Source organism: Palaemon carinicauda, chromosome 11 (assembly GCF_036898095.1).
Source record: "Palaemon carinicauda isolate YSFRI2023 chromosome 11, ASM3689809v2, whole genome shotgun sequence".
NCBI classification, from domain to species: Eukaryota; Metazoa; Arthropoda; class Malacostraca; order Decapoda; family Palaemonidae; genus Palaemon; species Palaemon carinicauda.
Window position 1 is genome coordinate 33638809 of NC_090735.1, and position 72089 is coordinate 33710897.

General features: G+C 35.2%; 2 long non-coding RNA genes across 4 annotated transcripts; both read left to right on the forward strand.

Annotated features, from left to right (window-relative positions):
- The first annotated feature begins 19267 nt into the window (after positions 1-19267).
- LOC137649665 (uncharacterized) lies at positions 19268-38746 on the forward strand. 3 transcript variants are annotated; one of them, XR_011045811.1, is made up of 5 exons: positions 19268-19404; positions 32395-32705; positions 33839-33927; positions 34142-35254; positions 36354-38746. It is a non-coding gene; the product is annotated as an uncharacterized lncRNA (long non-coding RNA). The 3 variants fall into 3 exon arrangements; XR_011045810.1 differs by having other exon boundaries at positions 33842-33933; XR_011045809.1 differs by having other exon boundaries at positions 33842-33927.
- A 5435-nt stretch (positions 38747-44181) lies between these two features.
- LOC137649666 (uncharacterized) lies at positions 44182-60087 on the forward strand. Its single transcript, XR_011045812.1, has 2 exons — positions 44182-44288; positions 58932-60087. It is a non-coding gene; the product is annotated as an uncharacterized lncRNA (long non-coding RNA).
- The last annotated feature ends 12002 nt before the right edge of the window (positions 60088-72089 follow it).

Genomic DNA, 72089 nt, shown 5'->3' on the forward strand with positions numbered 1-72089 from the left:
AGGCTGGCATTTTTCAGGCTATAAACTTAAAATTTGACCTTTTTTTTAAATTGGTTAGCCTTTAGAAATATCAAGAAAAGGTTGGCTTTAAATGCTATACTTTTGGCCTTTTTTTACTAATGGGTTGACCTTTTAAAGCTGCAGTTGATCAGAAGTTGGCATTTTCTCACTTAGAAAACCTGGCAACCTTTCGATCTCAATTTATACTATAATTACGGAAGTTAAGAATATCGCTATGGATGTAGCCACTCTTATATATATTTGGTCGTTTCGACCTTGACCTTTAATTCTGACGTCCTCGTTAACAACTTGGCTCTTATCAGTTGAAGGTCAATAACTCGTATGGATACCAACGCTTCTCTTGAAACTCCGCAGAAGCTAATCATCTTCGGATGAAATTCGACATCAGAAACATCACTTCTAAACAGATTGGCTTTATTTAAATGACTCCCTTTCCTCGATTTAACACCCATGTCATTTTTGGGGTTCATTCACTCCAATTTCCGTTCCAAACTCCAGTCTATGTAGCAGTTCTGTCCCGTTTTCTCTGTGATCAGTGAATCAAGCGCAAATTTCCCCTCTTCCCTTACAATCATCCACGAAGTTTAATTTCGTTGTGTGATTGAACCTCTCCGAAACCGTTTTGCAGACTTCGATTCTCTGGATTGAGGGAACTCTGGGAAGTCGTTCACCCTCAGCAGTGCTTTGGACTTATGTCATTTCTCTTTGAATCTACTTTAAATACATTCATATATAGAGGATATTATTGCCTAACACGTAGTAACATATCTCCTTTCATGTAAATGAATAAGATAATGGTTGTTTAACTTGTATGTTTATGGAGTGGTGAGAGAGGTGAATGCTTGAGTGCTTGAACGAGGAGTGAAACTGATAGACGAGAATGATCATGAATGGGAGGTAAATCAGTTGTTGTTTGCGGTTTGTGGATGATACTCTACTAGGTGCAGATTCTGAGGAGCAGCTTGGCTGATTAGTGACAGAATTTGGAAGGGTGTGTGAGAGAAGGAAGATGAGAGTTAATGTGGGTAAGAGTAAGGCTATGAGTTGTACGAGAAGGGAAGGTGGTGCAAGATTGAATGTCACCTTGCAGAAGTAGATCAGTTTAAGTACTTGGGGTCTGTTGTTGCAACAAATGGTGGAATGGAAGCAGATGTACATCAGAGAGTGAATGAAGGATGCAAGGTATTGGGGGCAGTGAAGTGAGTGGTAAAGAATAGAGCGTTAGGCATGAATGTAAAGAGAGTTCTGTATGAGAAAGTGATTATACCAACTGTGATATATGGATCGGAGTTGTGGGGAATGAAAGTGATGGAGAGACAGAAATTGAATGTGTTTGAGATGAAGTGTCTGAGGAGTATGGTTGGTAGATCTCGATTTGAGAGGGACAGGGTTAGGAACGAAGTAGTGAGGGTGAGAACGGGTGTAAGGAAAGATTTAAAAGCTAGAGTGGATATGAATGTGTTGAGGTGGTTTGGCCATGTTGAGAGAATGGAAAATGTCTGTCTACTAAAGAAGGTGATCAATGCAAGAGTTGATGGGAGAAGTACAAGAGGAAAGCCAAAGTTTGGGTGGATTGATGGAGTGAAGAGCGCTCTGGGTGATAGGAGGATAGATGTGAGAGAGGCGAAAGAGTGTGCTAGGAATAGGAATGAATGGCGAGCGATTGTAATGCAGTTCTGGTAGACCCTGCTGCTTCCTCTAGTCACCTTGGATGACGGCGGAGGTAGCAACAGTAGGGGATTCAGCGTTATGAAGCTTATAGTCCATGAGCCTGGGGGGTTGGTCGGTACCATTTTGGGGCAGGAAATCTCATAGTGATTAACTGAAAGACCAATGTCTATAGTCTTCAAAAATGTATGATAGCATTTTATATCTCTTTGCCTTGCTTGTGTTATCAACCGTTTTTTATGTATGACATGTGATTTTTTCTGGCGTGACTTACAGGTGATTTTTGTCTCCTGCGAGCTACTCCATTATTATTATTAGGACTTATTATATACCAAAATAAAGGTCAAGAAAAGGGCTTCAAAAAAAACTATCATATATTTCGATATCTTGTACACAGTGTTAGGATCATATTTATGTTGAAATTAATTATTTTTTTCAATGTAACTGGTAATTTTTCCGTATAGAAATAATATCATGTCTGGTATTTGTGATTCAACTTAACATTCATATTCCATGTTTCAAGAGCTTTCTTTTGATACCAATATGTGATCCATAGCTATTATATTAAGAAAGTTATTGGATGTTAAAATAACAACTTTCACGCTCCTGAATCATTCATTTACTGTATATAACAGTAATAAAAAATAACGCATTCAGTTTCTCTTCTTTAGATTACTTGTGCTTAGGGCAGATGCAGCTGATAGTCCTGGGGAACAGTAGGTCTACTTTGTCAAGATGGACTCTACGAAAGAAAAATGCATTATCTACATTGAAACTTATGATAATGACCCAACAACACTGGTAACACCTAAGGACTATGACTCATGGTTGGTGCTTCTTGATGCAGCCCGAGTGAGGAATCATAAACCAATTTTCCAAATTGCAGAAAGTCTACATGAGCAAGAGATGCCGAAAATTTGTTACCACAGACAATGTAGAACCCAATTTACACTAAAAAGAGATCTGAATAACTTTAAAAGAAAATCAGCGGAAGATTCAGAAGACGGTCCAGGCAGCAGTGGAGCAGCAAAGAGACATAAGAGAACACCATTTACATCCCGAGTATACCAGCCTGAGTGTATATTTTGTGGAAAAGATAGGTGTTTGAAAGGAACATCCACTCATGAACATCTTATCCTGGCTAGGCAGTTAAGGGTTGATGAGAGGCTTCGACAGTGTGCAAGGGAAAAACAAGATGACAAGATATTAGCAGCAACAAGTCGAGACATTGTTGCTGCAGAGGCTCATTACCACAACTCTTGCTACAGAAATTATACCCGAAAAACAAAAAAGTCTCAAGAATCTAGAACAAGCAAGAATGAGAATGAATATGAAATAGTTTACATCGAGGTTGAATCTGAGGCTTATGATGACCTTTTTACATTTATAAGAAATGAAATGTTGCCTGATAAGCTAATTGTTCCTGTAGCCACACTTGCAGCTAGAATGGAGAACTTCATGCATTCCAGAGGTTACAGAATGAATGAATCCACCAAGAAACACATCAAACGGAGACTGGACTCAGAAGTTGGAGACATTATTCACATTTATAAGGATGAAGCAGGAAAGTTGTTAGCAATTCCAGACAGCATTACAATGCAAGACATGGTCCTTGAAAACAAAAATCTTCGAAATGAATTGAAAACTCGGAGATCAAAATCTAGAGACATAAAGTTCGTCATTCACCAGGCATCATCTTATGTTCGGACATCAATACAGGAAAGCTGTTTGCCATCTCCATGGCCCTACCATCCATCTGATCTTAAAAACGAGTCCATGAACTTGCCATGTCTGCTTCAGCAGTTATTGACTGGTATTCTGACTGGAGAACTTGAAAAAGAAAACCCATCTCAAAGAGTGAAACTTCTAATACAGTCTCTTGGTCAGGATCTAATATATGCCACAACACGAGGAAAGCAGAAACCTCCAAAACATTTGTTGCCTCCATATGCTGTCAAAACATTAACAGGCAATACTGAATTGATTCGGATGCTAAACAGACTTGGACATGGAATCTCTTACTCACAGCTTGAAGAAAATGACACAGCACTGTCTGCAAAAATTAGCTGCAACACAGAACCAAACGGTGGTCTTACCTACTCCTTTGCAGCCATATATTTTCACAAATTTAGCATGGGATAACATCGACAGACTCGAAGAAACTTTGACAGGTCAGGGAACTTCTCATCATGTTAATGGCATTGCTGTGCAACGCAAAATAATTGGGCCTCTTCTCCCAAAGCCTGCTCTTCCGGTTATTGATAAGCAAAAACAAAGGACTATTTCTACACAGCACACAGAACTGGAAACCTACATTGGTGGAAAGAGAGTAGGTCCACAACCTTTGCCACCGAGAACGAGATGCTGATGAAACTGCAGAATCTGCTCGGAATAATAATATAATCTTGATCATTCTCAGACAATCAAATATGGAAAATATGAACATCCCAAGTTGGACAGGATTTAACATAAACATGAGAAAGGATATCTCCATCAAAGAAGACATCCTTTGCTACCTTCCCACTATAAACGCCCCTGCAACCGAGCTCACTACAGCTTTTGAAATCCTGAATCAGTCCGAGGCTATCTGAACAGAGTTGCAGCTACCAGTTATTGTCATTGTCGTAGATCAAGCCATTTTTGCAAATTTATCAGAGATTGCTTGGAGACACAGAGTTAAATATGCCAATGTCATAATTAGGTTGGGAGCATTTCATACCATCTGCAATGCTCTGGCTGTCCTAGGCAAGAGGTTTATGGATGCTGGCTTACATGACATATGTATAGAATCGGGTGTTGTTTCAGAAGGTTCAATTAATGGTGTTCTTGAAGGTAAAATGTACAACCGAGCTGTCAGAGTTCATAAACTTGTGTATGAAGCTCTCATGAGACTGGTCTGGGAACAGTTTATGTCACAATTGGACGAAGATGAACATGTGTACCTGAGAGTTCAAAATACCTTATCCCAGTTAACTAACAAAGACCTAAACCAGAACGATTATGGCAACTTGTTAGTGACTGAAGACTTTAAAGACCTCAAAATAATGTGGTCACAGTTTCTTAACCATCTCCGCAAGTCGAATGGTGATCTGTCTACATTTTGGATATCGTACGTTGACATGGTTGAGGACATTATTCTTGGCTTGATACGTGCATCCCGTGAAGGCAACTGGGAGCTCCATCTGCATGCCATCAGATCACTGATTCCCTGGTCATTTGCATATGACAGAACCAACTATGCCAGATACCTCCCTGTGTATTATGCCCAGATGTCAGCCCTAAGTAAGACACATCCAGAAGTGTATGAAGCTTTCAGGGATGGTTGCGTTTCTGTCCAGATGTCAAGCAATAATCCTTTTGGCCGTCTTCCAGTAGATCAGGCACTCGAAGTTACAGTGAACAGAGACACTCAAACACCAGGAGGCACAACCAGATTTAGTCTGAAGTCAGGGCCAGTCAAACGCTATTACATAACTTCTGAGCACAGAAGTGCATTCTTAGGTCAGTTAAGAGACATGGTTCACGAGAATAAATCAGATGCAGTTCATTATGATCTCCAGCACCCAAGATCTGAGAAAGATGAGGAAGCAATTTTGGCAATAGTTAGTGCAATTGAAAGCTGGGTAAACCCATTTTCCAGTCAACAGGACATGATGAGCATCTCAACAGCAAAGACTGCCACTCCAGAAGTTGCTTCAGATTTACTTAATGCTCTAGATGTTGGAGAGAAGTGTTAAACCAAGTTTAAGCAAGAAAGACTAGATTTTGATCCCCCTGTTACACAATTCTTTGATACTGTCAAGCTCAATAAACTGAAAACCTTTAGCCACATGTGCAGGAAGAAAGAAGTGAAGACTCATACTAGAAGAGCAGTGATATTGAAGGCAGACAGGTCATTGTTTGGGAGAATCATTGTAATTGCCCAAAGTCGAAATCTTCAAATGGCAGATATATTGTCCTATCCTCTTGGACCAATGACATGGGCATTAGCAACCACCGAGGGTTTGCCAAGGAAGACAAACAAGGCAATCCTCGCTAAAGTATTGTACAAGGATGTCACACCAGAGGAGGAAATGCCCTTAAATTCGGCTTCTGTAATTGATGGCATGATGTTAGTACAAAAGGTGAAAGGGGATCAGAACACTTTTGGTGACATTGTTCAAACAGTTTTTGCTATGGTAATGAAAGAGGGAGGCTCTAGTCAGAGAATTGACATTATGTTTGATCAATACCATGAACTATCCATCAAAAACGCAGAAAGAAGTGTTAGAGGAGAACAGCATGGATCAAGTCTTCAAAATATTACACCAAATCAGCTTGTCCGTCAGTGGAGGTCCTTTCTGAATCAGTGTCAATAAAACTAGCTTTATAACTTTTCTTGTGAATGAGTGGAAGCAGCAACATTACAGAAGCAGGCTACACCAAAAGGTTATGTTTGTCACAGATGCTGACCTGTGCTTCAAGATAACACAACATGGAAGTGAGATAGTAATGGATCTATCGTATACTCAAGAAGAAGCCGATGGCCGTCTTCTCTTACATGCTGCACATGCCGTAAAGCAAGGACATCCAACTGTTGTTATCAGCTCCAATGATATGGATGTGCTCATCTTGCTTGTGGCTTTCAAAAATATCATCTGTGGTCATCTGTATCTGAAATGTGGGATTAAGACACGAACAAAGATTCTATCAATTGACAAGGTTACTGCTACTCTTGGTGCTGATATTCACAAAGGACTAGTTGGAATGTATGCTTTCACAGGCTGCGATAGTGTGAGTGCATTTGCTGGCAAAGGAAAAACAAGCTCACTCAAATTAATGACCACAAATAAAGATGTATTAGATGCATTTATGGAACTTGGGAGTGAATGGGACCTTTCTCAAGAACAGATGGAAAGACTTGAAGCAGTTACTTGTCTCATCTATGCGGCCAAGACACCTTGTGTTCATGTAAATGCTCTGAGATACAATCTCTTCTGTGCAAAGAAAGGTGAGATAGAAAGCCACCAACTGCCTCCTAGCAGACTGCTTGAAACAACATGCACAACGTGCCAATTATCAGTCTGCTATATGGAGACGATGACTAGAGCAAAATCCGCACATTCCAAATCCTGTAGGCCATGGTTGGTAGCTGGAAAAAGAAGATGGAGGAGACCAGCTAGTTATTAAATGGATGGATGGACAACCTGTTCCCGAGGCTGTGCTTGATCTTTTGTCATGCAAGTGTTCTAAAAAGTGTGCCATACCAAGGTATGTATGTCTGGCTAATGGACTAAAATGCACCGACATGTGCAAATTACAAGACTGTGAGGTGTCAGGTGGTGAGGATGATGATAATAATGATGAAACAATGTTGGAAATGGAAGATTTTGAAGATTACTGAACTTAAAATATCCTATCTGGACAATAGTATTAAGTGTATTGGTGGTGTAATGGTTTACATGGTTATAATATAATACAGTATGTATATATTTGATTCAGTGTTCATAGCTTTTTTAATACAAGTATTGCATTTAGTGTTATGTAATGCACATTTTAATAATTAATTTTAGATTCTAATCTTATTTCTACAGTTGCTATATTCACATTTTATGATATGAATTTGATCTCTAACCCTGTACTCCCATTTTCATCATTTTAGTTTATGCTCATAAAAAAAACAATATTTGATAATAGTTGCTTTAAGATCCAATAACTTTCTTAATATAATAGCAATGGATCACATATTGGTATCAAAGGAAAGCTCTTGAAACGCAGAATATGAATGTTAAGTTGAATCACAAATACCAGACCTGATATTATTTCTATAAGGAAAAATTTCCAGTTACATTGAAAAAAAATTCATTAATTTCAGCATAAATATGCTCCTAATTACCACTGTGTAAAATATATAAAAATATGTGATAGCTTGTTTTGAAGCCCTTTTCTTGGCCTTTATGTTGGTATATGATAAGTCCTAATAATATTAATTGACTAGCTCGCAGGAGACAAAAATTCCCTGTACGTCACGCCAGAAAAAATCACATGTCATACATAAAAAACGGTTTGAAAACACAAGCCGAACTCGGTTGAGTCCCTCGTCAGGCTGGGAGGAGCGTAGAGAGGAAAGGTCCCCTTTTTTTCATTTATTTGATGTCGGCTACCTCCCAAAATATGGGGAGGTGCCTTGGTATATAAATAGATAGATCTTTTCTCTTTATCAGAGGCTATGTATACACTTTGTTCAAGAAGTAGAAAATTCTCTCTCTCTCTCTCTCTCTCTCTCTCTCTCTCTCTCTCTCTCTGTTAAATAAGTAAATCACTTTCTTTTTCTTTATCAGTGGTTATCCATGCACTCACTGACCAAAACAGTTGCAAACACTAACATGCAGACACATACTCTCTCTCTCTCTCTCTCTCTCTCTCTCTCTCTCTCTCTCTATCGATTTGTTTTCATTACGGAACTTGGGAGTATTGCTATGGATACAAAGCCATACATATTTTGTCTTTTTGACCTTGGCCTTGAATTCCGACCTCCTGGTTTACAACTTGATTTTCACCAGTTAAAGGTCAATGACTCGTGTTGATACCATCGCTTTTCTTGAAACATTGCAGAAGCTAATCATCTTTTGATGAAATTCGACATCAAATACCTCTCTCGTGAACACGTTGCCTTTATTTAAAAGACTCCGTATATAAGCCATCAAAACAACACCTGCATTTCAGTTCACTCTTGACAATGAGCAGAAAACCTTCTCACTGCTCGAAACCGGTTGAGTCGAAGGATGTGTTAAACTTAACTCCACGTAATTCATAATTTTTTGTACAAAAGTGACCATTACTTTGTGTGCACTAACATTGTGATAGTGTTTTATACTTTGTACATATTATCTGTACTTTTACAATGTGTTGTGATATATTAAAGACAAATTGTGAATGATATGGTCTTCATCACCTTCCTATTGATATGTCCCTTTCCCAGTTACTGGCGGATTGTTCAAATGAAGAGAAAAAGATAATAAGAACAATAGAAAAAGTTAATTACAAAATTAACTCCACTGACGCAGCAATCACTTTCAATAAAACCTGCTTAAAAGAGGGTCTACTCCCGAAATATAATAATAATATTAGTAATAGTAATAGTAATAGTAATGGTGTTGAGGATGATATTGATATTGATGATGATATTGATGGTATAGTTACCCAAGATTGAACCATCGTAACCAGGTAATATATCAGATTTTTGTTGCCATAATTGAAATATTCTAATAACTCAAATAATAATGTTTTAATAATATACGAATCTTGTTGATATGAATTACATTAAATCTCTATAAATGAATTTGATGAGAAAACTTTCCAAAGTACTTGGATTCTAGAATCGACCATAGATGGCACTACATGTCTTCCAACGATAACTAAAGTAGTAATTAATAAAATGATCTTATTTTACTTTTTTTTTTCTTTTCTTTCTTTTTTAATGAAATATTCTTTCGTTAGTTAACGACCTGGCGTTAATCTTGAGGCTCTTTGTTTATTCTTAAAGTGAAATGTGTCTTGTGAATATTTGGCATAGTGAAAACATTTTGTTTTAAGTGTTAAAACACCGAATTGGGCCTTCTTAATTGACTTGGAAATTTAATTGTTTGGTATGTATATTATAATTTACATCACTTATTTGATTGCTATTTATATTTCTTTGCTCATATTTGTTTTAACATATTCGGATGGCTTCTAATTTCTGATGATTTATTTAAAGTTTTTTTAATATTTGTTTAACATTATTGTTAAATCCGTCTGGGCTACTTGAAATCTGATAAATACCTTGAAACTTTCAATACAATAGCGATAGTTTTAATGCACCTATTTAGTTTTATAATGAAACACTCTTATAACTGTTAGTTTTAGGGTTCAAAAAATGTTTTGAATAAACTTCCACAGTATTTCCTCTCTTTACAAGTAAAATTTTGTTGCAGCACAAACCTTTACTGTACACAGATATCGTCAATAAAACAGCTCTATGGGATTAATAGTAATGTGCCATTTAGTAATTTTAAAAATATCTAGATTTATTTTAAGAGAATTCTACTTGTGGTTGAATATCGGGTTATCAATTTCAACAGCATATGAGGATTAATTAATTTTTTTATTCGTATTATTTTATATATTTGATATTAATAATGGATTTTTAAGGCCGTTTAGAGTGATATTGTTCATTCAAAGCAAATTTTGTCGTTGCTGTTGGATAATATTTTATCCGTCGATTATTTATCAGCGTTTCTTCATTTGCAGGAGACTATATCATACGAAATGTAGAATCGTATAGCCTACATGTAATATCAAGGAGTTTAGAATTATCAATTTCATATCTAAAATCGCTAGTTGTCTCGGTATGTTTTTGAACTATAGAAATACTATTTTACAACTGGTTATTTAAAAAAGAAAAAAAAAAGAAAAAAAAACATAATTTTTGAGGAATTTAGGACTTAAAAAATCTGGACAAAGATAGATAAACAGTGACGCTTATACGTATACACATTCATATCGACTATTGCCTCTTATACTCGAGAGTGTAGATAAAATCCTTTTATCTACTGAGGTAGTTGTTAAAATAGAACATTCTCTCTCTCTCTCTCTCTCTCTCTCTCTCTCTCTCTCTCTCTCCTCCCTGACGAAACTAAGTAATATCATAATGATAACAGAACAGATATTTATGGTTTCTATGTCTAGAAAGTAGTCTAAAAATACATAAATTTTGATATTTATATCAAGACCCTCTTGGTTCACAGCTTTTCAAAGTTAATGACGTGAGTTGATGACAATGCTTCCTTCTAAACACTGCTGCAAATCGCTGTCTTATGATGAAATTAACTCGAAATATCTCATTCTCAAACGCCCACGTCGTTTCTAGATTTCATTAACTCCAAATTTCGCTCCAGATTTTATTTCGTGCAGCAGCATTGTCTTGTTTCCTCTTTGATAAACGAATTGAACACAATTTTGAATCTTCTGTTACAGTGTTCCGGGAAGTTTAATCTCATTTTATGATTGAACCTCTGCAGAATCATTTTCCAAGACGTAGAAGTTCCAGTTAGCTTAATTTGATTTATGTTTACAAATGTAAAGAGACATTCATAAATAATATGAAAATGAAAATGAAAAAGCTATTGGTCATTGATATGATTAGATTAATTAGAAGAGTCGTTCAGCCCGACCATTGCATAAGACCATTAAATAATTTCCTTATTAATCTACTGTGTGTCCACCAAAAAAGAGGAAATTTTATACAACTTCAAGTTTCCCTTTGAATGACATCAAGAGGGATATTGCTCCAAGCTTCCACCAAAAGAGGTTTTAAGTCTTATATGTGTGTGACCTCTCTCCTCTGTAATTGAAGTTGATGTAACTATAAACGCCACATGGTAAAATACTTCTGTAAAATAAACAGTATAAACCAAACATTTCCACTCGCTCTCGCTCCCTCTCTCTCTCTCTCTCTCTCTCTCTCTCTCTCTCTGTTAAATAAGTAAATCTCCTTTTTCTTTATCAGTGGTTATTCATGCACTCCCTCACCCAAACAGTTGTACACAACAAAACGCCGACCCATACTCTCTCTCTCTCTCTCTCTCTCTCTCTCTCTCTCTCTCTCTCTGTCAAATAAGTAAAACGCTTTATTTTTCTTTATCAATGGTTATCCATGCACTCACTCACCCAAACAGGTGTGAACACCAACACGCAGACGCATTCTCTCTCTCTCTCTCTCTCTCTCTCTCTCTCTCTCTGTCAAATAAGTAAAACGCTTTCTTTTTCTTCATCAGTGGTTATCCATGCACTTACTCACCCAAACAGGTGTGAACACCAACACGCAGACGCATTCTCTCTCTCTCTCTCTCTCTCTCTCTCTCTCTCTGTCAATTAAGTAAATCGCTTTCTTTTTCTCCATAAGTTATTATCCATGCAATCACTCAGCCAAACAGGTGTGAACACCAACATGCAGACTCTCTCTCTCTCTCTCTCTCTCTCTCTCTCTCTCTCTCTCTCTCTCAATTTTTATTATAGTTACTGAAGTTAGGAATATCGCTATGTATATAGCCATACGTATACATATTTGGTCTTTTTGACCTTGACCTTTGATTTTGACGTCCTCGTTAACAACTTGGATCTCATCAGTTAAAGGTTAATGACTCATGTTGATACCGACGCTTCTCTTGAAACACTGCAGAAGCGAATCCTCTTCTGATGAAATTCGACATCAAATACCTCACTCGCAGGCAGTTTGGCTTTATAAGACTTCCTTCCCACAATTTAACACCCGTGTCATTTTTGGAGTTCATTCACTCTAATTTCCTTTCCAAACTCCAGTTTATGTAGCAGTCCTGTCTCGTTTTCTCTGTGATTAGGGAATGAAGTGCAAATTTTGCCTCTTCCCTTACAACTTTCAGCGAAGTTTAATTTCGTTGTGTGATTGAACCTCTCCGAAATCGTTTTGCAGAATTTGACGCTCGGGATTGGGGGAACTCATGGAAGTCGTTCACCCCCAAGTAGTGCCTTGAACTGATGTGTCATTTAGAGATAATTATTACCTAGCAAGTTAGTAAGATATTCTTCATAAATTTCTTTTTACCAGTTGTGTTGTAAGTACAAGTTGCTATGTATACACTATATTCAAGAAGTTGGAATTCTCTCTCTCTCTCTCTCTCTCTCTCTCTCTCTCTCTCTCTCTCTCTCTCTCTCTCTCTCTCAATCTTAACTATTGATGTTTTATTAAATATTTCTTCGAATACTTTATTTACACTTCCTCATAACAAATACTTTAGATCGGCTACTAAATGTTAGTGTATATCAGGGACACACAATATAATAAAAAAAAAAATTATTTTGAAGACTATCTTCATCGAAACTTTAATATTGTACAATAGGCATTAGAACTTTTCTTAAAAAAAATAGTGAAATAAACGTACTTGTTTTGAAAGCATTCCACTTAATGTAATTGTTGAAAGCCGGAAAATTGTGTACCACAATTTTTTCCCCTGTGTTACAATCAATTTAAAATATTTCTAATGCCTTTTTATAGGACTTAGTTAGACCAAACATATATGACGGCAAATATTTTAGCAGTATAATTTGATACTGCCATCGATAACATAAATTGTTAATATCATCTATTAGAATCTTTCTTTATATTTTTTTGTTATTTAAAAGATTTGGAGTTAGTTTATGTAGATATTTGAAATTCAGATTTCCTTGGAATAGTGATTTTTTTTAATCAAATTTATGTTTAATGAACAAACACTATCTTCAGAATAAGAAAGAGATTCATAGCTTTGGTTATTGATATACAAAGTTTAGTATTATTTCGTATGCAACAAGATTATTGTATACGATAAATAATATTCTTTCAACATGAAAAACCTTACCGATAGCGACACCTATATTTTTCTTCCCCACCAGTATCCTTACATTAAGGGGTCGGTTGCCTAATGTGTGTCCTCTATCAAAGGCCTCCTCTTCCCCTAAAGCTCTTCTCTCCTCTCTCCACATCATCCTCCCCTCTATCTCCACATGTAATTCTTTGCCTCCCTCTCGATCTTCTCCCCCCAACAGGTTCTTCCAAAGCCCTCCTCACTCCCTCCCCACCATTTATCCTCAACATTTCCCCACACCATCTCAGCCGTGATACTCTTTATCACCTCTGTAATCTTCCCTACGCTTGCCATTCTTATTTTCTCCTTTTCCAATCTTTCAAGCAGTGATATTTCCATAATCCACCTCGGCATTCTCATCTCTGTTCTATCAAGCTTTGTGATACCTTGAATACATAGTTTTAATAAAACTTTAGTTCTAATCACGAAAGATGATCTGTACCATAATATTGAAAGTTTTTAAGGAATTTTATCAACATGAACTGATTTTCGTTTATTCCCTCTCGCTTGTCTCATCCATATATCACTAACTGCCCCTTTCTCTGAATTTGTTGGAATGTCCTCATGCATCAACGTCCATCAGTGTCCGAGATAAAGCTATGCACTCCTCTTTCCAGCTCTGTCACCCATGACAGAACAATTGGCCAGTCAAATAAATTTAACAGTTTAGCCTCACCTTCTTTTTCAATGTTTCATACGAGGTAAAACGTTTATTTTGTATGTTTATTTTTTCTGGGTATTAATGATGATTCCTATGAATGTTAAAGCAATAAAGTGGAGGAGATTGAGAAATATAAACAGTAAGCTAATTTTTTTCATATAATTCCATTATAGTGTTAATAAAAACCATTGAGGCAAGTTTAATGTCTGAGTATTCATTTACATTTTCTCAGCAAAAGCCTCTCTTGGTAGAAGCAATAACACTGAGATGAAATCAAGAAATATAGAATCTTAATCCTAGATTGGAATAAAATGGAGGAAGGACAAATCACGAGGAAATTTCCAATTGTAATTGAAAAAATAAATTCCTTTCATTTGCAATAGCGAGAAGGCCTCCCGCAATTACAAAAGGCGCATATCCGCTGTGGTGCTGGATTTGGCAGTAGAGAAAATTGTGTAGGGGTTCTGTTGGGTTTTATAAAATGGCTCGACCAGCTTCCAGCTTCAATCGTTGGTGCACTGAACGGCTTTGAATTTAGTTTTAAAAAGGATATCACTTAACGAAGGTGAAAGGGCGCAGGAACTTCAAAAGGGACGTTTATATAAAAACAAGGAAAAACGGGATGTATATCATGGGGGAAAAACTGCAAGATGAAGTATTGTATAAGCGAAAGTTATTTTGTTAATATGTGGAACAAAGGAAATTTACTCTTTTATTAAAATAATGTCTGACTTTTTTTTTTCTTGTTAAACCAAAATACATATCGATACACATTACCGTTCTTGATTAAATGACTATTGGGTCAATAAAGTATTAAAACATGTTTTGTTTCCGTTTGTGTATACAACAATACATGAGTCACACTCCGCTAAGGTGAATCATTAATGAAATTTTATTCAAAGTGGGGAAATGAATTAATTAACAGCTTTAGAAATAAAAACCGTAATTAAAATACTTTTATCACATCCATTCCTTTCTCTATACTATGATGATGCAATTGGAAAACAATAAAATGAAATATTAATATACATTCTATATATCTTCAATTGAAGCATGTGCCACAGATGACAATATAACCACAAGTAATTGGTCAGCTAAAGTGTACCATCGTCAGCAAAAAAAAGGAGCTCAACTTCAAGACCTTAGGATTACATCACAATCAAATACTGAAAGAAGAATAACTAGAAGATATTGAAGACCATAATAGAGGCACACAGCTTTGTTCTCGTAGGACCAATTCAGATAATGGATGACTCTCAGATGGAACTAATAGGAAGAATAAAGGAGGAAGACGATTAAGTGCCAATCTCTCATCGGGAAGGTTGGGGTCAAGGCAAAAATAGAATAATTGATTTCTCCCTTTCGTGTCTGTTTGTGGATATATATATATATATATATATATATATATATATATATATATATATATATATATATATATATATATATATATATACACACACACACACACACACACATATATATATATATATATATATATATATATATATATATATATATAATGTGTGTATGTGTATATTATGTGTGTATTCCATTATATACTTTTGCACATTTTGGTGTGTATGTGATGAAAAATGTTGACCTGGTTTTAACCAGGACTTTAGGTATGAGATTCCTAATGCAATTTTTTTTAACCTCTTAATCACTCCTTTTAATCCCAGTAAAGAAGAGTAATATCGTAGAACTATATTAGTAAAATTACTAAATCGATCCCTAGGTATGATAATGACCAAGTCTCTCACTACAGTAGACAAACTCCTCCTTAGAAATTATGTTATAAAACAACTTAATTAATGATTATTGGTGCCCTCAAACTCATCCTTTTTCATCTCAACTGCCATAAGTATTGAAACTTAGAAAGGAAATTATTTATACATATTTGGAGTGGTAGATTATTTATATAAAAAGTTGCCAGTATTATCGTTATTATTTTTGTTAATATTGATAATAATCATATTATTATTATTATTATTATTATTATTATTATTATTATTATTATTATTATTATTATTATTATTATTACTTGCTAAGCTACAATCCTAGTTGGAAAAGCAAGATGCTATAATCCCAAGTGCTCCAACAGGGAAAATAGCCCAGCGAGGGAAGGAAATAAGAAAATAAATAAACTAAAAGAGAAGTAGTTAACAATTAAAATAAATCATTTTAAGAATAGTAACAACATTAGAATAAATCTCTCATAAATACTATAAAATAAATAAAAAAAAGAGGAAGAGAAATAAGATAGAACAGTGTGCTCGACTCTACCCTCAAGTCAGGGAACTCTAGTCCAAGACAGTAGAAGACCATGGTACAGAGGCTATGGCACTACCAAAGACTAAAGAACAATGCTTTGATATCTGACGAAATGTCCTAGTATTTCGAATAATTTTAGGTATACTATTGTTGGGAATATATGTCATCAATAAAATTTTTAAAATAATGAATGTTAGCTTCTCAATTATAGTAACATAATTTTACTCTTGCATAAGGAATTATAATACCAGTTATTTATCCTTCCAATGAGTTCAAGTACTGTCAAAAAGTTCTACAATGGAGTTCAGGTTCTTCCTCACTGATTCTAACATACAGCTGACTCGTCATCCATCCACGTCAATGTTCATTATATTATTATTATTATTATTATTATTATTATTATTATTATTATTATTATTATTATTATTATTATTATTATTATTATTATTATTATCAATTGCGTAGCTACAACCCTATTTGGAAAAGCCGGATGCTATAAGCCCAGGGGCCCCAACAGGGAAAATAGCATGATACATAATGTACGTGTTTCAAATCTAATATTCGTGTTCTTAAGCATAATTTTATCGGGGTGGATATATGAAACTAATATCATTCATAATAATCGGTACTCGAGATTCTTACATTTCAGGGGATGGGTTATCATCTCGATTTTTCAATATTTAGAAATCAAGAACATAAATCATATTTATGTATAGAATTCTAAGTACATGGGATACTGATATTCACAAGAAAAGGTCAGTTAAACACGACGAATAAATTTACTTTTAGTCTCTAAAATCATATTCCATAAAATTTAATGTAGATTAAAACTAACTTCTAAGGGACAAGACACGATAAAATTATTGCAAATGCCTCTCTATCTTCAATCACTTGCTGGCACGAGTTTTGTAATACAGGCATATACTAACCAGGCCATTATTATATTTTTGTGCTGATAGCCATATCATTTTAGATAAGATATAATTTCAACCTAGATATCGTATTGGTAATATAATTATGGTTGAAATAATGTGCAAAATATACCGATTCTTCATATATACCCAATCACATATTTTTATCAGTTATTTTATGTCACTCAGTTGTTAGTAACTGTTACTTAATTCTTTTAGAATTAGTTATTTAATGCGACATGAGTAGCCTACAAAAGTTTATTTAACGCAATCCGACCGGAAACGAAAGAGAGAGTTCCACTTTTGAAATAATAGAAAACGTTAGGTTTTAGGGGAAACAAAATTTAAAATAATTTTCAAAGACTAACTATAAAAGAAAGGAAACAGAACAGTAATTTTACTTAATTATGGTACAATATAACGATTAATAATACTTCTGATTACCAGCAGTGCGGTACAGTACGCAGACCATCAATTGAAACATTTTATCTATTAAGAATGATAAATTAACCTCTTCTTTTTTTGACATACATACTCATGTTCGTATATTTAATATCATAAATAAAACTAAAGTTTGTGGTTCCATTTGTAGTCTTCTGAAACTTATTATCTTTGATATTTGATGATAATCTTAATATGCAGTTGTCTGTAGAAATTAGAAATAGTATATATTTGTTAAGAGAAAATCTCACTTGATATGAAAATCCCGATTCCTCGTGATGCCAATGCCCACATTCAGAAAGGCTTGGGCCTCTTTTCTCTGTTTATGGTGTTATGTTTATAAGGGACAGAAAATTAGCGAATGCTTCATGGATTTATGTATCCATGAGAGTCGTTCCGCTTTTGCTTCTGTAACCTCCGTGATCTTAATACTAATAGATAGGACATTTTGGTCCTTATAGTTGTAATCATTTACAGGATTAATGTATTATCAAAATTAACTATATAATGTATTTGAAACCGGAGAGAGAGAGAGAGAGAGAGAGTGTTTGGGAATGAAGTCATGTCAATGGCAGACAAACCACATCATCGTCCATTTCATCATCAACATTATTATTATTATTATTATTATTATTATTTTTATTATTATTATTATTATTATTATTATTATTATTATTATTATTATTATTATTATTATTATTATTATTTCTTTTTGATATTCCCATTATGGTCATCAACCAGACATAATGGCTTACGCCTCACGCACTGTGTTTACCTTGTCCGTGTTTTCGCTCCATAAAAGCAGGTACTGAGGCAACACGACATCATGTTAGTTTTCACTCCAATTGTCTGCCTAGAGAAGAAGGGTTATCATGTAGCAGAATCACATTTTTCTTGGCTGCGGATTACGAGGGAAAATTGCATAGACTTGGATATTTACATATCTGAAAGGATTTCCTTGTATATTCTCAATCTTCCGGTCTATTAAAATTCTTATTCTAGATATAGATATTATTCTCTGGCACCGTCGTTCATTTAGTCCTTATGCGTATTGCATAAGATTTTTCCCGATCTCTGGCCATCGTTTGCATTCAAATTTTCCCAGACAGTACCATCTTGCACGTAATACTAAGTATGCAGCTAATTCCAACAATCCTTCCTTCTCCATCACAAAAATCAATATTACACAGTAGGTATTCTAGAAGTTTTATTCCAGCTATGACTAAATTGTGGAATGATCTTCCTAATCGGGCAGTTGAATAGAAAGAACTTTAGAAGTTCAAACTTGCAGTGAATGTTTTTATGTTGAACAGTCTAACATGAATGTCTCCTCATAATTTATAAATGACATTTATGGTAACAATGTTACTGAGCTTAGAATATATATTTTTATAATAATTATCTAATACTTCTCATGTTGTTTAAATATTTCCTTATTTCCTTTCCGGACTCGGCTAGTTTCCCTGTTGGAGACCTTGGGTTTATAATATCCTGGCTTTTCAACTATGGTTGTAGCATTTGATGATGATGATAATAATAATAATAATAATAATAATAATAATAATAATACTATAGTTGAATTATCGTGAATTTCAACCAAGTAATATATGAGAAAATTGTTGCCATAATTTAAATATTCTAATAATTCACATAGTAATGCTTCAATAATATACGAATCTTGTAGGTATGAATGATAGTATATCTCTATGAAAAGAATTTGATGAGATAACTTTCTTAAGTACTGAGATTCCAAAAGTGACCATAGATGGCACTACACCTTCCAAGGATAACGAAAGTAGTAAATGATAAACTATCTCGTTTCTTATTTTGGTTTTGGTTTTCTTTTGTTTCCTTTTCAATGAACTATTCATTCGTTATTTGACGTCCTGGCGTTAAACTTGAGGATCGTTGTCTTATTCTTAAACCGAAATGTGTCGTGAATATTTGACAAAGTGAAAACATATTGTTTTAAAGTATTGAAGCACCGAATGGGCCCTTCGGACTTGACTTTTAAAATTAAAGTGTTTTGGTAAATATGCTTTAATCTACATCAGTTATTTTGTTTGTGCTTGTATTCCACCGCTTATATTTATTTTTACATATTTAGAGAGCGTTTTTAATATCTGATTATTTATTTTCAAATATTTGTTTTATAACTTTTTTTTTAAATTCAGTAGGGCGACTTGAAACTTAATGTTACGTTGGTTTAATACCATCATTTTTTTTTTTTTATTGAAGCATTTTGGTTTTAAAATTAAATATTATATAGCTAGTTGTCCTTTAACGAATCTGAAAAATACCTGGATTAATTTGGGAAAATTCTACTCGTGGCAATTTTTTTTTTCTTTTTAACAGCATATTATGAGGATAATGATTGTTTGTTCTTTTGTATTCGTAATGTATTTTTCAAAGGCGTATAGATTGTTATACAATAGTTTGTTAACGTAATTTCTGTTAAGACTGTTGTACTGTACAATATTTTTTTTCAGTACAGTAAGTCTTTATTATATGAGATGTGGAATCTTGTAATCTACATGTAATATCATGAGGTTTTTAGGTATCGATTTTATATCTGGAAACTTTGGTTATTTTAGTTCGTGTTTGACCCGAGCAATACTATGATAACGACTGCTTAATTGGAAAAAAAATATATATTTTTATTACTAAAGGACTTCAAAATATGGATAGTAAGAATGTTTAGCAAGTACTAGTCGAGTTAGACCATGACTTCCTTGAACAGAATTTGACAACTTTTTTTTTTCTTTTTTTTTTTTTTTTAGAAAATTTTCCCTTATACTAAATCGACTTCTGATTGCTCCCCCTTATTTTTTTTTTTTTTTTTTTTTTTTTTTGTAGGGGGTGGGTGGGAGTTAGTTTATGGTTTATAATACCACAAACACCGTCTGCCTATATGACGAAACTGTTATTCTCATGTCGTTCTTGACGATTCACTTTACTGTATATCTTTTTTTTTTATTATTATTTATAATAAGGTTTTTCATTACTAGACTCGGGCTACCTTCGTTATCAGTGAATGAAGGAGGGGGTGGGTGGGAGTTAGTTTATGGTTTATAATACCACAAACACCGTCTGCCTATATGACGAAACTGTTATTCTCATGTCGTTCTTGACGATTCACTTTACTGTATATCTTTTTTTTTTATTATTATTTATAATAAGGTTTTTCATTACTAGACTCGGGCTACCTTCGTTATCAGTGAATGAAGGAGGGGGTGGGTGGGAGTTAGTTTATGGTTTATAATACCACAAACACCGTCTGCCTATATGACGAAACTGTTATTCTCATGTCGTTCTTGACGATTCACTTTACTGTATATCTTTTTTTTTTATTATTATTTATAATAAGGTTTTTCATTACTAGACTCGGGCTACCTTCGTTATCAGTGAATGAAGGAATGAAGGACGTGACGCCCTTTTGGGAAACTCGCGTACCTTATTTCAACATATTTTATGTAGATATTTTAAGATCTTTTTTCTGTAGGAAGTTTGACCCACAGCTGCCAATATTCTTATTATATAGTAGATTTCCCCATTTTTAATACAAAGAAACTACTGATAATCTGAATAGTCGCAAATTGTGTAAAGAGCATTAACTGACGTAGCTGCTGTATGTTAAGGGGTGTGAAGGGGACCATATTAGGATTTTAGGTGCCTCAAGGTACTTCCTATTTCATAGACAAAATAACTGGCTCGGTTTTTTTTTTTACTATTTTTTTTATAGGTAAATCATTAGCCACAGAAAATAGTACTTTAATAATTGCTTTTTATACCACAATTGAGACCATCGGACTTCTACTGGGTTACCAATGCTTGTACCTAAACAAGCTATTGCAAGACACCTTGATTAAAAAAGACTGCATCCTAGGGGTTTAGATTAAAATAATGTCTATGTATCGTAGGGTGTTAGATTAAAATAAGGACACTGCATTCTACGGGGTTAGATTGAAAAAGGACACTGCATTTAGGGGGTTAGATTAAAATAAGGACACGGATTCTAGAGAGTTAGACTGAATAAGGTTACGGCATTTAGGGGGTTAAATGAAAATTAAGGGTACTGCATTTTAGGGGGTTAGATTAAAATAAGGACACGGCATTCTAGGGGGTTGGGTGGAAATAAAGACACGGCATTCCATGGGGTTAAATTAAAATATGGACACTGCATTCTAGGTGCTTGGATTCAAATTAGGACCCGGCATTCTCAGGGGTTATTTTAAAGTAAGGACACTGTACTCTAGGAGGTTAGAATAAAATAAGTACACTGCATTCTAGGGGGTTAAATTGAAATAAGGACACTACATTTTAGGTGCTTATATTAAAACAAGGACACTGCATTTTAGGTGCTGATATTGAAATAAGGACACTGTATTTTAAGTGCTTAGATTAAAATGTGGACACAGCATTCTATGGGTAAGATTAAAATAAGGACACAACATTTAGGGAGTTAGATTGAAATAAAGACACTGCATTCTATGGGGTTAAATTAAAATAAGGACACTGCATTCTAAGGGGTTGAATAAAAATAAGAACACTGCATTTTATGTGCTTAGATTGAAACAAGGGCATTGCATTTTAGTTGCTTAGATTGAAATAAGGCAACAGCATTTTAGGTGCTCAGACTGAAATAAGGACACTGCATTCTTGGGGATTAGATCAAAACAACGACACTGCATTCTAAGAGGTAAAATTAAAATAAGGACACTGCATTTTAGGTGCTTAGATTGAAATAAGGACACTGCATTTTAGGTGCTGATATTTCAATAAGGGCACTGTATTCTAAGTGCTTAGATTAAAATGTGGACACAGCATTTTATGGGCTTAGACTAGAATAAGGACACGGCATTTAGGGAGTTAGATTGAAATAAAGACACTGCATTCTATGGGGTTAAATTAAAATAAGGACACTGCATTCTATGGGGTTAAATTAAAATGAGGACTGTATTCCAAAGGATTAAATAAAAATAAGAACTTTGTATTCTAGATGCTTAAATTGAAACAAGGACATTGCATTTTAGGTGTATAGCTTGAAATAAGGCCACTGCATTTTAGGTGCCTAGATTGAAATAAGGACACTGCATTCTAGGGGGTTATCTTAAGATAAGGACACTGCATTCTAGGGGGTTAGATCAAAATAACGATACTGCATTCTAAGGGGTAAAATTAAAACAAGGACACTACATTTTATGTGCTTAGATTGAAATAAGGACAATGCATTTTAGCTTTTTAGGTGCTTTCTAGGTGATTGGATTGAAATAAGGACACTAAATTCTAGGGAGTTATACTGAAATAAGGACACAGCATTCTAGGTTTTTTTGTTGATATAAGGAGACTGCACTCTAGGGGGTTAGATTAAAATAAAGACATGGCATTCTAGGGTGTTAGTTTAAAATAAGGACATGGCATTCTAGGGAGTTAGATTAAAATAAGGACACTGCATTTCAGGTGATTAAATTGAAATAAGGACACGGCATTTTAGAGGGTTTGTTTGAATAGGGATAATGCATTTTACAGGGTTGAATGAAAATAAGGAAACGGCATTTTGAAGGGTTAGATTAAAATAAGGAGACTGCATTCTAGGTCGTAGACTGGATAAGGACACTGCATTCTAGGGGGTTAGATTAAAATGACTGCGTTCTAGGGGGTTAGTTTAAAATAATGACACTGAATTCTAGGGGATTATATTGAAATAAGGACACTGCATTCTATCGATTTAGATTAAAATAAGGACACTGCATTCAAGGGGGTTAGATTAAAATAAGGACACTGCGGTCTTGGGGGTTGTATTAAAATAAGGACGCTACATTCAAGGGGTTTAGATTAAAATAAGGACACTGCGGTCTTGGGGGTTGTATTAAAATAAGGACGCTGTATTCGAGGGGGTTAGATTAAAATAAGGACGCTGCATTCAAGGGTGTTAGATTAAAATAAGGACGCTGCATTCCAGGGAGTTAGATGAAAACAAGGACGCTGCATTCCAGGGATCTAGATTAAAATAAAGGACACTGCATTCTAGGAGGTTAGATCAAAATAAGGCCACTGCATACTATGGAGTTAGATTAAAATAAGGACACAGCATTCCAATCAATTAGATTAGAATAAGGACGCTGCATTCAACGGGGATAAATTTTAAAAAGGACACTGCCTTCAAGGGGGATAAATTAAAATAAGGACACTGCATTCAAGGGGGATAAATTAAAATAAGGACATTGCATTCAAGGGGATAGATTAGAATAAGGACGCTGCATTCAACGGGGATAAATTTAAAAAAGGACACTGCATTCAAGGGGGATAAATTGAAATAAGGACACTGCATTCAAGGGGGATAAATTGAAATAAGGACACTGCATTCAAGGGGGATAAATTAAAATAAGGACGCTGCATTCAAGGGGATAGATTAAAATAAGGACGCTGCATTCAAGGGGATAGATTAGAATAAGGACGTTGCATTCAAGGGGAATAGATTAAAAAAGGATGCTGCATTCAAGGGGGTTAGATTAAAATAGGGACGCTGCATTCAACAATGATAAATTAAAATAAGGCTGCTCCATTCAAGGGGGATAGATTAAAATAGGACACTGCATTCAAGTTTGATAGATTAAAATAGGACGCTGCATTCAAGGGGGTTAGATTCAGATAGGGATGCTGCATTCAAGGGTGATAGATTAAAATAAGGACGCTGCATTCAAGAGGGATAGATTAAGAGAAGGACACTGCATTCAATTGGGATAGATTGAAATCGGACGTGGCATTCAAGGCGGGTAGATTAAAATAAGGACACTCCATTCAAGTGGGATAGATTAAAATAGGACGCTGCATTCAAGGGGGTTAGATTAAAATAGGGAAGCTGCATTCAAGGGAGTTAGATTAAAATAAGGATGCTGCATTCAAGGGGATAGATTAAAATAAGAATGCTGCATTCAAGGAGGATAAATTAAAATAAGGACACTCCATTCAAGTGGGATAGATTGAGATAGGACGCTGCATTCAAGGGGGTTAGATTAAGATAGGACGCTGCATTCAAGGGGGTTATATTAAAATAAGGACGAAGAATTCAAGGGGGATAGATTAAAATAAGGATGCTGCGTTCAAGGTGGATAGATTGAAATAAGGACACTCTATTCAAGTGGGATAGATTAAAATAGGATGCTGCATTCAAGGGAGATAGATTAAAATAGGACGCTGCATTCAAGGGAGATAGATTAAAATAGGACGCTGCATTCAAGGGAGATAGATTAAAATAGGACGCTGCATTCAAGGGAGATAGATTAAAATAGGACGCTGCATTCAAGGGGGATAGATTAAGATAAGGATGCTGCATTCAAGGGGGTTAGATTAAGATAAGGACGCTGCATTCTACGAGGTTTGATTAAAATATGGACAATATATTCCAGGGGATTAGACACTGCATTCCAGAGGGTTAGATCAAAATAAGGACGCAGCATTCAAGGGGGATAGATGTAAATAAGACGCTGTATTCCAGGGGAGTTAGATTAGAATAAGGACACTGCATTAATGGGGGATAGATGTAAATAAGGACGCTGCATTCAAGGGCGTTAGATTAAAATAAGGACTGCATTCCAGGGAGTTAGATTAAAGTAAAGGACACTGCATTCTAGGGGGGTTAGATCAAAATAAGGCCACTGCATACTATGGAGTTAGATTAAAATAAGGACACTGCATTCCAGAGAGTTAGATTAAAATAAGGACGCTGCATTCAAGGGGGATAAATTAAAATAAGGACACTGCATTCCAGAGAGTTAGATTGAAATAAGGACGCTGCATCCAAGGGGGATGAATTAAAATAAGGACACTGCATTCATAGAGGATAGATTAAAATAAGGATGCTGCATTCAAGGGAGATAGATTAAAATAAGGACCCTGCATTCAAGAGGGATAGATTAAAATAAGGTTGCTGCATTCAAGGGGGATAAATTAAAATAAGGACACTGCATTCCAGAGAGTTAGATTGAAATAAGGACGCTGCATCCAAGGGGGATAGATTAAAATAAGGACGCTGCATTCAAGGCAGATAGATTAAAATAAGGACGCTGCATTCGAGGGGAATAGATTGAAATAGGGACGCTGCATTCTAGGGGAATAAATTAAAGTAGGGACGCTGCATTCAAGGGTGATAGATTAAAATAAGGACGCTGCATTCGAGGGGAATAGATTAAAATAGGGACGCTGCATTCAAGGGGAATAGATTAAAGTAGGGACGCTGCATTCAAGGGTGATAGATTAAAATAAGGCCGCTCCATTCAAGGGGGTTAGATTAAAATAAGGACACTACATTCAAGGGGAATAGATTAAAATAAGAACTCTGCATTCACGGGGGATAGATTAAAATAAGGACACTCCATTCAAGTGGGATATATTAAAATAGGACGCTGCATTCAAGGGGGTTAGATTAAGATAAGGACACTGCATTCAAGGGAGTTAGATTAAAATAGGGAAGCTGCATTCAAGGGAGTTAGATTAAAATAAGAACGCTGCATTCAAGGGGATAGATTAAAATAAGAATGCTGCATTCAAGGAGGATAAATTAAAATAAGGACACTCCATTCAAGTGGGATAGATTAAGATAGGACGCTGCATTCAATGGGGTTAGATTAAGATAGGACGCTGCATTCAAGGGGGTTAGATTGAAATAAGGACGAAGCATTCAAGGGGGATAGATTAAAATAAGGATGCTGCGTTCAAGGTGGATAGATTGAAATATGGACACTCTATTCAAGTGGGATAAATTAAAATAGGATGCTGCATTCAAGGGAGATAGATTAAAATAGGACGCTGCATTCAAGGGAGATAGATTAAAATAGGACGCTGCATTCAAGGGGGATAGATTAAGATAAGGATGCTGCATTCAAGGGGGTTATATTAAGATAAGGACGCTGCATTCTACGAGGTTTGATTAAAATATGGACAATATATTCCAGGGGATTAGACACTGCATTCCAGAGGGTTAGATCAAAATAAGGACGCAGCATTCAAGGGGGATAGATGTAAATAAGACGCTGTATTCAAGGGCGTTAGATTAAAATAAGGACACTGCATTAATGGGGGATAGATGTAAATAAGGACGCTGCATTCAAGGGCGTTAGATTAAAATAAGGACTGCATTCCAGGGAGTTAGATTAAAGTAAAGGACACTGCATTCCAGGGGGGTTAGATCAAAATAAGGCCACTGCATACTATGGAGTTAGATTAAAATAAGGACACTGCATTCCAGAGAGTTAGATTAAAATAAGGACGCTGCATTCAAGGGGGATAAATTAGAATAAGGACACTGCATTCCAGAGAGTTAGATTGAAATAAGGACGCTGCATCCAAGGGGGATAAATTAAAATAAGGACACTGCATTCATAGAGGATAGATTAAAATAAGGATGCTGCATTCAAGGGGGATAGATTAAAATAAGGACCCTGCATTCAAGAGGGATAGATTAAAATAAGGTTGCTGCATTCAAGGGGGATAGATTAAAATAAGGATGCTGCATTCAAGGTGGATAGATTAAAATAAGGACGCTGCATTCAAGGGGAATAGTTTAAAATAGGGACGCTGCATTCAAGGGGAATAGATTAAAGTAGGGACGCTGCATTCAAGGGGAATAGATTGAAATAGGGACGCTGCATTCAAGGGTGATAGATTAAAATAAGGCCGCTCCATTCAAGGGGGTTAGATTAAAATAAGGACACTACATTCAAGGGGAATAGATTAAAATAGGGACGCTGCATTCAAGGGGAATAGATTGAAATAGGGACGCTGCAATCAAGGGGAATAGATTAAAATAGGGACGCTGCATTCAAGGGTGATAGATTAAAATAAGGCCGCTCCCTTCAAGGGGGTTAGATTAAAATAAGGACACTACATTCAAGGGGAATAGATTAAAATAAGGACGCTGCATTCACGGGGGATAGATTCAAATAAGGACACTCCATTCAAGGGGGATATATTAAAATAGGACGCTGCATTCAAGGGGGTTAGATTAAGATAAGGACGCTGTATTCAAGGGGGCAGAGATTAATATAAGGACGCTGCATTCAAGGGGGATAAATTGAGATAAGGACGCTGCATTCAAGGGGGTTAGTTTAAGATAAGGACACTGCATTCTAGGGGGTTAGATTAAAATAAGGATGCTGCATTCAAGGGGGGTTAAATTAAAACGAGGACACTGCATTCTAGGTGGTTAGATTAAAATAAGGATGCTGCATTCAAGGTGTCAAAGACACGGCTTACTAAGTAAGGTTTTAAAAGTTTAAATGGTTTAAAGGCCGCTTATGATTGGCAGAGACAAGGGACAATAATATAAGAGACTGACCATATTTTCATATGGTCAGTGCCCAAGCCCCCTCTCCACCCAAGCTAGGACTGATGAAGGCCTTGTAATGGCTGCTGATAACTCGGCAAATATACCTATACGCTCTCCCAAACCTCTCATCCTTACCTCACAACGATTGTGAGGTTGCAGTGACGAAAGAAACTATACAGTTTGAGCAGGACTCGAACCCCAGTCTGACGTTCACCAGTTATGAACGTTATCACATCAGTCGCCATCACTAGGTTAGGTCGCATCATTGTTTATTCGATATTTTTTTTCCAGGTATGAAGAATTCAGAGCTGTATGGACAGCCAGTTTTCAAGGCTGAAAAATATGATTCAAAGAAAATTTATTTTAACGGGAAAATTTTTTCGTATACATTTAGGGGATTAGGTAAGAAAAGGGTTGAGAGGATATGAATACATTACATGAATTGTCGTATTCATGAGTGTTTGTATTAACATTTACCATCCTTACTTGTCAAGAACAATACGCGATATGAAACTTTAAATACTCGGAACTAACAAGGTAAAACGACAGTGGAGGTCCGGTAGAGAGTGGGGTTCTCCTGCTGTATGGGACCGGAAAAGCAGCCATCAAAGTAAAGTAAAGTAAAGTAAGAATTTCACTGGAAAGTTTCAATGATTCTGCCACTTACGCTCTATTTTTGGTAGGTCATAGTTCCATACAATTTCTGCTTCATTTAGGCACTGAACCATCAAGTTTCAACAACATATTGAATAATGTTACCATGTACAGTATTTAAAGATAAACTTTACTGATGTGCTACGTTACTTCACGAATTTTTTTGTCTTTTTTTTTATTTTAATGGTAAAAGTTGCAAGAAATCTCAAAATTGAGGGACAGTTTTCAAAACTTCCATGTTATTTTTAATGTGACTAATATATTTCGCTAGTTACATTGTTATATTAGTGAGTTGAACAATCCTTTTACTTCAAAGTGCCTTTAGAACAACAAAGATCACACCGGAAACGTATTTTATGCTCGGGCACGCTATTCTATCTTGGTTTCTCTTTCTCTTATTTTGTTAAGTTCTTTATAGTTTATATATGAAAGATCTAATTTAATATTGTTACTGTTCTTAAAATATTTTATTGACTTCATTCCTTCTCTGTAGTTTATTTATTTCCTAGTTCCCTTTCCTCACTGGGCTATTTTTCCTTGTTGGAGCTCTTGGGCTTATAGCATCTTGCTTTTACAACTAGGGTTGTGGGTTTGCTTTTAAAAATAATAACTAGCGGAAACCGTGTAAATTACACGAAATTATATTTTCAATACTAATTATCTTGTTCCCAACCTATACATGTTTGAATGAAATGTGATAAGATTTGACTTGTATATTTATTTTTAAAAATGAACAATACATGAAACTATTTACAAAACTTCTTTATATAAAATATTTCTAGTGAAGGTAGTTCCTCTTCTCTGGCCATGAGTAGAATTATTCTGAGGACAAATTTTCACCCTTACACTATTCCTGCTCCTTGCTCTTGAGAAGGCTACATAAGGTTGTCCATGAGTAAAGCAAGGTTGTGGCAGGTAGATCCCAACCTTATCGAAAGTGTGTCCTTGAGCTTCATTAATGGTCATTGAATATGATAGGCGGACGGGAAATTGAGTAAAGTCTAGGAAGATTTGAAGCAAAGGGTGATCAGAATTATGAGAAATCTTTTAAAATAAGAACGGATTAGTCGTTAAACGATAAGGCCCGAGATGAATTTTATAATCTAGGTTATGGAAATTGATAGAACTCAATTATTTCTCTAATATTTAAAAACATGAGCTGGGTGCTAAAGACAAAATTGGGAAAACTATATAAAATGTGCTTTGGATAAGTAATCAAAGTCCTATGTGAATTTTTAAGAGTATACCATGAAATTATTTCAGTTTTCTTTAAAGCGTGACACAAAATAAATAAGACACGCTATCGTATTGATAAAATAATAATAATAATAGTAGTAGTAGTAGTAGTAGTAGTAGTAGTAGTAGTAGTAATGTCGGATTAGGTTGGAAGGGTAAGGGAAATGTTATCCATTTGGCATACTGATGAAGTTTGTAAAATAGGAAAATAGGCTAAAGTGTAAACTATTATATATGGTCACTGAGCAAATTGAAAGCATAAAGATCTCTCAGGTGATCAGGAATTAGTGTCGTATATCAGAAAACAGCAACGAAGATTAAATCGATAAAGTCGTGTCAGGTTCATTTAGGGAGGATTCCTTTGCACCAATCCCTCAAGTCTTATAGAATATGATAATCTAGTTTAGGTTATTTTAAGAAAAAATGTGCAGGTTAATCAACCATTTAGGAGACATTTAATTAATGAACTTGCAATGAGCTTTGCTGTGGGTGTTCTCGAAATACCCTTACGGAACACTTAATACAGGCTAAAAGGGAAAATTTACCAATATAATATCAAAATCTTAGAAAGATTTATCTATAAGCATAAAGGTGGAGATGTTTGCCAACTGGGATAGGGATGAAGGTGATAACAAATGTTGTGGAATATCAAAATCGCTAGGTTAGGTCGTATTATACGTTGTTTTTCTAGAGAAGCGTTTTTCAGGTATAAAAATGTCTAGAATTACAAATGGCAGCCAGATTCAAAAGTTAAAGAAAAAATTCTAAGAAAAATTATTTAAAGGGTAAAAACTGTTCGTATACATTTCGAGATTCGGTAAGACCAGCGTTGAGAATGTATGATGCTACTATATTGTGATTCTTACCCCCATTTTCTGGGTACTCAAATATACTATAGAGGGATTCCTACCAAGAAAACAACCAAATTATGTATTATTCCCCTTCCAGGGTGTTATTTCAAGAGTAACTCCTCAATTAGCGTTATCAAACAAACTAAACAAGCAAATAGTGTAAACAAAACGACCATTTTACCTAACCTAAAGTGCGTTTTATGGATTTTTCATCATGATTCATAGAAAAGAATAGATTAAAATAGTGTCAAGAAGTATGTTTTATCTATCCTACTTTTTTAGGAATCGCCTCATACCCGAAAAATAGTATAGGAATTACACTCTAGTAGAATCCTGATGGTAGCAATCGCACTATAGTAGCACCGAATGCATGAAGACATAAATCGTCGTATGTATATGTGAAAGTGTTTGTGATAACATTTACTATTTCTTCTAGTCTGGAGTTAAACTGTGAAATTACAATGACTCGGCCACTAATAGGCCTATATTTCTTAGGTTATAGTTCTCTACAAATTCGGCTTCATTTAGAAATTTAACCACAAAGTCTTAACAACATTTTGAATAATATTACCATGTATAGTCTTCAAAAAGAATTAACCGATGCTCTGTTACATTAGCTAACGAATATATCTATCTATTGAATCTTAAATTGAAAAAGTTGCCGGGCCCGGAAGCTCAAAAGGAAAGACGTTATTTCCAATGTTTATTGTGATTTTTGCTAGTTTCAATGTGAATCATTGAGTTTAATAATCATTTTATATCACACTGGAAACTAGTATTTCATGCCCCGATTAAGTTGAAAGGGCAGGAGAGGTTTTCAGACTTCCATACCGATGGGTGGCAAGTTATTATATACGTCCACTAAAAGCAGATTGAAAGTATCAAGGAGGGTTGAAGTCTCCCAGGCAATTAGGAACCCGTATCATAGATTAGGCACCAGCAAGAAAGATTAAATCTAAAAAGTCGTGTCAGGTTCCGTTAGGGAGGATTCCTTTGCACCAATACCTCAATTTGTTTTTTTTGAATGTGGTAATTTAGATTAAGTTACTTTGAGGAAAATGGGCGTAATGGGTAAATCTACCATTTAAGTGATGCAATTAATGAATTTTCCATTACCTTGCTGAGAATGACCTAAAAACACTATTACTATAGGTTCACAGGGGAAATTTACTAGCGGAATCTCAATCTCTTGAGATTTATCCATAAGCATAAGATTGGTATCATTCCAGAGTATCTAGAATTCCGATTAAATGTCTTCCAAATTCTTTATAATATTTTAATTCGGACAAATTATGTAGTTAGGATAGTTTTTCCCTTACGTTGTAATTTATGAAGGTATATGAATCTTGTATCTTGTAGATTATTTATGCTTTTTATATACAATTACTGTAGTTGTAAATCTTTGTTTCCATTACGAGCAAATCTAAATAATCGAAATAGAGTCGATAGCTTTCGTGAACATTCATAGAAAATGCACCTTATTACACATTTTGGTCGATGTGTATTTCTGTGAACATGTTTTGTACGTGAATGTCCATGTCCATGTGAGTATTTGTGTATGTGTATATGAATATATACTTGTGTATGTGTATATAAATATATACTTGTGTTTGTGTAAATTTGTGTATGAATATATACCTGTGTATGTGTAAATTTGTGTATAAATATTAGTTAAATAGCTGTAAAATATATATATATATATAAATATATATATATATATATATATATATTATATATATATATATATATATATATATATATATATATATATATATATATATATATATATATATATATATATATATATATATAATTACAGCTTGACGCTATAAGTTTGTTCCTCTTTTTTCAACACTTAATAAATCCCTTCTATTGTATGCCATTCCAGTTGGCTCTAAACACAAATTTATGAAAAGCAAGGCATTCTTGAATGATTTATTAATTTTATCAGGCTCTGCGCTACTTAACTCTCAGGATTATGAAGCCTTATTGGTCTAGAGTGACATGAGGAGGCAATACGGAGAGTTCAGCAGATGAAGCAACATGGCAGTCTTCTCCGGAATCAATTAAATTTATTCCAGCCGTGAGACAATGGCTGGCACACATTAATTGAAGAACCGTGGCTCTGGACGTCACCTCTCTTGGATGCATGTCATCTTTAGATACTAATCAAGAGATTGTATAATCGGATCGATTAATCAAAATCGCTGCCAACTTCGTTACTGTTTTAATATGCACCTACAGCGCTGACTGTTAGTTGAGGTAAGGTTTTGTAATCTGTACACTTTTTATATTTGCTTTGTATAATTTTAGCTGCAGTTAAGTTTGCCATAAGGAGTCTGTGTCTGCTAGTCTGTCTTTGTCTGTCTGTATGATATTTTTTTTAGGCTTGGAAACCTTGGTTTTTAATTCCTTATTACCGGTTTTAAGAAACTAGTAATTTGGAAACTGGGTAAAATTGCCTAGGGCAAGGGAATGGCGGTATATATGATGACAGAGTACCCTGCTTCTCTTAAGTGGTCAAGTGAATGTGGATGTCATGAGACCAAAGAAATAAGAGTATATTCTATTACGTTCGGAAACTTTAGCTTTCAGGTCCTTATTACAGGTTTTGAGAAACCAGTAATTTTGAAACTTCAAGTCATTCCTAGGGCAAGGGCAATGGTAGTGTATATTAGGACAGAGTACCTTGCTTCTCTGAAGTCGTCATATGAATGCGGATGTCATGAGGTTGTTTTATATGAATGCGGATGTCTTCAGATTAAAGCAATAAAAGTATATTCGATAATGTACGGAAACATGTTTCTAAGCTTCTTATTACAGGTTTTAAGAAAACTATAATTTTGAAAAGGGATACCATTACTAGGGCAGAGGGAATGGCAGTATTTATTAAGACGGAATACCCAGGTTCTCATGAGTCGTCCTATAAATGCAGATGTCCTGAGATTCGGCGTCATAAAGTTTATGCTGACATAAATTTTTTATTTTTGTTCGATCTATTGGGGCCCAGACTTAGATTATTCTATGCCTTTTTGCCGAGATACTAAATGATAAGAGGGCTTGTTTTTGTTGGTGATTCTAACGCTCACCATAGGGAGTGGTTAAATTTTGTCTCCCTGCTGATTGCCATACTTAAGAGCTTTGGACTTTGCCCCTGAATCAGGCTGATAGTGAAACTACTTTAGAATTGGTAATTGCGTGGACCTAGTATACACAGACTTGTAGTACTTGTTATATTTGATTTATTCTTTAAGTTTTTGTATTTTGAGTGTAGGTACACTTGATTAACATAAATGCTTATTAGCATCATGTAATATTTCTTAAATTTACAGTTAGTATTTTACTGTAATCATAACTTACTGTACATAAATACTTTTCTTTTTCTTATTTCTAAGTAGGTTTGTTTTCGAAGAAGCTCCCAGAAAACATTAATTGCCAAGGAGGAATGCTGTGCTCCCGGTTTTCAGGCAGCAAAGGACAGAGGGTAACGGTATATATTTTTATCATGTTACTCTTGAGTTGAGTGTTGAGTAAAATTACTTTAATTTTCTTTGACTATTTCATTTCACTTTGGATGTCACGTTAAAAAAATATATGGTACAAGTGCAGTATTATTTATCACGTATTGAGTAATATTTTATATGAAATGTTACATACAAAACCCCGTTCAAGTAAATGGGCTTTTTTTCTCTTCCCAGGTGTACGTTGATTGTGCAGTAACGCCACCAATCCTATTATAAAACCTGCCTTCATTTGTAGGAAATCAGGCTTACATTAGTAAGTCGACAAGGCCCCTCGCACTTCATTACAACAAGGATTTTTCTGTCTGTCTACTGGATACATAGCAAGAAGGCATGGACGACAAAGGAGCTTTTCTTGTGTTGGTTTCAATACTTCTTACAGGAGGTGAAGGACTATCTTGAAACTAATAGCATGGACTTCAAAGTCTCCTCCCCCTTGAGGCCTTGACAATGATCCTGATTATCCATTCTCTGTTGGGATAACTGTCTAATGTTCAAGTGATTTTCTTTATTCTGAACACGAACTGCCCTCATCCAGTCTATGGACTAGGAGATCAAGAATTTAAAAGCCCACTACAGCCGATGAGTGATGGCATGGCTCCAAGAAGCCATTGACCTGAACGTTGTCCAGGATTCCTTCAACAACGTCGAGCCCGGGGCCATGAATGCCCGCTGGAAACTCTTGTGGCCGGGGTGCGTGAAGAACTTGGGCTTCTTCAGTCCTGACGAAGCCTTCCTAGACACTGTCAAGAGGATTGCGACTTTGACGAGGGAAGTTAGGTCAAAGGCTTCACTGAAGTGACTTTGGGTAACATCTTGGTATTGCTAGATGGCCTTGACAAAGAGCTGACTCATGACGGCCTGGTTGAATTGGTCTACATTCAGTAAGCAGGAAGAGGAGGAGGCTAATGAACCAAACAAGGCATCATCGTTGAAAAGTTGGCAAACATATCACGGTTGGTGGAAGGGTTGAAGTAAACGGCATGCTCTATAGACCATTCAGTGTTACGTATGCTGAAGTTTGTGCATTCCAGAGATGAGACTTTCGCTAGGTATAAGGCTGTCTTTGACGACATGAATTTGCGAAGAAGCTGCCCATAACAATTTTCCCCTCTTGAAACGGCTACCTTCACCTCCGCCTCCCGTCGAGCCTGAGCCTTGGTCATCACCACCACCTACTCCAACCACGGAATTTCCTGATACGGAAACCACTCCTCTGGCAATCCCTTTTCTTCAAACCAGGATGGAGCTGAGTGATAATTTAAATGATCCTCCTCCCCTTGCAGAATGGTAAGATATTATTATTTTTTTTTCCACTTGTTCTGTCACTAGAGTTGTAAAGTACCTTTGTACTTACAGGAGTACAGTACATACATACATGATCTGTATGTACCATACTTTAGTATTTACAGGGGTACAGTATGTGCATACATGATCAGTATGTACCATACTTTTGTATTTTTGAAGTTGCATTAATTTCACTAATAACTGTATCTGTTTTTCCCAGAAATGTTTGTACATGCATAGTGTATATAGTTAACTATATTACATTATTAATTTAATGCCTATATGTCCAAAAGAAACTGGGATCCTTAAGAGTTGCATCATGTTCATGACATGAACTCCATACAAAAATGGTTAGTGGTGTTTGTACAATGTACTGTTGATTTTTTATTTTCATTGTTAGTATAATACATAATGAATTACAGTAATATATAGTATTATATTAACCACTGTACAGTAATTTACTATTGAGGGTAAATGCAAGAAAACCATACGTGACTTGTTATTTAGGCTACAGTTTAGTGACTTGTCATATGGTGTGAGTCGACCTGCCTAAAATGGCAAACACTTTTAAGTGGCACGTCCGCTAATTGAGCTGTACTGCTGTGATAATACTGTACGTATATTACAGTGATGGTGTGGCAATGACTGGTGATGTGTACTGTAATCTTATTGTGTATATAGTATAAGAGTGTACATGTACTGTAGGGTAGGCGTATACCTGGTGAAATGTAGTAACTGAGAGTAGGCAATAGGCAGTTAGTTATTAGGTTAAGAGTGAACCCACCAAGGGCGGCAAGTTTTCATGAATACTCGCATTTTGCTGGTCTGTTACCTAACCCCTGCGAATAAGGTGGTCTTAACTGTATGCCATAATATCTCTGGTTCTGATTATCATAATCATAATTTGGTATCTAAATGTAAGTATTTTTAGGTCAAGGAATCCATTTGTGAATATTCTAGTCGCCCATCACTGACCGTTTTTATGACTGTAACATTTCTATATAACCTTTTTCCCCTTCATTCTAAGGAACAAAAAATTTACCACTAATATTAAATCATGTCATTTAAAATTGTGTGATTTCACTTAAAATTTCTTTTCCAGGTACTAGAAGTGGATTGTCAGTGTGAAGTATGGCACAGTGACAGGACGAAGTTTAAGTCTGGTGAATACTCCAAGCAGTGGAGGAGTACTATGATATCATATCAACATGGCCGAGTCCAGCGTGTGTAATTCATGTGCCCGAATCGGAAACGGACAAGTATTGTGAAACTAAACTATTGTCTTCCAAAGAAGACAGCGAAAACATTTGTTAACTACAGGAAATCAAAATTAGGACTTGCCGAGCCGTTTCAGTATCAAAGATTGGTGGGTATGTATGTATGTAACCCTTTTCATTCAAATTTATTAGTTTCATGTAAAGTTATAGATCCTTCGGTTGTCTCGTAAAATAATGGGCAATGATAGTACGTGCCAAATGCAGGTCCGCTGGCAGAAAGAACGTCCATGCTTGGTTTTTTCGAGGATTGAAGCTCAACCAGCCATCCTTCAAAATTGTGTTTTATAGTCGTCATAATTTTTCCTTTTATGAATCAAAATATTTAACTTTTATTTTCCTTCACCTCGACTTCGTTATCCTTCACCTCGACTTCGTTAAATTGTGTTTTGAAAACCGGAAAGTGTTATAAAATGACGTTTTGTTGTCATTATCGCCAAATCTGAAAATTATGAAGAGACCTCGGTTGCAAAAGGGAATCTTGGGTTTGATACACAGAAATATGAAGGTTAGGAATGTACCCAGAGGAATACATAGATTAAAGAAATGGCTTAGTCCTCAGTAAGAGTCTAACAAAAATTGCAAGAAAGCTGCGACAGTGTGATAACTGCAATTCAGCCAAACAGGTATTCATTATAAGGAAGGAATTCGCCTTAAGGACGAGAGGAGTGCCGACCATTTTGGCATGCTTTGTTTGTATGTAAAATGGTGAACATTGGAAAGGTGGTTGCAGTCTCCCCTTCCCACCTGTAATTAAGGATGATGACTTGGACCCTTAAATTATTTTAGATAGGTGTGCATAGGTCAGGAGGCATCATAGTTTTTCTTATGTTTTCCTTAATCGACAACTTCCGTGGTAGCATTGGTTTCCAGTGATATTCACATGACCTCTGTATTTTTACAACTGGTTTTGAATTGGTTTATTGCATCTCCTACTAGAGCATAGTGTAATAAGCTTATTTTTCTCCACGAGAGAACCGATTGTTATATAAAACGGATCAAAAAGGCATTATCGGAATTTAAAAAAAAAAAAAAAAAAAAAAAACTGCGAGAAAAATATATGGTTCATGCATTTGGCCTGAGATTAAAAAGTATCAAAATATTGCCCATAAAGTTCAACACTCCATAGACCAACCACTAGTTGGCCAAAAATTAAGCCAAAAAGTTTTATTTTTCAGTTATTCTAATTTAACGATTCACAATGTACTAACATGTCCTTTTATGTCCCACCAGAGTTGGTAGGTGAAGGATGCTAGGCTCCCTTTGACATTCTCTACTTTGCATTCTGTGTTCCTTACCAAGTTTTAGCTTCATAGTTGAACCCTGCCATTCACCAGAAATAAAGGGACCTTCTCTGCTTCCAACAATATATCTGTATATGTTTGTAGTTTGGCACTTTTCCGGTGTGATCTTGTTCATACTTTTAGCAGTTTTACTGAAAGTATTTTTAGGTAAAGGCACAATAGAAGGCGACTAAAAACCTCTATCAATAAGGTTCCTTTCATTAAGGAGCTTTCCCAACACTATTAAAGGGCAACCAATTAATATAAAGCTAAAACCAAATTCCTACTTCAGATGACTACCATATGAAAATTTGTTTCAGATACAGACCTTCAAACATTTAATTCATTGGGATGTAAATCAAAGGGATTTCAGGTTAGATAAAAAAAAATGGTTTAGGCTTCTCCTCAAAGGTTTGATCCCATAGTTGATAGGTGAATAAAAAAATTTAAAATTATACTGATTGAATGTTTATACTCTATGAATATTAATGTACTATTTTATGATGCAGGACTGTATAATAAATGCTTAGGGTAATCAGGATAGGTTTATGGTAAGTATGAGTAGGTTTTATACGATAGGCCTATTTATCATATTTTGGGTTAGTAAAAATAGCCTTTTTCATTCGTTCAGGCCGAACACCAGAAGGTGTTGTGAGGACCTTAAATTCGGTTTTCTGGTGAGGAAGAGACACCAACCACATGTATTCCTGTTTCTGAGAAGCAATGAAGACATATTTAGATAATATATTTCGGTTTTCCAAAGTCCTTTACAGAAAAAATATCAAATTCCATAGAATTTTTTTTTTCATTTGTCAACGGTCGTTTTGAATCCTTTGTGCATTATCATATATTGAAAGAAAATAAAAGGCATGCGGGCATTTCTTTAGCGTTTTTTTTTCCTTACTTTTTTTCTAAAGAGGCGCGTAAAGGCCCAGGAATCCTTTACACATAATATTGACCCAGGGTTCTCATAAACGGATTGACAATGTGGATGTATTAGAAGCATACTCAAAAGCTACTCTGAAGATATTCAAAATATATATTTTCATGTCAAAATATTTTCTAGAATTCTTTAAAAACAAGGGTCTTTTACAATGCTTATGGTGATGATAAAAAAATTTAATTGTTAAATTTTGTTTATACACGTGCTACTTAAGAAAATATTTTTCAGTCGACATCAATTCGCTGGTGACGCAGATTACCTCTCTCAGAAGTATCGAACAACGAAGCAAAAGTTTAGACTCTTAAGAGTATGGATGATTCAACACTTTCAGAATTCACTTGATGCAACTGTGTGGGGATTTGAAGACCAAATGATTAATGTTTCGAGAAACTTGAACGAGAACTTTTTGCTGCATCTTCAATTGCAAAAAAAAAAAAAAAAAGGCTTATTGAGAAAGTCTTTTCAGAGTTTCGGCGATCAGTTTTTCCTAAAGAAATAGTTTTTTCTAACGTTTTTGAGTATTGATCTATCTGGTCTTCAGCTATTAACTCTTGATCCTTATTTCTTGGATGAAACGTGTAGTTTGGTAAACTACTTTTTCCTTAATCTCTGGAACAGTCGTTCACGTAATATACACAAGATGTTTCTTTGCCTTCAGATCTTCCAAGACTACACTATCTGCATACTAGGTGTGTATTTTATTCTATCATTAATGACTTACCCCATAATAAGACACAATGCAACACAGCATTTTAGTAGTTTAATTCCAGCTGTGACTAGATTATGAATAGTCTTCCTAATCTGGCTGTGGAATCGGTTGAACTTCCAAGTCCAAACTTTTTGTAAAATCTGTCTTTAACAGAATGACACAAGTCAAGTTGCCTATTTTATAAATGATCGATATATTTTAATGTCGCTGGTCTTACTATTCATATTTTTTATTCATCACTTTAATATAGTTTCTTCGGTTTCCTTATTTAGTTTCCTTGTTGGAGCCCTTGTACTTGTAGCATTCTGCCTTTCCAATCAGTGCTGTAGCTTGGATAGTATTAAAAATAATCATTATTATCCTTATGATACGAAGGTAATAGGAACGCATATCTGGATTTTTTATTTAATTTATAGTATATTGAATATCAACATTATAAGGTATTGCCCCCCATTGTATTGTAAAAAAAATCTATGGATATCATAGATAGTTTTCACTGTATAACACTGATATAAAATCAATGGTTATTACGGCCATTATAAACCGTAATTTTCCTTAGCTGTTTACATTAATAAGTGTAGCTTTTGCTTTATCTCTTCATATTTCTAGAGGGCAAGTAAAGGCTTAATGTTTAGTCGAGAATGTGTACATATACCTAATCTAAATCAATCTGTAACTGTACATACTGCAGCTGAAGATTCAGAACTTGGAACTGTTGGAAGAAGATTCAGACAGGGATGTTTCCTATCACCAATACTGTTCAACATCTATGCTGAAGCAATGATGAAAGAATCGCTGGAAGACCCGGAAGATGGCATTAAGATGGGAGGAGAAAATGTGAAAACCGAGGCTCACTGATGACAAGGCAATTGTGTGTAGCACAAGAGGAGATTTACAGAGGATGACAAATAGGATAAACAGGTCGACAGAAAAATATGGAATGGTAATGAATATATCCAAGACCATGGTAATGAGAATTGCAAGAAGACTAGTATCTCCAATAAACGTGCAAATTATAGATGATGCTGTGAATGAAGTCAGTCATTTGAAGTACTTGGGAAGTATTATAACAAAAACAAGAAGAAAACTGTAGTGAAGAAATGAAGAGCAGAATAGCCCAAGGTAAGGTAGCTTTTTAAGAGATATAGATGGACGATTATTAAAGGGGAAAACTGGAGAAAAGATTTGGTAAGTTTCACAAACAGTGTAGCATTTTACGGTTCTGAACATGAAGTATAAAAGCAACAGACGAGAAACATCTGTAAGCATTTGAAATGTGGATATGGAGGAGGATGCTGAAAATAAGTCGGAGAAGCCACAAGACAAATGAAATACTAAGAATAGTTGAAGAGAAAACCATAATTACAGCAACAGATAGAAGGTAGAAAAAAATGGATAGGATACATTTTTTGAGAAGTTACTGAAGGACATTATAGAAGGTAAATTTTAAGGACAAAGACCCAGAGGTAGGAAGAGGTGGTGGCCATGGGTAGAGAATTAATCCATGAAAGGACCTGCCTCGGGACAGTAGTACTACTACTACTAGTAGTAGTAGTAGTAGTAGTAGGGTACAAACACTGAAATTTTGTTACCAGAAGAATATTACTTAATTAAGTTTAAATATTCAGGAATTTGCGAGGATTGGTGTAGTTTACCGGTCATTTTCTGAGCTATGGGCAATTATATTGGTTCTTTTAAGGGTGTAAATGATTTGGATTTCAGCAATGCCTATGAAGTGTATCTTAATGAAATTGCTTAGTATGTAGTATTTGTATTTTGTGTATTTATCAAAATATAAGGTTGTAGTAATAATAAGGTAACGAGGATCTAAGGTACCGAAGATCTAATGGGAAGGGAATTAAGCTTTTTACAATTAAAAAAATCCTGAGCTCTAGAATCCTATTTTTTTTTTTTTTTTTTTTTTTTGTAAACCTTAAAGCCATAAAAGTAAAAGGTTCTATCGTAGTCATGTACTTTCCCTGCTGACAGATATTGTGAAAATTAAGGCGCAAGTTTCTTTTTATTTTCAGAATGTGTTTGAAATTAATTTTAAGCCTGAAAATACACCATTATTAGTTAAAAAAAAAAAAAAAAAAAAAAAAGTCGCTCGAGACTGGTGGGGATTAATAGTAGGGTACCAGGAACGGGCTCGGTTTTCTTCCTAGAATCAAGAACATGGATTTTATTCCATTCTCTCAATTATGTTCTTCCAGTGAAAATTCTAAATTAGGTTAGAAATCTCCTTTTGAACTAACATTTCAGACTCGATTGGTTAAACTTTTTGTAGACTGAATTTCCTCTTTCCAACTTTCCAAAAGGTGGAAAAGTTTAAAGTTCCCAAGGTATGTCTGAATTTCATTTAAGAAATCTCGCTATAATTACTGGATTTTGCAAATAATGGAGTATGCAATTGTGCTTTAGCAAAAGTCAAATGTAAGATTTTAATAGGTGGAGGAACAAGTGATACTTGCATGAGATTTTCATTGGCAGGTTTCCCAGAGTTGAAGAATCGCTTGTGGAATTTTAGACCAGATTGTTTATAAATTTACTTTCATGAAATCTATTGTATCTTTCTTGTTTAATGCCTAAAAAAATTGAGATACTGAGGAAGGCTTCCAGAATTTGAGAGTTCCGTTTAACATGTAGAAATTTAAATAATTTCATTATTCTGCTATGTTGTGAATAGAATTCCATTAAATACTACCCTTTAGGAAATATCGTATCATCCTTTTTTACTATATAAAATTTTTCGGTAACCTCTGTCATCCCTTTCATTAATTTTACAAATTTTGTATTCGGATCCTTCTAGACTATAGCAACTATTTGCTATAATCTTACTATACAGCATCTATATTTTAGTTCGTATAGCAACTGTGGGATTTTCTTCTGTTGCATATAGAGGCTTGAATGTATTGCCCACCTCAGCTCCGGTCAACTAACCTAAATTCATAAATTAAATTCATTTTTCTATCATATTCATTCACAAATCGAATTTATTCATAAATTCAGTAATGGGCATAATTACTTCCAACATAATGTATTTTTTTGTGTGAAGCCGAACATTGCACAACGGATCTCGCAAGTTGTTGGTGTAGCTTTACAAGCTCGTATTATTTTTTATTATCTTGCTTAGCAAGTTAACAAAAGTCTCCTCTCATAGTTTTACTTACGTACTTCAGCATGATCAGATTGTATAATCTTTATATCATTGCAGGCTACGCAAACTACCTCTTTTCAGAATTATCATGCAAGTTACCAATAGTCTAGACTTTAGAGAGTGCGGATGATTCAACACCTTCAGAATTCAATGAATGGAACTTAGCGTGGATTTGAGCACAACAATTGGTAATGATTTTAGAATTTTGTTGAACCAAAAACGCATATTGAGACGCATACTGTTTCTTCTGCAATTGCACTAAAAATTGGATTATTAATCAAGTCTTGATTTTCATCGAACAGTCTATCCCAACGAAATATATAGATTCTTTCACTTCTACATTGTTTTGAGTATTTTTTTAGTCTGGTCTTCAGCTAGTGACACTAACCTTAGTTTGTTGGATAAAACTTAGTCTTATGGATTTCTTTATTCTTAATTTGTATTTTAGTCTTGAGCACAGTCTTTCGGTTATTTATTTATGCCTTTAGCACAATTTCCTTATTCAGGTTATCACTATAATTAAAATCTTCGAAGACTATTCTGTACTGAATATTAGGTGTACAGTTAATTATCCATCTTAAGGCACAATACAACATTGTATTCTTGAAGTTTTATTCCAGTTGTGACCAGATTGTGATTGGCATGATCTTCCTAATCTGGCTGTAGAATCTGTTGACTTCCCGAAGTTCAGACTTTGTAAAAAAAAATAAAAATAAAAATAATTAACAATGTTGAACAAATGGACATAAGTCTCGTTCTATAGATTATATATGACTGATATATTCTAATGTTGTTGCTAATCTTAGAATTTATACTGTATTCATTTATTCATTATTTCTCTATAGTTATTAGCTAATTCCTTATTTCATTTCCTCACTAGGCTGTTTTCCCTTCTGGTGCCCATGGGCGCATGCTGCCTCTACAACCAGGGTTATAGCTTGGCAATTGCACTAAAAATTGGATTATTAATCAAGTCTCGAGATTTTCATCGAACAGTCTATCCCAACGAAATATATTAATTCTTTCACTTCTACCTTGTTTTGAGTATTTTTTTAGTCTGGTCTTCAGATAGTGACTCTAACCTTAATTTGTTTGCATGAAACTTGGTCTAATGGATTTCTTTTTTTCTAAATTTGGATTTTATTCTCGGGCACAGTTTTCCAGTTATTTATTTATGCCTTTAGCACAATTTCATAATTCAGATTATCATTATAATTAAAATCTAAGGAGACTATTCTGTACTGAATACTTGGTGAACAGTTAATTCTCCACCATAAGGCACAATACTAAATTGTATTCTTGAAGTTTTATTCCAGTTGTGACCTGATTGTGTTTGGCATGGTCTTCGTAATCTGCCTGTAGAATCTGTTGACCTCCCGAAGTTCTGACTTTGTAAAAGAAGAAAAAAATAAAGAAAAAAAATGGTGAACAAAATTCTCGTACCATAGATTATATATGACTGATATATTCTAATGTTGTTGCTAATCGTAGAATTTATACTGTATTTATTTATTCATTACTTCTATACAATTATTCGCTAATTCCTTATTACATTTCCTCACTAGGCTGTTTTCCCTTCTGGTGCTCGTGGGATTGTAGCATGCTGCCTCTAGAACCAGGGTTATAGCTTGGCTGGTAATAATAAAAAGTTTTATGATACAAAGATAAATGGTAAGCATATTTGAATCTTATTGAAAATCATTTTGTAGGAGAGTAAATTGCACTTTAATATTATAGGTATTGACCCATTGTGCTCTGTAATATGTATCTACAGTGTAGAAATTACTGTATTTATATGTTTAATAGCTATTACGATCTTTAGAAATCGTAAGGTATCTTTTTCATTACCAGAAATCGTTAAGTTTCCTTACTTGTTTTCATTATCATAAATCGTTAAGTTTCCTTACTTGTTTTCATTATCATAAATCGTTAAGTTTCCTTACTTGTATTCCTTACCAGAAATCGGTAAGGTTCCTTACTTGTTTTCATTATCATAAATCGTTAAGTTTCCTTACATGTATTACTCACCAGAAATCGTTGAGTTTCCTTACTTTTTTTCATTGCCAGATGTTGAGTTTCCTTACTAGTTTTCATTCCCAGAAATCCTAAGTTTCCTTACTAGTTTTTATTACTAGAGATCGAAAGTTTCCTTACTAGTTCTCATTACTAGAGATCGTAAGTTCCCTTACTAGTTTTCATTACTAGAGATCGTAAGTTTCCTTACTAGTTTTCATTACTAGAGATCATAAGTTTCCTTACTAGTTTTCATTATTAGAAATTGTAAGTTTCCTTACTTGGTTTTCATTGCTGACTTTTCCTTACTTAGTTTTCATTACTGACGTTTCCTTACTTAGTTTTCATTACTGACGCATCCTTGCTAAGTTTTCTTTACTAGAAATTGCAAGTTTCCTTGCTTAATTTTCATTACGAGGAATCTTAAGTTGCCTTACTTAGTTTTCATTACGAGAAATCCTAAATTTCCTTACTTATTTTTCATTACGAAAAATCTTTAGTTTCGTTACTAGTTTTCATTACCAAAGTGTAACTTTTTCTTATCCTCTTCATATTTCTATAGGTCAAGGGATGTCTAATAATTTTTTAGTTGGGAATATGAACACAATGAAATTTAAAATTTTCTGGGAAAAAATTTTCTGTATAATTTTTAACATTCTGGAATTTGTGAAGAATAATGTAGTTTTCGGGCATTTTCCGAGATAATGACATCTATCTTGGTTGCTTAGATATATTGAGGGTGTAAATAGTTTCAGATTTCATTAATCTATGAAGAGTGCTTTTAAAAACGGTCTTGGTATGTAGTATATTTGTATTTTTAGTAGTTTGTTACTTTGTTGTTGACGAATCTTGCGTTTGAAATAAATGTTGATCCTGTAAACACTTCATTATTAATTCGAACAACAGAGCTGCATAAGCCTGGCGGGATTGTTAACTGGATGCCAACTGTGTTAATTATCTTCTTAGAATCAAGAACATGGACTTTATTCCATTCTCTTTCAAATATTTTCTTCTAGTGAAAACTCTAGGTTTGAAGTTTCTTTATTTTAACCTTATATTTTAAACTCTACTGTTTAAACTTTTTGTAGATTGAATTTCTTCTTTCCAACTTGTTTTCCCGGGGGCAAAGAGGGAAATGTTTGATAAAGTAAATTCCTAAATTATTCCTAAATTCCCTTTAAAAAAATAGCTATAATTAGTGTATTGTTCAAATAACAGGGAATTAAATTGTAAATTATAACTTTAGTAAAACTCTCAAGTAAACTAATAAAGTGTGAATTTTAGCACTCCACGGATTAAGTGTAATCCCTACCTGGAATTTTAATTCAGAAAGTTTCCACAAGTAAAAGAATCGGAGATGAAATTCTAGACATAATATAAATTTTGAATTCAGTTTTATGAAATTTATTGGCTCTCTCTTCATTATTGCACAAACATTGATAGACTGAGGAAGGCTTTAAGATTTTGAGTTTCGTCTAACAAAGAAATTTCAAATTATTCTCCCATGTTATGAAAAGCGTTCTATTTAGATGTTACCTTCTAGAAATTTCGTGTCATCATTTTTATAGCATATATGATTTTTCAGTAATTTAAGTTTTTCCTTCCGCTCTTTTTACATGTTTTATACGATTTTTCATAATTATAAACCACTTGGTATTCAGATATTCCTGGAGTACAGCATCTATTTGCAGTCCTAGGTAATTTCCACTTGGTCTTGCATCTAAATTTTACTTGATTGTGCAATTTTGGTATTTTCCTCTGTTGCTCATAGGTACTTGTCTGTATTGCCCACTACAGCCGTTGGCGTCCCAAATTCCCAATCTATATAAAAAGATAATAATGCCCGAGCGCCAGTCGACTAGCCTAAATTCACAAATTTAATCCACTCATTAATCTTATTAATTCACAAATCAAATAATAATTTTCTTCACTAGGCATGCAATTATTGCTAACGGTCTGTGGAATATTGAGCTTTACGAAATTAAAGATTATTGTGATCTCAATCAGTTAAATAGTAGAGTTTGTGTAACTTCGGAAGATATTTTTTTTTTCTTATTAATCTTTGTTCCACAAGATTCCAAAAGGAATATTTCATGGTTTGTTACTTACGTACGTTAGCATGATCCTATTGTATAATCTCTATATCAGTCAACATCAATTTGCAGGTCACGTAAACTACCGCTATTCACAAGTATTAAGCAAAGAACCAAAGGTTTAGATGGTTCAACACCCGAATTCACTAAATGCAACTTGGCGTGGACTTCAGGGAAAAAATAGGGAATACTTCCAGAATTTTGTTGAACAAAAGCGTACATTTGGGAAGCATACAGTTTTTTCATTTGCACTTAAAATTGGATTATTGATAAAATCTGAGATTTTCGTCGGTCAGTCTATCCTAAAGAATTTCTATAATATTTTCACTTCTTCCTTGCTTTGAGTATTTTTGTACTGTCTGATCTTCAGCTGGTGACAAACCTTTAATTAGTGGATTAAAATTTGCAGTCTGCTAAATTCATTATTCTTATTCTGAATTTTAATCACTGGCACATTCGTTCAGTTATCTATTTATGCATGTTACACAATATTTCATGATTCAAATCATCCTTTGAAGTAAAATCTTCCAAGACTCAACTATTCTGTACGTAATACTAGGCATACAGTTAGTTCTTCACCATAAGGCAGTGACACTATTGTGTGTGGCGCAATCTTATCTGGCTGTGCAGTAGGTTGACCTTCCGATGTTCAGAATTTGAGGAAAAAAAAAAAAAACTTAGTTTGACAGAAGTCTAGTTCTATAGATTATATACGACTGATCTATTTTAACGTTGTCACAGATCTTAAAACCTACAGGTACATATAATTTTTTCATTAATTGGAAATATAATTCATTCGTCAATTCCGTATTTACTTAACTCTGACTGCTTTCCCTGTTGGATCCCTTGTACAGTATATTGAGTTTGTAGCCTTGTGCCTTCCTTACCAGGGTTACAGCTTGGCTAGTAATATTTTTTTTTTTTTATATCAAGATAAAAGTTAAGCATATTTGAATTTTATTGAAAATCATTTTTAGGGAGTATATTGCAGATTAATATTTATAAGTAATGCCACATTGTGTACTGTAATGTCTATCTAGAGTTCTTTTTTTTTTCTTTGTAATAAGCTTCTCTAGCTATGCAGGGTCGCCTTTCCTTGAAAGCAGTTTCCAATTTCTTTCATCTCCGATGTCCTCCAATGCGAGATCCTTCCCCTCCATATCTGTTTTTGCACTCCATCCACCTTCTCTTTGGTCTCGCCCTCCTCTTCCTACCTGGCACATCCATCGCCAACAACCTCCTCCCAACTTACCCCTGGTCTCTCCTCATTACATGCTCAATCATTTTCTTTGACACCTCTGTAACCTTATTTGATTCTCGTAGCAAATCATTCCCAACCCTATCCAGTCTCTGGGTCTCTGCCATCCATCTTAGCATTCTCATCTCTGCAATATCCATTTTCTTAAAGGTCTTTTCATGGTGGCCAAAGTCTTTGCACCATATGTCATGACAGGTCTCACTACAGTTTTATGTAACTTACTACAGTTTTATGTAACTTTTCCTTCAACTTTATATTTATCCTTTGATCACACAATACTCCTAACACTCTTTTCCACTTATTCCACCCTGCTTAAATTCTACTGATTACGAACATAAGGGTCTCTGTTATTTCCTCAACATATGACCATGTGTACTTTAATTTTTCTGTGGTTCTTATTATTTCTCCCAGCAAATGTATGTCACCCAATTGATTCTACGGGGTGTAACACACAAAATCTGTTTTTGTTCTACTGATATTTAGCCCTCTACTCTCCAATTCCTCTCTCCAGCTTACCCCCAATCCTTCTCTGGTTTCACACAGAACTATATCATCTGCAAACTGCATACTCCATGGTAATTAGTCCATGAGCCTGGGGGGTTGGTCAGTACTATTTTGGGGCACGAAATCTCATAGTGATTAACTGAAAGACCAATGTCTCTAGTCCTCAAAAATGTATGATAGCATTCTATATCTCTTTGCCTTCCTTGTGTTATCAACCGTTTTTTATGTATGACATGCGATTTTTTCCGTCGTGACTTACAGGTGATTTTTGTCTCCTGCGAGCTAGTCCATTAATTTTATTAAGACTTATTATATATCAAAATAAATGACAAAAAAAGAGACTTCAAAACAAGCTATCACATATTTTAATATCTTGTACACTGTTAGCTAGGAGCATATTTATGTTGAAATTAATTTTATTTTTTCAATGTAACTGGTAATTTTTCCGTATAGAAATAATATCATGTCTGGTATTTGTGATTCAACTTAACATTCATATTCTATGTTTCAAGAGCTTTCTTTTGATACCAATATGTGACCCATAGCTATTATATTAAGAAAGTTATTGGATGTTAAAATAACAACTATCACGCTCCTGAATCATTCATTTACTGTATATAACAGTAATAAAGAATAACACATTCAGTTTCTCTTCTATTAGATTACTTGTGCTGAGGGCAGATGCAGCTGATAGTCCTAGAGAACAGTAGGTCTACTTTGTCAAGATGGACTCTACAAAAGAAAAATGCATTATCCACATTGAAACTTATGATAATGACCCAACAACACTGGTAACACCTGAGGACTATGACTCATGGTTGGTGCTTCTTGATGCAGCCCGAGTGAGGAATCATAAACCAATTCTCCAAATTGCAGAAAGCCTACATGAGCAAGAGATGCCGAAAATTTGTTACCACAGACAATGTAGAACCCGATTTACACTAAAAAGAGATCTGAATAACTTTAAAAGAAAATCAGCGGAAGATTCAGAAGACGGTCCAGGCAGCAGTGGAGCAGCAAAGAGACGTAAGAGAACACCATCTACATCCCGAGTATACCAGCCTGAGTGTATATTTTGTGGAAAAGATAAGTGTTTGAAAGGAACATCCACTCGTGAACATCTTATCCTGGCTAGGCAGTTAAGGGTTGATCAGAGGCTTCGACAGTGTGCAAGGGAAAAACAAGATGACAAGATATTAGCAGCAATAAGTCGAGACATTGTTGCTGCAGAGGCTCATTACCACAACTCTTGCTACAGAAATTATACCCGAAAAACAAAAAAGTCTCAAGAATCTAGAACAAGCAAGAATGAGAATGAATATGAAATAGCTTACATCGAGGTTGAATCTGAGGCTTATGATGACCTTTTTACATTTATAAGAAATGAAATGTTGCCTGATAAGCTAATTGTTCCTGTAGCCACATATGCAGCTAGAATGGAGAAGCTTCATGCATTCCCGAGGTTACAAAATGAATGAATCCACCAAGAAACATATCAAACGGAGACTGGACTCAGAAGTTGGAGACATTATTCACATTTTTAAGGATGAAGCAGGAAAGTTGTTAGCAATTCCAGACAGCATTACAATGCAAGACTTGGTCCTTGAAAACAAAAATCTTCGAAAGGAATTGAAAACTCTGAGATCAAAATCTAGTGACAAAGTGCATCATTCACCAGGCATCATCTTATGTTCGGACATCAATACAGGAAAGCTGTTTGCCATCTCCGTGGCCCTACCATCCATCTGATCTTAAAAACGAGTCAATGAATTTTCCCTGTCTGTTTCAGCAGTTATTGACTGGTATTCTGACTGGAGAGCCTGAGAAAGAAAACCCATCTCAAAGAGTGAAACTTTTAATAGTCTCTTGGTCAGGATATAATATATGCCAAAACACGAGGAAAGCAGAAACCTCAAAAACATTTGTTGCTTCCATATGCTGTCAAGATATTAACAGGCAATACTGAATTGATTCGGATGCTAAACAGACTTGGACATGGGATCTCTTACTCGCAGCTTGAAGAAAATGACACAGCACTTTGTCTGCAAAAATTAGCTGCAACACAGAACAAAACGGTGGTCTTGCCTACTCCTTTGCAGCCATATATTTTCATAAATTTAGCATGAGATAACATCGACAGACTCGAAGAAACTTTGACAGGTCAGAGAACTTCTCATCGTGTTAATGGCATTACTGTGCAACGCAAAATAATTGGGCCTCTTCTCTCAAAGCCTGCTCTTCCAGTTATTGATAAGCAAAAACAAAGGACTATTTCTACACAGCACACAGAACTGGAAGCCTACATTACTGGAAAGAGAATAGGTCCTCAACCTTTGCCACCAAGAACGAGTAATAAAGATGCTGATGAAGCTGCAGAATCTGCTCGGAATAATAATTTATTCTGGATCATTCTCAGATAATAAAATATGGAAAATAAGAAAATCCCAAGTTGGACAGGATTTAACATAAACATGAGAAAGGATATCTCCGTCAAAGAAGACATCCTTTGCTACCTTCCCACTATAAAGGCCCCTGCAACCGAGCTCACTACAGCTTTTGAAATCCTGAATCAGTCCGAGGCTATCCGAACAGAGTTGCAGCTACCAAGATCAAGCCATTTTTGCAAAATTATCAGAGATTGGTTGGAGACACAGAGTTAAATATGCCAATGTCATAATTAGGTTGGGAGCATTTCATACCATCTGCAATGCTCTGGCTATTCTAGGCAAGAGGTTTATGGATGCTGGCTTACGTGACCTATGTATAGAATCGGCTGTTGTTTCAGAAAGTTCAATTAATGGTGTTCTTGAAGGTAAAATGTACAACCGAGCTGTCAGAGTTCATAAACTTGTGTATGAAGCTCTCATGAGATTGATCTGGAAACAGTTTATGTCACAACTGGACGAAGATGAAAATGTGTACCCGAGAGTTCAAAATACCTTATCCCAGTTAACTAACAAAGACCTAAACCAGAACGATATTGGCAACTTGTTAGTGACTCAAGACTTTAAAGACCTCAAAATAATGCGGTCACAGTTTCTTAACCATCTCTGCAAGTTGAATGGTGATCTGTCTGCATTTTGGATGTCCTACGTTGACATGGTTTAGGACATTATTCTTGGCTTGCTACATGCATCCCGTGAAGGCAACTGGGAGCTCCATCTGCATGCCATCAAATCACCGATTCCCTGGTCATTTGCATATGACAGAACCAACTATGCCAGATACCTCCCTGTGTATTATGACCAGATGTCAGCCCTAAGTGAGACACATCCAGAAGTATATGAAGCTTTCGGGGATGATTGCTTTTCTGTCCAGATGTCAAGCACTAATCCTTTTGGCCGTCTTCCAGTAGATCAGGCACCCGAAGTTATAGTGAACAGACACACTCAAACATCAGGAGGCACAACCAGATTTAGTCTGAAGTCAGGGCCAGTCAAACGCTATTACATAACTTCTGAGCACAAAAGTGCATTCTTAGGTAAGTTAAAAGACATGGTTCACGAGAACAAAGCAGATGCAGTTCATTATGATCTCCAGCACACAAGATCTGAGAAAGATGAGGAAGCAATTTTGGCAATAGTTAGTGCAATTGAAAGCTGGGTAAACCCATTTTCCAGTCAACAGGACATGATGAGCATCTCAACAGCAAAGACTGCCACTCCAGAAGTTGCTTCAGATTTACTCAATTCTCTAGATGTTGGAGAGAAGTGTTAAACCAAGTTTAAGCAAGAAAGACTAGATTTTGATCCCCCTGTTACACAATTCTTTGATACTGTCAGGCTCAATAAACTGAAAACCTTTAGCCACATGTGCAGGAAGAAAGAAGTAAAGACTCATAGTGGAAGAGCAGTGATATTGAAGGCAGACAGGTCATTGTTTAGGAGAATCATTGTAATTGCCCAAAGTCAAAATCTTCAAATGGCAGATATATTGTTCTATCCTCTTGGACCAATGCCATGGGCATTAACAACCCCTAAGGGTTGGCCAAGGAAGACAAACAAGGCAATCCTCGCTAAAGCCTTGTACAAGGATGTCACACCAGAGGAGGAAATGCCCTTAAATTCGGCTTCTGTAATCGATGGCATGATGTTAGTACAAAAGGTGAAAGGGGATCAGAACACCTTTGGTGACATTACTCAAACAGACTTTGCTATGGTAATGAAAGAGGGAGGCTCTAGTCAGAGAATTGACATTGTGTTTGATCAATACCATGAACTATCCATCAAAAACTCAGAAACAAGTGTTAGAGGAGAACAGCATGGATCAAGTCTTCAAAATATTACACCAAATCAGCTTGTCCGTCAGTGGAGGTCCTCTCTGAATCAGTGTCAATAAAACTAACTTTATAACTTTTCTTGTGAATGAGTGGAAACAGCAACATTACAGAAGCAGGCTACAGCAAAAGGTTATGTTTGTCACAGATGCTGACCAGTGCTTCAAGATAACACATGGAAGTGAGATAGTAACGGATCTATCGTGTACTCAAGAAGAAGCCGATGGCCGTCTTCTCTTACATGCTGCACATACTGTAAAGCAAGGACATCCAACTGTTGTTATCAGCTTCGATGATACAGATGTGCTCATCTTGCTCGTGGCTTTCAAGAAAATCATCTGTGGTCATCTGTATCTGAAATGTGGGATCAAGACACGAAGAAAGATTCTATCAATTGACAAGGTTACTGCTACACTTGGTGCTGATATTTGCAAAGGACTAGTTGGAATGCATGCTTTCACAGGCTGCAATAGTGTGAGTGCATTTGCTGGCAAAGGAAAAACAAACTCGCTCAAATTAATGACCACAAATAAAGATGTACTAGATGCATTTATGGAACTTGGGAGTGAATGGGACCTTTCTCAAGAACAGATGGAAAGACTTGAAGCAGTTACTTGTCTCATCTATGCGGCCAAGACACCTTGTGTTCATGTAAATGCTCTGAGATACAATCTCTTCTGTGCAAAGAAAGGTGAGATAGAAAGCCACCAACTGCCTCCTAGCAGACTGCTTGAAACAACATGCACAACGTGCCAATTATCAGTCTGCTATATGGAGACGATGATTAGAGCAAAATCCTCACATTCCAAATCCTGTAGGCCATGGTTGGAAGCTGGAAAAAGAAGATGGAGGAGACCAGCTAGTTATTAAATGGATGGATGGACAACCTGTTCCTGAGGCTGTGCTTGATCTTTTGTCATGCAAGTGTTCTAAAAAGTGTGCCATACCAAGGTATGTATGTCTGGCTAATGGACTAAAATGCACCGACATGTGCAAATTACAAAACTCTGAAAATCGGGTGTCAGGTGGTGAGGATGATGATGATAATGATGAAACAATGTTGGAAATGGAAGATTTTGAAGACTACTGAACTTAAAATACACTATCTGGACAATAGTATTCAGTGTATTGGTGGTGTAATGGTTTACATGGTTATAATGTAATACAGTATATATATATATATATATATATATATATATATATATATATATATATATATATATATATATATATATTGGATTTAGTGTTCAGAGCTTTTTTCATACAAGTATTGCAATTGGTGTTATGTAATGCACATTTAAATAATTAATTTTAGATTTTAATCTTATTTCTACAGTTGCTATATTCACATTTTATGATATGAATTTGATCTCTAACCCTGTATTCCCATTTTCAACATTTTAGTTTATGCTTATAAAAAAAACTATTTGATAGTAGTTGCTTTAAGATTCAATAACTTTCTTAATATAATAGCTATGGATCACATATTAGTATCAAAGGAAATTTCTTGAAACACAGAATATGAATGTTAAGTTGAATCACAAATACCAGACATGATATTATTTCTATAAGGAAATATTTCCAGTTACATTGAAAAAGATTCATTAATTTCAGCATAAATATGCTCCTAACTAACACTGTGTACAAGATATTAAAATATGTGATAGCTTGTTTTGAAGCCATTTTCTTGGCCTTTATTTTGGTATATGATAAGTCCTAATAATATTAATTGACTAGCTCGCAGGAGACAAAAATCCCCTGTAAGTCACGCCGGAAAAAATCACATGTCATATATAAAAAACGGTTGATAACACAAGGAAGGCAAAGAGCTATAGAATGCTATCATACATTTTTGAAAACTATAGACATTGGTCTTTCAGTTAATCACTATGAGATTTCCTGCCCCAAAATGGTACCGAGGGCCAAAATTTTGAGACCAGGCTCATGGACTAAATTGTTCCTTTACTCTTCCAGTAATTACATCCTTTACTACATATACCCCAACCCCTACTTCAAACGTCTCGGTCAAACCAACGCTCATTCTTATTTGTGTGCCTGCTCCATACATACTTCTGATCCGTCTAACATAGTTCTTTGGTGTTCCCCTCTGTTTTGGACATCTCCATATCTCCTGCCGTGAAACTCTTAGCATAAGCCTTCTCTAAGTCAATAAATACTATACGTAATTCCTTTAGGCCTTCTTTATATTTTTCGTAAACTGCCTTGGTGCAAACATTGCTTCTACCTGGCATAAATAAAAACTGCTGCTCTCCAATCTCGGTCTCTTCCTTTATCCTATGCTCTATAATCCTTAACCAAAGCTTCACAGTATGAGGAAGGAGTTTGATTGTGCTCTACTTCCTGAAATTTTATATATAAAGTTTATCTTTGAATATGGATATTAAAAAGCTAATCCTCCACATTCTGGGCATCTTTTCATTCTGATGTATTTTTTTTTTTTATCATCAGATCCATAGTATTATAAATTCAATAGCTATTACGATCTTTGGAAATCGTTAGTTTCCTTATCATACTTTTTCTTTACCAAAGCGTGTAACTTTCTCTTCTTCTCTTCATAATTTTATAGGATGAGACGAGGGATGTCTAATTTTTAGTGGGCAATATGTATACATACTGAAATTTTGTTGACAGAAAATTTTTAAAATTTTGAATTTCAACAAAGTTAAATGTTCTGAAATTAGTGAAAATTAATACAGTTTCAGGATATTTTCAGAGACAATGGCATCTTGGTTGCATAAATATATTAAGGGTGCAAATGATTTCAGGTTTCAATAATGTTTATGAATCTTGTCTTAAAAATTTTATCTTGTTACGTAGTAGTTTTGTATTTTTAGTAGTGTGTTACCTTAGACAATTTTAGTAGTAATGAACTACGAGGATACAATAGAATTAAGATTTTTATAACTAAAAGTATCCTGAGGCTCCAGAATTCTAGGCTGTATCCAGATCCCATGGGGATAATAGCATTCTTAATTGACATGGGTAATAAAAGTTGTCTTGATCGACATCTCATAACAACCTATTGTAAACCTTGGAACCCTTGATATTAAAAGTTTCTATTATACTCTTCTACTTTCCGTGTCGACAGATCTTGATAAAGGGGAGCTATTTTTTTTTTTTATTTTTAGGATGCTTTTTAAATCAATGGCGAGCCTGTAAACACACAATTATTAATTTGACCAACAAAGTTGTCCAAGTTTTCCCTAGAATCCACAACGTGGAATTAATTCTGTTCTTTCAAAATTAATTCCTTATACTTGAAATTTCTATGTTAGTAATTGCTTTATTTTCTTTCATTTCAGACTCTACTGTTTAAACTCTCTGTAGTCTGTATTTCCTCTTTCCAACTTGCTTCCAAAGGGTGGTAATGTGATTCTTTGAAAAAGCAGGTTCCTAATTGATGACTGAATATATTTAAAGAAATATAGCTATAATTACTGAATTGTGCAAATAATGGGGTAGGAAACTACTTAGCAAAACTCAAGGTATGATTTTTAGTAGGTCAAGGACTAAGCGTGTCCCCTACTTGGAATTTTCATTGATTGACAAAAGTTGTCACAAGTTACAGCATCACATTTGAAGTTCTAGACTTTATTATTGATTATAAATTCACTTATATGATATTTGTCCGGATTCATTATTGCACAAATATTTCATATACCGAGGAAGACCAAGATTTTGTGGGTCCCGTTTAACATGTACAAATTTTCAATTTTCTTCCTGGTTGGAAATATTGCCTTGCTATGAATAGTTAAATGTTACCCTATAGAAATCATTGTTTCAAAATTTTTATACCATGTAGGATTTATTAGTAACTGGATTCCTTTCATTAGCTCTTTTTGCATGTTAAGGATTTTCATGATCATAAACATTTTGTATTCAATTCAACCTAGCATAGAGCATATATGCTTACAGTACTAGGTATTTTCCACTTGTCTTACTGTACAACATCTAGATTTTACTTAATTAAGAAATTTTGGGATTCTCTTCCGTTACACATTGACACTTGAATGGGTGCCTAACTCCCAACTCCAGCCAATGTCGATCTAGTGCATAGAGACGGCAGTGCTCGAGCCCTAGTCCACTAGCCTAGATTCAACTCCATTAATTCTGTTTATTCGCAAATCAAATTGATTCACATTTCAGTAGCACGTATGCACTTATTCCAAACAGCCTAGTATTCTATTTAGTCATATCTCAATATTTCACAATGTGATTACAATTACTTTATCATAATTAGATGGTGTACCTTCAGAATTTCATTTTCTTTCTAATCTCTGTTCAACAGATTGACAATAGTGCGTACTTTAGCATGATTCTAGTTTCTAGTATCTTAATTACCTTTATATCGATTAACATTAATTTGCAGGTGATGGTTTACTCCTTGAAGTATCAAGCAAAGAATCAAAGGTTTAGACTCCTATGAGTATGGAGGATTCAACAACTTTAGCTTTCACTAAATGCAACTTGGTATGGATCTGAGGACATGGATTTGAAGATAAAAAGTTGTAATGCTTCAAGAATCATGTTGAACAAACATGTACACTGAGAAACACACTCTTCTTCAATTGCATAAAGAATTTAATTATTAATCAAGACTATGGGTTTTTGTCTACCAGTTTATCCTAAAGTAATAGTTCTTTCACTAATACCTTCTTTTGAATATTTTTCTACACTGATTTTCAGCTGGCGACTTTATGGCCTTAATTTGTTGAATAAAACTTGGTCTACTAAGTACCTTAGTCCTAATCGGGATTTTAATTTCTAGCACAGTTGTTTATTTAAGATTTGTTGCTCAATATTTCATAATTCAGATCATCCTTGGAATTCAGATCCTCGAGACTACTATTCTTTACGTGATACTGAGTATACAGTTATTTCTCTCCATCATGAGGCACAAATGCTACTCTGTATTCTAGAAGTTTTATTCCAGTTGTGATCAGATTGTGTTTGGCATGATCTTGCCAGCTGCTGAAGTTCAAACTTATGTCAATCTGTTCCACAGATTTCTTTTTTTTTTAAAGTCTCGTTCTATGGATTAAATAAGACTAATCTATTTTAACGCTGTCAATGATCTTGTATAATATATCATTTGGTTATTCATTCCTTAAATAGTTTATTTTCTAGTTCCTTATTAAGTTTTCTCAATAGGTTTCTTTCCCTGTTGGAGGCCGTGGGCTTGTAGCATTCTGGCTTTCCAACCAGGGTTGTAGCTTGGCTAGTAATAAAAATTCTTTCTGTGATGCTAAGATAAAAGGTAGGCATATCTTAAATTCTTAGAGGATATCATACGAGAACGTATAGGCATTGCCCAATATTGTACTGTGATGTGTATCAATAGTATGTTATAAGATGATAGCTATAATGGGCTTTAAAAATTCTGTGTTCTTAGCTGTTTTTATTACCAAAGGGTAACTTGCGCTTTTATATCTTCATATTTCTATAGGAAGTAATTTCTACCCAATCTTTGGTTAGTAATGTGTACAAATACTACAGTTTTGTTCCCAAATCTTATTAATTTCATCTAGGCTTCATTCTGAAATTTATGAAGATTAATGTATTTTCTGAGCTAGTGGCATCTATCTTGGTTGCAGAGATATATTATGATCTAAATCATTTTAGATTTCAACAATGTCTATAAAGTGTAAAAAAAAAAAATTAGTTTAGTATATAATAATTTAGTGTACTGTACACTAAAAAAAAAGATTAGTATGAGCAATAGGGATTTAATGAAATGAAAGTTTAGAACCAAACAAATCATGAGGCTTTAGAATTCTAAACACTAGCCAGCGCCAATCAGTACACCGGCATTCATAATTGACGCAAGTAATGAAATATCTCTGGGCAGACATTTTATAAGTCTATTGACAACCTTGAAAGTCCATGGAATTAAAGGGTTCCGTTAAACTATTTCACTTTTCTTGTCGACAACATTTAATAATGAAGAAGGAAGTTATTATTATTGTTGTAAAAGCTTTTCAAATATATGTCGAGCCTGTAAATTCACTATTATTAGTTTGAACAACAGAAAATTGCCCGAGACTGGTGGGATACCAGCAATTCTATTTTCTTTCTAGAATTTTACTTTTTTTTTCTTTTTGTGAAAATTTGTAGGTTTGAAATTTCTTAATTTTGGTCTTATTTTTCAGACTCTTCTGGTTAACTCTTCGTAGACATTTCATCTTTCCAACTTGTTTCCAAATGGTGAAAACGAAATTCTTTGAAAGAGTAAGTTTCCAAGGTATGTCTAAATTCCCTGTAAGAAAAAAAAATCTAGATATACCTAGTGCATTGTGCAAATAATGGGTTTGAAAAGTTTTAATTAAAACTCAAAAATATGAATTTCAGTAGGTCAAGGACTAAGTGTGTTATTTACTTAGATTTTGCATTGATAGTTTCCTTCAGTTAAAGAGTCATATTTGAAATTCTAGACATGATTATAGATTTTAAATTAACTTTAATGAAATTTATCTGATCTCTCTCCTTTATCTGATATCTCTCCTCTTTATTGCACGAAAATGGATATATTTAGAAACGATTTCAAGATTTAGGAGTACCGAGAGAGTCCCGTTTAACATGTACAAATTTACAATATTTTTCTGCAAAAATGGTCATCCCATTAGCTCTTCTTGTATGTTTTATATGGTTTTTCATAATTATAAAATTCTTTGTATTTAGATCCTAGTAAGGCTTGGAATGTACTTGCAGTACTGATTATTTTCCACTGGCTTGTCTTACTGTACAACATCACTATTTTACTAAATTATACAATAAGCACTTTGATGGATTCTCCATTTCAGTCATTGCCAAGTCAATCTACTGTATATTGAAATGGCATTGCCTGAACGCCAGTCTAATAGCCTAAATTCTTAAAATTAAACCAGGTATTAATCCCATTCATTAATTCTCTTTATTTACCAATCAAATTAAAAAAAATAATTAAGTTGCTTTTTCTTCCGTAAAGCTCAGAATATTGCACAATTAGATAGTAGAGTTGGTGAAGCTTCAGAACCTATTTTTTCTCTAATCCGTTCAGCATGTTGACATAAGTAGTTACTTACGCAACCAAACATGATCTTAGTATATTACCTAACTATTTTAATGGTAACACCTAGTGTCAGGTGGATACGTCAAGGTCTTGACAGTAAATAGTGATGTGCTGGATTCTTGTTATAAAAATAAATGACTAACTGTTACTCACTATCAGCGTTGACCAATATGACTTTAATAGATTGGTGTATCTTTAAACTATTATTTGGCGAGTTACTTGTTACTTTCTAAAGAAATAAAAATTTTACCATGCAACTATTGTGATTATTTTGAGTACTAATATAGCTTGGTGTAATTAAACTGATATAGAGGCGTAATGCATTTATAGTAATAATGCCAAAAAATTCTGCCGTACCTGGTAATTTGATTACATTAAAGCTTGCACAGGGAGTCGAGTTGAAAAAAGTGGCAATGTCTCGTAATTGCAAGAAATTAGAATACTTTTTTTTATGAACAGTTTGATAAATTAACAGGCATTGTCCACTTATAAGTTTAAAAAAATGCTGTGGTACTGGTAAAAAATAGATTGAGTTACCCTAAGAGAATCTGACTTTTTCTTATTAGGAATTTTACATAAATCTATTTAACTTTGATTTTTTTCACAATCGGCGTTAAATGGCATTCGATTTTGGATGCCAAAGAACAACTCTTAAATCAATCTTTTTGAGAATTTTTTGAATTCTATTTTAACAATGGTTTTAATATTCTTGACAACAGATTAATTCATAACATTATTCACCCAGAGGGATATTTTCGAAATACAGTATTCGAATTGGAAGTTGTTTTTTAGTTTAAAAAGCTGATAAATAATTGTCCTAGTTGTAAGCTCATTGTACAATGTTGCAGAATTTCAAGGTGGCTGACGTTCCACAGTATTGCAGAGGTGCGAGGTGACTGACATTGCTCGATGTTGCAAAGATACAAAGTGAGGATGTTGCAGATTACAAATGGCTGACATTGCAAGAGGGCTGACGTTATGGCAGAATGCTGCAAGGCGGCCGACATCGCCGAAATGCTGCAAGGCGGCCGACATCGCCGAAATGCTGCAAGGCGGCCGACATCGCCGAAATGCTGCAAGGCGGCCGACATCGCCGAAATGCTGCAAGGCGGCCGACATCGCCGAAATGCTGCAAGGCGGCCGACATCGCCGAAATGCTGCAAGGCGGCCGACATCGCCGAAATGCTGCAAGGCGGCCGACATCGCCGAAATGCTGCAAGGCGGCCGACATCGCCGAAATGCTGCAAGGCGGCCGACATCGCCGAAATGCTGCAAGGCGGCCGACATCGCCGAAATGCTGCAAGGCGGCCGACATCGCCGAAATGCTGCAAGGCGGCCGACATCGCCGAAATGCTGCAAGGCGGCCGACATCGCCGAAATGCTGCAAGGCGGCCGACATCGCCGAAATGCTGCAAGGCGGCCGACATCGCCGAAATGCTGCAAGGCGGCCGACATCGCCGAAATGCTGCAAGGCGGCCGACATCGCCGAAATGCTGCAAGGCGGCCGACATCGCCGAAATGCTGCAAGGCGGCCGACATCGCCGAAATGCTGCAAGGCGGCCGACATCGCCGAAATGCTGCAAGGCGGCCGACATCGCCGAAATGCTGCAAGGCGGCCGACATTGCAGAAATGCTGCAAGATGGCTAATGTTGCGAGTTGCAGATGCAAGATGGCTGATGCAGAATGTTGCAAATACAAGTTGGCTATGGTTGCAGATGCAAGATGGCTAAAGTTGCAGAATAAATTGCACATGCAAGATGACTGACGTTGCAAATTTTGCAAGATGACACATAGCAATGCAGAATGTTACGATGAGTATGTTTCAAGGTGCTGATGTTGCAAGATGCTGTTACACTTTTTCAAGATGCTGCAAGATAAGATGTTGATGTTGTAGAATGTTGCAAGATGCTGATGTTGCAGAATGTTACAAGCTGCATAATGTTGCAGGATGCCGATGTTGCAATTCAATACGCTGTAAGATAAGATGCCAATGTTACAGAATGTTGCAAGATGTGGATGTTGCATAATGTTGGAAGATGCTGATGTTGCAATTCAATATGCTGCAAGATAAGATGCCGATGTTGCAAGATGCTGATGTTACAGAATGTTACAAGATTTTTGAAGATGATGGAAGATAAGATGCCAATGGAGCAAGATGCTGATGTTGCAGAAGGTTGCAAGATGCCTCTGTCAGAAAGTTGCAAGATGCTGATGTTGCAGAATGTTCCAAGATGCTGATGTTACAAGATGCTGATGTTGCAGAATGTTACAAGCTGCAGATGGTGCAGAATGTTACAAGCTGCGGATGTATCGGCATGTTGCAGAATGTTGCAAGATGTGATGTTGAAAAATGTTGCATACAAAATGCTGATGTTGCAGAATATTGCATGATGCTAATGTTGCGGAATGTTGCAGGAATGTTGCATGATGCTAATGTTGCGGAATGTTGCAGGAATGTTGCATGATGCTAATGTTGTGGAATGTTGCAGGAATGTTGCAAGATTGTTGCAAGATTTTTCAAGATGCTGCAAGATAAGATACCGATGTTGTAAGGTGCTGATGTTGCAAGATGCCGATGTTGCAGAATGCTGCGATGCGGATGTTGCAGAATGTTGCGATGCGGATGTTGCAGAAGGTTACAAGATGTGGATGGTGCAGAATGTTGCAAGAGGCTGATGATGTGGAATGTTCCAAGATGATGTTGCAATATGCTGACAGTGTAGCTGATTTTCAAAATGCTGCAAGATAATGTTAAAAGCTGCAGATGTGGCATAATATTGCAAGCTGCGGATTTATCTGAATGTTGCAAGATGCTTATATTGCACAATATTTTTAGATGCTACAAGATGAGATACCGATGTTACAAGTTGCGGATGTTACAAAATTTTGCAAGCTGCAGAAAGTTACAAGCTGCATTTGTATCGGCATGTTGCAGAATGTTGCAAGATGATGTTGCAAAATGTTGTGGAATATTGCAAGATTGTTGCAAGATTTTTCAAGATGCTGCAAGATAAGATGCTAATTTTGCAAGATGCCGATGTTGCAGAATGTTGCAAGATGCGGATGTTGCAAGAGGATGATGTTGTGGAGTGTTTCAAGATGATGTTGCAAGATGCTGACGTTAGTGGTGCCGATCATTAAAAATTCTGCAAAATAGATACCGATGTCGCAAGATGCTGATATTGCACTGTTTCAAGATATGCTAATTTTGCAAAATATTGATGTTGCAAGATGCTGATGTTGCAGAATGTTGCAAGATGATGAGTTGCCGAGGTAATAAGATTCCAATGTTGCAGTGTTGCAAGATACCGATGTTGCAGAATGGTACAAGATGCCGATGTTGCGTTGTTGCAAAATGTTGCAGAATGTTGCGAGATGCTGTTGCAAGATGCTGTTACAAGATGCTGTTGTTGCAGGATGTTGCAAGATGCAATATGTTGCAAGATATTGATGTTGCAGAATGTTGCAAGATGATGATTTTATAAGATGCCGATGTTGAAGAATGGTGCAAGATGCCGATGTTGTAGAATGGTGCAAGATGCCGATGTTGCAGAATGTTGCGATATGCTGATTATGCAGTTTGTTGCAAGATGCTGATGTTACAAGATGTTGCAGAATGTTACAAGATGCTGTTGTTGCAGAATGTTGCAAGATGCTGTTGTTGCAGAATGTTGCAAGATGCTGATGTTACAAGATGTTGCAAGATGATGTTACAAGATGTTGATATTACAATATGTTGTTGCAGAATGTTGCAAGATGCTGATGTTTCAGAATGTTGCAAGATGCTGATGTTGAAAGATGCCGATGTTGCCGAATGGTGCAAAATGTCGATGGTGCTGAATGTTGCAAGATGCTGATTTGCGGGATGTTGCAAGATACTGATGTTGCATAATGTTGCAAGATGCTGATGTTGCATAATATTGCAAGATGCCGATGTTGCAAAAACCCGATGTTGCAGAATGCTGCAAGATGTGGATGGTACAAGATGTTGATGCTGCAGAATGTTGAAAGACATTGCAAGATGTTGCAGAATGGTGCATGCGATGTTTCAAGATGTTGGTGTTGCAGAATGTTGCAAGATGCTGCTTTTGCAGAATGTTGCAAGATGTTGATTTTGCAAAATGTTGCATGATGATGTTGAAGAATGTTGCATGATGATGTTGCAGAATGTTGCATGATGATGTTGCAGAATATTGCAAGATGATGATGTTGCAGAATGTTCAAGAAGACGATGTTGCAGAATGTTGCAAGAATCTAATGTTGTAGAATGTTGCAAGAAACCGATGTTGCAGAATGTTGCAAGAATCCGATGTTGCAGAATGTTGCAAGTGTCAATGTTGCAGAATGGTGGTGAATGCAATGTTGCAAGATGCCGATGTTGCAGAATGTTACAAGGTGCCGATGTTGCAAAATGCCGATGTTGCAAGATTCTGATGTTTCAGAATGTTGCAAGATTCTGATGTTTCAGAATGTTGCAAGATGCCAATGTTTCAGAATGTTGCAAGATGCCAATGTAGCAGAATGTTGCAAGATGTTGCAGAATGTTTCAGAATGTTGCAAAATCCCAATGTTGCAGAATGTTTCAGAATGTTGCAAAATTCCAATGTTGCAGAATGTTGAAAGATGCTGATGTTGCAGAATGTTGCAAGATGCAGATATTACAATGTTGTTGTTGCAGATTGTTGCAAGATGCCAATTTTGCAGAATGTTGCAAAAATCTGATGATGTTGAATGTTGCAAGATGCTGATGTCCCAAGATGATGTTGCAGAATGTTGCAAGATGCTAGTTTTGCAAGATATTGATGTTGCAGAATGTTGCAAAATATTGATGCTGTAAAATGTTGCAAGATGCCAATGTTTTAGAATGTTGCAAGATGCCAATGTTTTAGAATGTTGCAAGATGCCGATGTTTCAGAATGTTGCAAGCTGGCGATGTTGCAAGATGTATATGTTGCAGAATGTTGCAAGATGTCGATGTTGCAGAATGTGATGCATAATGTTGCCGATGTTGCATAATGTTGCAAGATGCGGATGTTGCAAGATGTGGATGTTGCAGAATGTTGCAAGATGCCGATGTTGCAGAATGGTGCAAAATGCCGATGTTGCAGAATGCTGCAAGATGCTGATTTGCAGAATGTGGCAAGAACCAAACATTGCAGAATGTTGCAAGAACCAAACATTGCAGAATGTTGCAAGAACCAAACATTGCAGAATGTTGCAAGAACCAAACATTGCAGAATGTTGCAAGATGCTGATGTTGCATAATATTGCAAGATGCCAATTTTGCAAAAACCCGATGTTGCAAAATGCTACAAGATGTTGATGTTGCAGAATGTTGCAAGATGATGTTGCAGAATGTCGCAAGATGGTGATTTTGCAAAATGTTGCAAGATTGTGATTTTTTGCAGAATGTTGCAAGATGGTGATTTTGCAGAATGTTGCAAGTGCCAATGTTGCAGAATGTTGCAAGATATAGATGTTGCAGAATGTTGCAAGATTTTGGTGTTGCAAATGTTCCAAGATGTCGATGGTGCAGAATGCAGAATGTTGCAAGATGCCGATGTTGCACGCTGCTGATGTTGCAGAATGTTGCAAGATGTCGATGTTGCAAGATGCTGATGTTGCAGAATGGTACAAAGTGCCGATGTTGCAGAATTTTGCAAGAACCCAACGTTGCAGAATGTTGCAAGAGGTGGATGCTGCAAGATGCTGATGTTGCAGAATGCTGCAAGATATTGATGTTGCAGAATGTTGCAAGATGCTGATGTTGCATAATATTGCAAGATACCGATGTTGCTGAATGTTGCAAAAAACACATGTTGCAGAATGCTGCAAGATGTGGATGGTACAAGATGATGTTGCAGAATGTTGCAAGATGTTGATTTTGCAGAATGTTGCAAGAGGGTGATTTTGCAGAACGTTGCAATATGCCAATTTAGCAGAATGTTGCTAGATGCTGATGTGGCAGAATATTGCAAGATGTTGCAGAATGTTACAAGCCACAGATGATGCAGAATGTTGCAAGACAGCTGATTTTGCAAAATATTGGAATATGGCTGATGTAGCAAGATGGCTGAAGTTGCAAAATGTTGCAATATGGCTGCCATTGCAGTTATGTTGCAATATATTTGACATTGCAAAGTGTTGCAATATGGCAGACATGGAAAAACAGGTTGCAAGATGACTGACATTGAAATGTTGCAACATGGCTGAATTGTAAAGTGGGTGACATTGTGTTATGTTGCAAGACGGGTGGTTTCAAGGCAGCTTATGTTGCAACATGGCTGATGTTGCAAAATGGCTGACATTGCAAAATCTTTCAAGATGTCTGACATTGCAAATTATTGCAAGATGGCTGACATTTCAAAATGGCTGAAGTCTCAAAATTTTCAATATGGTTTACGTTGCAAAATGTTTCAAGATGGGTGACATTGTAAAATGTTGCAAGATGGGCGACTTATTTTCTCACACATTCATTAGCGAGGCAACGCCACTGGATGTCTTTCGTTATGCTGGTCCTCAATGCACTTAGTTTCCTGAGATGAAAAAATACATATTTTTATGGGAACTAGTTTTTTTTTAAAGAATTGATGACATAGCAAATTATTTCAACTCTGAGAATTATTAGTCAAAATATGTTCAGTTCTCTGCCAAAGATAATTCATCCAGTTCAGTGGTATACCAAACGAAAAGTTTTTAGTGATTCGCTAAAGAAACAGCAGCAAATAAAAATATTCCAGGACTCTTTGTGGATATATTACACCATCTCTTTGTGGATATATTACACCATGTGAAAAATAAACAACTTGTAAAGATTTCCACCTCATACCAATAAATGTATACCAATAAATGTTACAATCTTATTTTTTTTCTCTTAATGCCACAAATCACATTTCAAAAGAGTAACTTTAATTATCTCATGCTTTACAGCACTAAGGGTATTTTATTCGTTTAAATATGATTAAACTTCAGTCATATGAGTAATTAGATAAATTACCAAACTCCATCCTCATTGGTTATATGTATTTTTTTTACAATTAGTGTAGCCAAGAATGTGAACTATATAAAATTATAGTTGTCATGGATTATTGATAAACAATTTAACAATAATTTTAAACCAAACAGAAATCTAATTTTAAACGAGACAGAATCTTCCCTAGTTCATGCAAATATTTATAATGGATAATATAGTATGTTGTTGAAGGAGATATAAAACAAAGTACCTTTATATAAAAACATGCTCTCTTAGAATCCAGCGTGATTCAAAGTATTACGAGCAACAAAGAATAATATAGGGCAAAACACCTAACTTCAACAATTTCTATTGTTCGTGTCATCAGGAAATGTAAATACAGTTTTTGATGTGCATGTTTGATTACAATCAACTCTACAATAGAGAGATGGTTTATTACGAAATGGTATTACAAGAAGATATGTAGAAAAGTTACGAGTATATTGGGAAGAAAATTAATAAGTTATATTAAAAAAGTTCTGAAGCTATATATTGCAGTAAACCTATGACAAGGAGAAAACCTGTGACAAGGAGAAAAAAAATAGTGGAAAACTAACAAAAAAGAAGTTAGACAAGAGGAAAATGTAAGAAGTCTTGAAAGATTTTAACCATACAACTAGAATGTCAGAAATATGTTACTAAAAAGATTTAACAACTCCTATTACAGAGGCTTAAGGCTTATTTTGAAACTTTACATAAATATAATGCAACGAGGAACAAGGGAAAAATTTGAAAAATCTCAAGTCTGATAAGGGTCTGGTGGAAAGTTCGCAAGAGTTTGTAAGTAAAAATAACTTTAGTCTCCTAAAGTAATTTCTATTTGTCATAGCTAGTTATACAAGTGTTTTTTCTTAAATAGGATTAACCCAGCCTTTGCGAAACTGTAACCTTACTTTAAAACTGTTCATTTATATTTTACGTAAGGACAAACCACAATTAGGGTTGCTAAAATAAATAAAACAGAACATTAATTAATTTAAATGAGAAAAATACTCAATGATTTATAGCTGTGTGTACACAGTTAGCCCCCTTATTCGTGGTGGTTAGGTAACAGACACGCCTATGGATATTGAGAATCCGTAAAAATCTAGAATCTGCTTAGATTAAGTATCCACAAATACTTGGTGCTCTAGAATGGACCAGCTCTTAACCAACTCCCTACCATTGCTGCGTGCGGTCCACTAACACACTAGGTAACAAAAGGATCAATTTCCTATGTAATTTGTATTATAATAGCATACAAACACAATTCAGCCACTGTAAACTAGTGTACTGTATGAAGAGTACTCTATAAAAAGACTCATAAAACGAGCCATCACCACATTTATAATAACAAAAAACTGTTCTTTCTATCTAACAACACTCGCTGATACTGTGGTGTATATCACTGTAATATATGTACAGTACTATCAGTAAAGTACAGCTTGTTTACCAAAGGTGAGATGATATATCACTCTTAATTGTTGACAAGGAAGACGCAATACTACCAACTTGAAGCAAAAAAGCATGTACATTATTGTATCTACAGTAATAAGTACTGTGCTATTTTGTATACACACCGTACGCTATCATTGAAAATAAATATCAAAGAAAATGCAACAGCAACAAAACTAACCGTTTTCGTACGAAGTTGTACCTCCTGTAACATCTCGCCATAACTGATGCAATTCTTAGGGCACACTGGTTGGTGGTTGCGTCCATTAACTTTAAAGCCGTACGCACTTGTAATACAGGTACAGTGCTGTACATGTACAATGCGTACTTATATAACAATATTATTGATATACACAGCGAAATACATTAGTATGAAAAAAAACTTTTGATATGATATAACTTACTGGATAATATTCTACAAGGAGGCACAGTTGAAGAGATGGAAGAAGAGGATAAGCTGTGCGGTTACAAATGGATGAACGATGAAGGAACGTATCTTCACTTCCTGGGATGTCTACGTAGACTGCGTAACACTCCTGTAAATAAAAAGAATAAGATATAAAAGTACTATCACTGGAACTGTCAAATACATTCACTTCCTGACACTACTGTACGTATCCTAAAGTTAAATTAAAAACTTAATATAAACTTAACATTTTCATTTAAGCATTGTAATTATATAGCATCAGATCTACAATACAATATAGAATAATAAGAAAAGGGTTTGCATGAAAATGTGGTAGAATATAGAAAAGTTACAAAAAATGTCTAATAGGGAGAAAATTATTGTTTTACAGGTATAAGAACAAGAGGCCAAAAAAAAAGGGGGGGGGTTTGGTGGCTACTAGCTGGAAATTGAAAACCTGTAGTAAAAAAGACCTTTGAAAATCCATTACAAAGAAAAAAAGGTAATTCTGACCAAACAAGAGAAAGTTATGTAAAGTATAAATTTATCATACCATGCACAAATCTTTAAACCATACAACTAAAATATGTAAAGTATGTTAGTAAATAGATTTAACAAACGCATAATAATACAGAGGCTTGATACTGGTTTTGAAAAAAAAAATGTTAAATAACGTAACCAGGGAAATCTCAATGCTGACAAGGCTCTTGTAGAATATTAAAAAGATTTGGTAAAAATACCAGTTTTCTGAAGTAATTTGTATTTCCCTTAAATATGCAAAAGAGATTAAAGAATGGATTATCATAGTTTTTGCAGAAAGCTTACTTGAAAATGACTTTTGTATTTCTTGTAAGAACAAACCACAATAAAAATTGCCAAAATGATATAAACAAAAACCAAAGTATTAACTAAATAAAAAAGTGAATCATTGAGGATGACTGCATTAAAGCTTAATGTATGCCAATACAACAATATATTAATCCTGAAAAGAATGAACTAATAGTTATACATTATAAAATTAAAAGAATTCTTAGCAGAAATACTAATAGATTATTCCATTGAATATATTTAGAAACTTGATTACGCTAGCTTCAACATCTTGAAGGTAGATCATATCCATCCATTTGAGAAACACTTTACACCCATTAATTTCGTACAGCAGATGTGCAACATAGTTTAATTAAAGCTGTGTAACTGCCATTTTAATAGGTGTTTAGGTTCAAAAGGTAATGTTATTTTAGTGAATCTACGCTAATGTACAAAGAAACAACAAGACTATTTTGATAGCATAGATCATGAAGTTCAATAGCACATCATCTACAAGAAACTACATAAAAAAACGGTTCATCCAATTGTGCTCTGGAATTCTTTTTGGGGTCCAGTGAAAACCTACCAGGCAAATTTGGTTAGAACTCAGAAAAGTTTAATCGCAACACACATTCTTGAAGTCCGTGATTATGGCAATTATTGTAATTTATTTTACCATTGCCTTTTCTATTTTCATAAATAATGTGCCATATATTGCATATTATTTAACACTTACTGGATACCGGTGCTCATCGAGCTCTCTGTAACAAGCCTGCGACAAGATAAGACAAAAATCCTAATATACGAGTACCATTAAATTCATCTTACGGTTCATAGACTGCACTTGTTCCACGCTTGAGATGGGGTATATTGTCCAAGTTACAGTGGATTCATCATCGGTGTTTATCATTGCCAAGTGGATCCCTCACCTTCATTGCACATTTCAGTTCAGGTATATCGCTCACTGATCAAAGTGCAGAGGGTACATTGCTGCTATTCCAAGGTGTAGAGTGGATATATCAGCAGCATTACACTTTGTAGATTAGCATATTAGTCATTGCTTGTTGCAGTATAGCTATATTGCCGAGAGGATTGAATCAGCCATTGCAGTGTGGTTAGTCGGTCCCCTTATATGTGGGGGTTAGATGACACGCATCCATGAAGATTGGGGATCTGTGAAGATCAAGAATCTGTGAAGAGCAAGAATCCATGAAGATTAAGTATCCACGAATACTTCGTGCTCTAGGGTGGGTCAACTCTTAGCCACCTAACTCCCTGACCATTCCTCGTGTGGTCGAATAACATGCTAGGTAACCCGAGGTTTAATTTCTAATGTATTAGCATTGTAAAAGTATACGAACACAATTCATGCCACTTTAACCTGGTTTACTGTACGTAGAGTACTAATTGCTACACTTATGATAACAACAAAACACTGTTGTTTTTATCTAACAACACTCGCCAATACTGTAGTGTACATTACTTTAATATTTGTGCAGTACTACCACAAAAGTACAGCTTTATTATCAAAGGTAAGAGGAGAGTTACTCTTAAATGTTTGTAAGGTAGACACACAATACTACCAACTCTTTACAAAAGAAGCATGCATAGTACTATGTCTACAGTAATGTTAAGTGCGGTAATAATATTGTATATATTACCATACACTATCATTAAATATAAGTAATAGAGAAAAGTAACAGCAACAAAACCAACCGTTTTGGTGCGAAGTTGTACCCAGTAACATCTCATGATCAATGAAGCAATTCTTAAAGCGTCGACTGGATGATGGTTGCTCTCATTATCTTGTATACTGTAAGTAATTGTAATCCAGGTACAGTGCTGTACATGTTTAATACGTAGGCTACTTATATCAATATTATTAATATACTCAGTGAATAACAGTAGTATTTAAAAAAGTTTTGATATAACTTACTGGATAATATTCTACAAAGAGGCAAAATTGGCGAGATGAAGGAACGTATCTACACATCCTAGCATGCCTACAGAGACAAGTTATCACTGCTGTAAATAAAAAAAAGTTAATACATTATAATATTGATAATAGAACTGTAAAATACATTATGTACTTACTGACACTATGGTACATATCCAAAGTTACGTTAACTTGAATGGCATTTTTAAGTTTATATGTCATATACTGTAATTATAGCATTAGTTCTACAACGCATGATATAGTAATAGCGAAAGAGGTTTAAAGAAAATGTGGTGGAATATAGAAAAGTTACAATATATAGTGGGGAGAAAATTATTGACCACAATTATATTAGAAAAAGACAAAAAAAAAATGTGCTACTTGCTGGTTATTGAAAACCTGCAGGAAAGAAAGAAGAAAAAGAAGGAATAGAGTTGATCATAACCAGACAACACTCTGTAATGTCTAAAGTAATTATACCATACACACCCATATCATGAAATCCTACAACTGAAAAATATCGGTAAAAAGAATGATAGTAAAAAGATTTAAAAACGCAAATAATACAAGAGGCTTGATGCTGGTTTAAAAAGAAAAAAAAAAAAGCAAATGAGGAATGGGAAACAAAGTGATAAGATTTAAAAAACCATGAAAATCTTTATG